General features: G+C 45.8%; 1 protein-coding gene across 2 annotated transcripts; it reads left to right on the top strand.

Annotated features, from left to right (window-relative positions):
- The first annotated feature begins 37,938 nt into the window (after positions 1 to 37,938).
- Positions 37,939 to 67,918, top strand: cdon (cell adhesion associated, oncogene regulated). 2 transcript variants are annotated; one of them, XM_068585937.1, is made up of 20 exons: positions 37,939 to 38,373; positions 50,757 to 50,895; positions 51,583 to 51,861; positions 52,347 to 52,493; positions 52,592 to 52,735; positions 52,835 to 53,125; positions 53,206 to 53,475; positions 56,840 to 57,114; positions 57,496 to 57,670; positions 59,018 to 59,134; positions 59,672 to 59,875; positions 60,679 to 60,860; positions 61,179 to 61,284; positions 63,224 to 63,346; positions 63,547 to 63,738; positions 64,290 to 64,591; positions 64,718 to 64,797; positions 65,697 to 65,959; positions 66,078 to 66,132; positions 67,245 to 67,327. In XM_068585937.1, exons 2-20 carry the CDS (start codon positions 50,823 to 50,825, stop codon positions 67,246 to 67,248), a joined length of 3,282 nt encoding a protein of 1,093 aa, XP_068442038.1. In that variant the 5' UTR covers positions 37,939 to 38,373; positions 50,757 to 50,822; the 3' UTR covers positions 67,249 to 67,327. The 2 variants fall into 2 exon arrangements, with proteins under 2 accessions (XP_068442038.1, XP_068442036.1); XM_068585935.1 differs by lacking the exon at positions 66,078 to 66,132 and having other exon boundaries at positions 67,245 to 67,918.
- The last annotated feature ends 4,171 nt before the right edge of the window (positions 67,919 to 72,089 follow it).

Raw genomic sequence — 72,089 nt, 5'->3', positions numbered from 1 at the left:
ATCATTTAAGTGGGTCTGAATGCTATGGCTTTGAATCACAAAGATGCTTAATATGATGCATAGAATTTAAATTTAAATTGGTAGTCCTATCATAAACCAGTACCTGCCCCACTCCCATCTCACCCCTTCACTCATATGCAGGCCCAGGCATCTGGGTTTTCTCCAGCATCATGTGCTGCGACCTGCAATGTATAACTCCAGCAATGCTCAGGGTGGGTTGCTGTAATCAGCCATCAGACATTAGTCTAATTCAGTCATTTACTTGACTTTACACATTCATCACTTTTAAATAATTCTCGGCACACAGATGATGAATTGGAGTGTTTGTCTCCCCCTCCCTCGACCCCTTTGCTGTAACAGCCCAGAAAACACAATTTGCTTGGGGAGCAAATGGACTCCAGCCCCTAACAGACTAATCACCAGCTCTGCAGCCATTAGTCAGTCAGTTCAGACACCCTGACACTACCTCCGGTACCCCGGACTCACCACACCATGCTCCCCAGCACACAGGCCCAGAGGTGGGTGTGCTGCTGGGAGGTTGGCTAAATGGAGTTGTGGTAAAGAACCAGGTCACTGGTCACCTTACGGCTATTACTGTAATTACAGTTGGCGTTGTTAATTGTTTTTCTTGTTGGGCCTAAGGAGGTGGAGGGGCTGGAGAAATGCAATTAGGTTGGCGGAAGGAGGCGGTGGGAGGTGAGGGAGTTTTGGGCGAGACGGAGAGGGATGAGTGAGTGGAGAAGCCAGAATGGGAGGAGGGAGCAGGCGATGGAGTGCTGGATTGAATTGTCAGTCCAGGTTATGATTAGGAGGCCTGGATGCGGCCATGTGAGAAATGAATTTCATGCCTGTTGGTTCTGTGATTTCTTCTGGAATGTATGGGTTTTACTGCAGAGAGAGAGAGAGAGAGAGAGGGAGAGAGGGAGAGAGGGAGAGAGGGAGAAGGAGAGGGAGAGGGAGGGAGGGAGAGAGAGAGAGAGAGAGCTCCTCAGACGGAGGACTTTGTGCTCTGTCGCAGAGATAAAAGGGATGAAAGGCTGAGTTCTGCTTTAGTATCCTCCTCAAATGTATTATTTTGGTTCCAAGTTAAACACATACATTAGAAGGTGTTATAAGGTTTACAAATGTAAAGGTTCTTCATTTGAATGTATGTAATCAGTTTAATATTTGATGTATTTTATTTCTTTATGCCCTTTGTTATTTCAAATATTTATTGGCTGTTATTGAAAAGCACTTTAAAGTGCATTATTATCATCATAATGTATGTAATCATCATTTCAAAATGTGATCAATTGTGTGCAACAATATTTCTTTGATTTTGCCGTCAAACACGTATTGTTGTAAAAGAAGTTGACTGATTGTGACCCCTCAGACGAAGCCGTTATATTTTCTTAGACGCACACAACGAACTCAACTAGTCATGAGACAATTAATCAGGAACTTAAGACAAATATTCCCTGGTGTTTTTGCAGGGATGCGTCAGTTTGGATTTAAGGGCTGAGTCTAAAGAAAAGGCGGGAAACATTATGTATCCCTCACTGTGGGAACAATAAAGCCCTATGTACACTTCTCTCCCCTTTGACTCCTCATATGAGCACATGTTTTTCATGAATGTTTGGAGTGTCAGCAAAATGTGACACAAGGAGGGAGCAGGGTGTCTGGGGAGGGTGTGGAGATGGGCTGCCAGGCGCTGTTTACTCTGGCCAGCTGCAGTTGTGGATACCAGCCGAAAGCCAATTGCCAACCTGCCATCTCACCGGCAGCTTGCTCCCCCACCCTGCTCACTCTCCTGGGCCAAAGTCAAGTCAAGTTGGACGTAGACTGCAGGATTACTTGGACGAGACGAGCAGCGAAGGCGCCGGCCAAGTGAACGCCTGGTCATGAGAACGCAAGCCTAAAGGTTTCGTATTCATCTGCCCAAGAAGTGAACAATTATTGTTATTATCAAAAGCAAAACACCAAAGACTATATGAATGAGGGATACAGTTTATGGTTCAGTGAAAGTAATTAAGACGGTTACAGTTATTCCAAATTACATGGGATTTCTCGTTATTGCACAGTGGTGTTGGAATAAATGATGCTTGTAATTATTTCTCCTGACCAGAGGAACCAGAGCGTAGAGGCTGGAATTAAGAGTGAAGGGTGAGAGCGCTTTGCTTGAACTTACTGACACGCCTCTGCCTTTTTTTCCCCCTGCAGCTTCAGTCCAGTGCACGAAAAAGAAAAAAAATCCAAAATAAACAACTGAGCCAGCAATACTGTCCAAAAACTGTCAACGTTCATTTAATACAATAAAACAATAGCAGAAAATAAAAAAGATCTATAAAGATCTGTTTGTCAGAGCAGCACTTACTAGCAGTATAAATGTCCAAGGGAGACATCGCAGCAATGAATTAAAACACATACACACAAGTTATGCTGGACGATTTTTCTTGCATCCCCAAATGTGATATTGTCTGGATACACATTATGCATTTGTGTGAAGATTTTCTCCAGGCACGGTTTACTCTCGCCACCCTTCTGCTGGTTACTCTTAGTCCAGTCAGCCAGAGGTGGCCAGAGTCTGAGCAGCGGGTTCCTGAGCAGTGAGGTAGTGCACATGCTGTCATAGGGTGTCACAATGAGACATAGTGTTGTGTCTGTCCATTGGGGACATCGCATCATGGAAAACCGAGCACAGAGCTCATGCCTGTGTGGAGCTGGACATTTTGTAAAGTTTTCGGCGGCCTTGACTGAAATGAGTCAACGTGCACCAGAAAGCGTTGGTCGTAGCCTTGGCCCTGTCTGCGCCAGTCTGTGTGTGTGTGTGTGTGTGTGTGTACATGTGTTCATTTGAGCATGGTGCTGTGCACAAGGTCCTGTTTGTAATTCTCCTGCTGGGTTTGTTAACGAAGGAGTCTAATTGAAATTTTTGGGTTGGTGCTGGGGTGTTCAGAAAGAGGGCGGGGCCTGTTTGAGCCCCCTGAAGAGAGGAGAGATGAAGAGGACAAACCGACTGGATTACCACTGTGCCTTTTTCTCTCTTTTGCTCCGTCGTCTCAAGGTAGAGGATTATTGTCCGTATGAGCAGGGAAGCTGGTCAGAGAGCATTTTATGAGTTCCGCTGGTTAAGATAAAGGGCAGGTCATGCATGGCTACACACATTCGGCTTTGAAAGCGAATGGGAAGGGGATAATCTAGTGTAGGTCAACTGCTGCTATTCAAACCACAATATCCATTACGTCCATCCATGAACCTGCATGTTTAGATTAGATTAGATTCAACTTTATTGTCATTTCACATGTACAAGTACAGAGCAACAAAATGGAGTTTAGCATCCAACCAGAAGTGCAATAGTACATAATAGTGCATGTGCAAAGTTATTCTCAAAGGAAAATCTCTGCTGGCTCAAAGAGTGCTAATGAATCGTACAAATATATATATTTTTTTATGACATGTAACTTGTAAAACACTTCTAAAGTCCACTGCAGATGAAAATGAACCTTACTTGGCGAGATCATTTGCTGAGCTGTTTACTGCCATGCTCTCTTTCCTGTTCAATTAACTGACTGAATAAAAAAAATGGATGTTGAGCCTCTGACATATGCAACAATGGGAAAGAGGGAGGGTGTGCAGCTTTTTTTTCACCAACAAAAGCAGTGAAACAGGGGGAGACGTGGAGTGAGGGTGAATACAGGTTCGCTGTCCCTCACACCACTTCCCACCCTCCCTCGTTCCCTCTCTCTCCGCTGGGCTATTGTCCACTGTCCTCGACCTTCCGGCTGGGACTGGAGTGGTTCCCGATGGCCGCAAACAGGATTAGGAGCACCCACGGCTCCGGCCATTCTCTCTGGATTTGGGAGTGTTACTGCAGCTTGGCTGGGCTATGGTACTTTAATTACCCCACCACCAGGGGGCCTCAGAGCGGCCCCGCGGGTAACAAATGGGGGACGGGGGAAAAGCTTCTGTCTTTACATGGGAATAATCCCTGAGCCCCTCTCATCAGGTCAAGTTGTACTAACCACTGACAACCAGTTTTAACCCTGACTGCTCGGCTTTAGTGCACACTGCACGTTAGAGTTAGAATTTAACTTTGTTAACTGCTTTAAAAAGCAAAAAAAATGATTGTCAGTAAAGTACATTTGTCACACAACTTCTCATTAAGCACTCCATAAACACATTGTTACAATAGAGTTTTGCTTCGGAGTGTGTAAGTCATCAATATTTTACACGGGCTGCAGACAAATACATGACAGTAAACCCGTAAAATTTGGGTTATAAGCCGACATTTTTCTCTTTTTTTTCCTTTACTTTGACCCATACGGTTTGTATATTGGTGCGGCTGATTTGTGGATTTTTCCGATTATAAAGTTAGCAGCAGTTGCAGTGACGTACAACATTCATGTAAAATATTGCCAAATCCCCTTCATGAGTGTAAAACCTCTCAGTCTCAGCAGCAGCAGCCAAACTCCCTGCTGTCCTCCCCAGCCTGCCATCCGATGGAAAACAGGTCTGCGCTACAGATCAGAGCTACAGGTCAGAGCTACAGGTCAATACTAGCTCGCGAGCTAGCAGTGTGAGCTAGTAGCGTGATCTAGCAGTGTGAGCTAGCAGCGTGTTCTAGCAGCGCGAGCTAGTAGTATGCCAAAGCACCACAAGCTAGCAGCGCGAGCTAGCTCCCCGATAACCACCAAAGACAGCGGGACCAGCCCCGCCTTAACGCCCGCCTCAGGCAGCGGGCCGCGGGCAGTAACAGCAGCAACATCAGCTTATAAACAGTCGCAGCCTGTTTATGATTAAAAATGACTTTTTCTTTCAATTTAGTAGATGTGACGTATAAAACGGTGCGCCTTCTCTAACCCACATTTGATGGTATTCTACGTTATAAATGTTTGCATGTTTGAGACGGGCCTGCCGGGGCTAGCAATTCAAGCACAATCAAATTAAGGATCACATATGGTATGTGTTTGTAAATAGCGTTATTGTACCTAGTTTACCATTATTTCTAAAAATGTAGCATCGTGAGCTGTCGAGGCCTGCTGGGACTGACTAAGATGCTAAATGCAAACATGCTTGTGATGGATCATTGTTCTCTGAGGATTTTTTACTTGATATGTGATATGTCACAAAGTGCTGTCCCATTTGTATGTACACCATTTGATGCCCTTCTGGCCTCTCATACTCAACCACTTACCAGGTGACGTCAGTGAAGTGCCTGAGGGTTCAAGGTTCAAGGCCTTGGGAGGGACACGGGGATTTGGATGCAGTCTCTCTATTGCTGTCATGTGTGTTGTTGCTGCAGCCTTGATGGAGTTTATACTCTTTACATGTCCACGTTGGCTCATTTGGAGTTATATTTTAAATTTTTTGGCTTAAAAACATCTTGTTTTATTTATCACCATCCTTTTTTTCTAATTGTTGGAGTTTTGTCTCTTTTCTGTTTAACCCATGTGATGCTACTCTGAGTAAGACAGTGTATATTTAATGATAATCAATTGTTGGGCCTGTCTGTTGTTTTGGACATCGGGGGTCTTGTTGCTGATTTTGTTGTGCATAATATGACATATAATGTATCTCATCTGCAGCCTAAAGATGCTCTTTAATCCAACAGTTTTACTTAATGTTACTTGAGTAAATTGTATTGAACGTACCAGTATTTCAGTCTATGTGTGTGTGTGTAACACTGTATCCCAGGCTGTTTGTTTGTCTGTTGTCTAGTGACAAGATCCTTGCTTAAAGCAAAGCTTAGGGCTCTCTCTTTGTTTGCTTACTTCTACATTAGGTTTATCTGACTGTGCCTGTATGACCAAACCTGACCTGCTGCACCTGCTAATGATTGACAGGCTTCATAAACAGAAAGAAGATTATTGTCTGCAGCCAACTATGATGTCACAATAGGAGCGCAGCTGTAACCATAATTGATTTTATGTACTCGTTGTGCATTGTCTTTTGTGATTACAAAGAGACTCTAGCTTTTTTACTGTTTAGAAGATGCCAAAGTGCAGGCTGATGAAAGCACATTTATGAACATGCTTTGTGTTTCATGGATGCAAAATACAGCTTAAGGTCAAGCTACAGTAGACTCAGAATGCCAACATCTGGACCTAACTTAATGTCACTGTTTGCTATGTGTGCGAGTGTATTTGTGATGGCAGATACAGTATGTGTTTGTGTGTGTGTCTGTGTGCTTGTAAGAGAGCTGGCTATGCAGAGAAGGAGGCAGAGCGTGGGCACAGACAAAGGTAGGCCTGTGCGCCCCTTCCACTGTCGACCTGTGGAAAATTCCCCGTCAGTGCTGTGCCAAGAGGCCTGGCCCTACGAGGCGGGACTCAGGAGGAATGTGAGAGGCAGACGTGACCAGGAGTGCCAGCATTTAACCGCAGCCAGCGAGGGCGGCGGAGGCATGTCCTGGAGGGGCGGTCAATTTCAATTCACAGATTTCTCTTTGTGATGAAAAAAGGTGTGATGTTTCCATCAGAGTCAATAAAAGCTATGTACAAATCGAAGGCATTACATTATTTTTTACTGACTCACCAACTGGAGTGCTAGCCAGCGTCATCACAAACATACTGCAACAGTACTTCTTTCAAATGTAGAATAAAACCCGTTAAAGCTGGATCATAGTTCAGTGCATCCAGGTGTGTTTCTGTTGGCTGTCAGTGGCCACATTTCACCAAATTAGATTCTGGGAAATGAAAAAAAATAAAATCAATCCTCTACTTTTTTTCACAACCCTCCAAATGATGTTTTGCTGAAGTCAATAGTGAATGTAAACGTGTTCATGTATGCATGCATTTATGTGAATCTGGGCAGTGGTTTGCTGTCATGTATGTGATGAAGATCTAGGTGCCTTGCTGGTTGTGCGCATGTGTCTAGTTGCGTGTTTGTCTTGCAGCAAGTATGCATGTCAGTGAAAGTCAGAAATTAAAGATTGTTTTGCATCTATCGGGAGTGGAATATGGTCTTGTATTTTGACTTCAGCGGCAGATGGAAATACTGTGTTGTTCCTTGTCCACTGTGGTACTTGTCTGGCTGTCCTGTTGCTTTTGGCAAACGCTTCTTCAAAAACTCATCTTTGTCCGCTTATCTAAAAACAAATCAAAATCTCCAATCTCGGGTCTCTTTCTTTTTGCACCGAAGAGTGGAAGAGAATTTTCGGGAGCTGTCCTCATGCCCAAGGTGTGAATCTGGACCAGGTGTCCCTTTCTACCCATCGGCCCTTTAGTGAGGCATGTCTGACCTACAGGAAGTTGCCAAAATATCACACCCCACCTGCACTGGGGGCCCGTATTTCCTCTCCCCTCCAAACCCACCATCCCTGATGGCTGCAAGATATGCTAGACTGCAAACTTCCAGCAACGGAACTGTTTAAATGTGCAACTTCACTAATGAGCATGAGTCATTGCCTGAACGGATATTAATAATGAATTATGAAGCATTATTATGGCAGTGAGGTGGCAGAGTGATTAAAGAGCATGTCTCTCAAGCAGAAAGCCCTGAATCCAATCGTGTTAGACAGCGAGATCCCTTGGGGTGCCATTGTGTAGCTGATTTGGTGCTTTAATGGGCTCGTAGTGGTGAGGTCAGCAACATGACGAGATTCTTCCTCCTTTAAAATATCACAAAATGTGTGTAGGTGTTACTCATATGTCCCTTTATGGTCTTTTCAGATGCATATCTCTCCCAGAGAATCATTTTGTGATCAGCTGCTGTTGCATTCATTGGAGTGTGAGGGGTGCAGAGAGGAAATTGTCCCGTCTGCCAAGCCTCTGTGAATCCTGTCAGAGGCTCCATTGGAGCTACCGCGTCTCCCTAAATCAGGCTCAGGGGCCGCCAGGACCCTTGCATCTGGTCCTGCTTAGGGCAGCCCCCAGCCTCTCCCGAATAACAAAACAATAATTTGCTTTTGCTCCAGTTTTCTACCACAGCGGAGCTGCGGAGAGGCGCTAAGACAAACTGCTGGGTGTGCTCCTCTGCCGTGCAACCAAAGCATGAAAACAGTCAGGGTTTGGAGAAAACACAAGCGCAAATATACATAAGTAAACACACATATGGACTCACATACACAACAGAGAGAGGGAGAAAAAGGTCAGCTTTGCTTTGCCCCCTCCCTAGAAGACATTCCTTGAGCACCTGCACTCACTTAATATTTTGGCAGGAGTGGAAAAAAAGCTCCTCTGCTCAGCGCCTGTCATGTTTGTTCACTGAAGGAAACAAGCTTGGTTTTAATTAGAGCCCAAGCCAAGAGCTGAGGTAATTGCCACTCTGTATGTCTTGCTTTCTTTTTCAAATGTATTTTCTCTCTTGTTGCCTCATGTACTTTAAAACACAGTCGAATGGAGCTTACAGCTTACAGGAAAAACTGTGTTTCTCTGAGTATGCGTACATTCTGGTCAGTGGTTGCATCCATGCTTTCAATTGAAAATACAGGACAGCAACCACTGAGGGCAGCCAGACCAGTATTGCCATTGGTAACACGGGAAATATGATGAGAAACATAATCAAAACTCACCTCTAACTCTTTGGCTGTTTTTGGCCCAGACCAGGGTTTTGTCCTCGAGGGGTCCAGTGGTTTCACAAGTAACCCCCCAAATCCTCCCGCCCCCTTCTTCACACCTGTAACCCAGCTGTGGGAGGAAAAATCCCTCCAAATTATTTTGATAAAACACCAACATCTGCTGCAGGAAGACACACCCTTTAATTACACACACACACACATGCAAACATACTCATTTACATATAGATGCTCAACTCTGTTTAGAGTTATCGGTGCACACGTGTTAACGTATATGTACTTACGGTGGCCAGGAAAGCTCAGCTTTGTGCTTCAGCCTTTCTGTATGTGCAGTGTATTTTGCTATGCTGCATACAGTATGCACTTCTTTCTCCGTATCTATTCACCTTATGTTTCTTATGCGTTCATGCCATGATAGAGGCATGTGCAACCAGTGGCTGTGCTGAGATTAAGAAACTGTGCTTGAGACAAGACGAGACTTTTGATTTGTCTGTCTGTCAATACAGGGAATCAGGGATGTATTTCCTCGACAAGGCCCTTAAATGTCTTGAGCACATGCCGGGCCTTTCGGAGGAGCTCTTATTTTGATTTGCACCAATAGGGGAAGGAATGGAGCCGACTCGGTCTCTCTTCATCTGAGCCCCTGTGGACCCGTCATGGCCGCGCTCCGGTCCAGAGATGAGACGCCACAGCACTGATTTACTATTCAGTGGTTATTCATCGCCTCTGGATAAAAAGACAATTGAATTATGTTGTTGGAACAGCCAAGGCAGGGCCAGAGCAGTTCAGGACGGACGATCTGCATGAACCGAGACATGAGAGAGAGCGAGAGAGAGAGAGAGAGAGAGATATGTCTGATCCCTCTGATTGCTCCAGGCAACTTCCTGTTTCTCCGATCTATTCTATGTGCCATTGAAAAAAAGAAATGGGAGTGCTGTTTGCAGTCAAGGCTGCTGATATTCGCAGAGATGTCCCGAAAGCTAAAGGTCAAAGGTGAGACCTGAGCTTCGAGAACACAACTGTGCTCAGGTGTGTGTTTCACGTCCAGAATGCAATGGAATAATACATTGTGTCAAACTAATTATTTATTGGTTCTTCTACTTCCTTTCTCTCAATGACGTCATGCTGTTCGTGTTGACCTGCTACCAGAGCAGAGTGACCCACATGTTCTGCCATTTTTTTTGCCACAAGAGACGCTCAATAGGAATCGCTCCCCGGGCTCTGTGGCCACCTTTTCAATGTTTCTTAATAAATTGCTTTTTAATCACTGCTGCAGAAATGTTTATGCCAGATGCACTGAGGTGTTGGCAGGACATCCGTTGATTTTGTAAGGACAGGGATGTTTTACCCATTTCCCATCACCCATGTGGACTCACTGATATTAAATTGAAAATGCACATTGAAATCCCCGGGACACACACAGATTGCAAAAATGTGAAAACATCAACAAATGGAAAAAACATTTAACAGCACACATCTCTGTATCCAGAAGTCGAGTCCGTTGGGTGGCCTTAGCTTAGGGGGTGGCCCACCGTGGCATGTTATGAGTGTTGATTGTAAACAGTGTGAGTATCAATTGTAACACCCCCTCCACATGTTCGCCAAGGGGAACACAGCTCCCTGTGCCCCTAACCTCCCAGGACACAGAAGGTGAGCTGGACACCGGCCCAGATAAATGTACCGCCCGTTCCAGCTGGGGTTGTGTCAGGATCTCCCGGCCGGCTCGGACAGGCCCGTCTTTGTCCAACAGGAGCTGCGTGTGGTTCAGTATCTTAAAAGAGTCATAATCACATTGGCGATGGGGGTGTTAACAGGCCCCCACAGCTGTCAGAAAGTGATGCACCCTGGGAATGCATGACGAAGGAACCGCTGGCCGTCGGCGTGCGGGTTGCAGTATGTCTTACGTCCGTACACATGCAGCATGCCTCTTTTCATCTCTGTGTAATATGGGTGGACGCCTCATTTCCTGTCCAAACACACCAACAGCTATGGCAGCACATCAACAGCTACATCTTGTAATGTGACTGTCTTATGAAAAGCATCTGTCGGGGATGTTGTGTCAAGGCATTCGGAGCGCTGCTGAGATATATCATAAACAAATGTCGACACACGGTAAACGACTGGATACAAAAATAAACATGAAAACATAAAACAATATAATTTCAGAACAAAAAAAACCCAAAACATCATCTGCTTTAAATCAAGCCGAGGACATTCTCTCTTCGCCGAAGAAACATTCGGAGGCCTTTTGATGCATGGAGAGTGACCCAAAAATAGCCTGGTGGTTAAGCAAGAGGATCTTTAGGGCATTGCAAGGTTCCCTCTGTTCATGACCCATACTCAAGTACCTCGTGTCCAGAGGCTGATTCATGAGCAGGGGTCAGTCCTTCAGAGTATATATCAGGTTCACACTTTGTTGCTTTTAGCAGCTGTTATTGCATTTAAGAGACTGAACTCCCCCTGCTGAATCACCGGCATGAGTGGAGGGAGGGGGGCGTTGCCCTAAGGAGCCAGCGTGCCGGCAGAACAGGATCCAGGAGCTTCACTACGTACCACAACCCGGCCCAGACGGGGGTTACGCTTTCTTCAAACCACGCCTACACCGAGCTGTCTCCAGGCTGGCAAGCGAGGCAGCGCAGGCTAGGTGGTCCGGCCCTGTTTACCCCTTCAGCCGTACGCACATGCTTGTTTAAACAAAGTGGGTGCCTTCACAAGTTTCCCCTCAGCCCGTGGACGTCATCAGGCAGGCGCGTGTTGATGTGGCCTTTCCCTGGAGGACCATCGACTGTGTCCTCCAGAGAGAGAGAGGGAGAGAGAGAGAGAGACAGAGAGAGAGAGTGAGAGAGAGAGAAAGAGAGCGAGAGAGATGTTGCAGCTGCAGGACTCAAACCACAGCACCCTTCATCTCCGGTTGTTTGACCAGATAACTGTGGGCCAAAGAGATGGTGGAACCGCATCAAAAGCTTGGCTCTGTGAAAGCCTTGATTAAAATGTGGTTCTTCAAGTCAAATCCTCCAGCCAACGATTCAACATTCTTCCACTCCACAGTACGGCTCGCTCTGTCTGTGATTACTGTAAACACAGCATCACCTGTTGCTTACAGGTGATCCTTGCTGAAACCATGCTTTGAAAGCGCATATCTTAAAACACATCTTATGGAAGGATGTCAAGTATGTTAATCGTAAGTTTTGGAAAGTTGTTAAATAGTTTAACAAACAAAAAGTAAAGTCTTTGATAGAATCACAATCATTGTATCAAAAACATACATGACTAACAGAAAAAAGTGAGAAAAAAAGAATGTTAAAGGGTTTGAAATTATTTTGAGCAACCTGATTTCCTAAAAGATCTCACTTTTAGCTCATTATTTAAATGTGAAACATCATCTGCAAATATTTCAGTTATAATTAATCTCTGGGTCATTGATGAGAGCAATGCTTGATCATCTAATAACCATAACAATGGTGTGAATTATTCAGCCTTTACATGTGCAACAAAACGTAACCTGTAGGCAAACAAAAACAAAGTAGAACACACACAAAGTTAAATTAAAAAAAGAAGAAACATGTTTCTTTGAAGGAGCTGGTATTTACTGTATCTCCAGACAAATGGTCCAATCATCAGAACATATGACCTGCACTTTATCTCTTGAAAACAGACCCTCGCTATCTAGTCATGAAGCCGTTTCACAGGAATTTTAACAGCAGAAAATCTCCTTCTGGCGCACACTGTCACTGATACCCGGCCATATCCATATCAGTCAAGAGCAGTTGACTGACTCATTAGTAGATGAAGGCCACTTGGCTGCCCGCTTTATCATTAATCAAAGCACTGTGTCCCTAATGGCGACCAATAGTGTGTAACAAGCAGGGCTATCTGGGGGCTTTGATCAAGCATCGGCCTGTTCTCTATCACTCGGTTGGCCCCCGGGGGCCTTGGGTGGCCTTATGTTGTCAGCCCAGTCCTGGAAAAGGTGAATATCTCAGATGTCCTCCCCTCCTCCATATCGTTCTTCTGGCCCCCCCCGGTTTCTCCCGCACATGAAAGCTTGAAGAGGGCACGCTGGTCTGATCCCAGCCGCTGACATGAATTTATGATCAATGGCCGGTGCCTCTGAAGGACCTTTTCCAACACTGCTCCTCTCGCCGGTCGCTCCTGATGGCAACCCCTCCACTCCTCCCCTTTCCTCTCACTCTAAAGTTTGGGCAACTCTAAATGTCAATGATGTTAGTTTAGCCATTGTACACGGCTGGCCGCATCTGAATGGGTGACTTGTCCCCAGGCCAGGCCCCTACAATGGCCTCCTTTCTCACTCTGACTTGTTCTCAGCATTTTCCCCCCTCCATAAAGAGAGGGCTCTCTCTCCCTCTGGCTCTCGTAGCTCTTTGGCTCTGCTGAGAATCCTGGAGCCGGAGTTAAACTGGAAGAGAGGGAGCATGAGATCAAGAGAGAAGGCCAGGGAGAGAGGGAGAGAGAGAGGGTGTGAAGGAGAGATGGAGGTTGGGAGGTCAGTGGGGAGGTGGACCGTGACAGAGAAGTAAGCGGGTTTATAACCAGAATTGTTACAGTGTGCTCTGCCAATAATTACCAGCATAGAGGAACGGCGGTAAATCTGGCTTTCACAGACTGGCTAAGCTTGTTAGTGTGCTTAATCGGACAGGGAAAGAGTGTGTTGTAGCGCTGATAGCTTTGGGGACTGAGGAAATGTGCACCCGCTTCCCTAATGAAGAGTGACGAGAGGTGATGGGGTGGGGAGGGGGAGGAAAAAGTCATACATGTATGGCGAATGTGCAGATCAGGATGGGTTGAAATTCCTCATCCGTGAGAAAGAGCACAACTCAGACTGCTTGTATCCACTGTCATAGAGCTGATGGGGGAGCATGAGTGTGAAGAAAGAAAAGAAAGTAGGGAAAAAGAAAGCCGGGAAGAAATTTGGAGCTTCAGGTTTTTTTTAGGTCCAAAAACTGAGTTGAGCTCAATTTCTTAAAATCTTTGAGGCAAAGTTCATATCAAGGTTTGAGTCAGTTGAAACAAGTTCAAGGCAGCAGTGTTGTCCAACCAAATGTCTGTCAACTGTTTCCTTTCAATGTTGTGTGAATATTGTGTGTGCCTGTGTGTGTTTCTCAGAATTTATACCAGGAACTCCAGTGGATTCTGTTATTTCCTTCCCATCGCTGTGCTTTTTCCTCTTGTCTCAGTTTATTTATGAAGCAGATTCATACATTTACAACCCCTGCGGATGTGTCTTCGCCTCAGTTTATGTTGCCCTGGAAAACATTTGGATGTATTGATGCACGTTTGCAAAAGCGCAGCCTTTTAAAATTCTCCTCGCACTGAACGAAGAGCCCGGCTTCAAACATATATTTTGTGATGCAAGTCTGACTCGCGGCCTCATCGCCGCTACTTTTCTCACTATCATTACGCCACTTAGAACAGATTTATTTTAGCTCATTAAATGGAAAACAATATGAATTTAACATTTTATTGAACAGCTGTTGGCTGGGTCTAGTCGGACACACACTAAAACACACACACAAACAACTCACCCCCACTTTTTTTCCGAACGAGATTTTTTATAGACCTGCAACATCTGGAGCCGGATCACATATTGTTGCTGACTTTCTTTGGAAGCAATGTGGTCATACTTTTGACTTTAATTAGAATTATCTTGTCATTTTTGAAGTTTTGAATCTTATTGTATGCTTTCTTACTCATTTTGTGCTTCATCATTCTCACAAAAAGGAAAGTTCTGTGATTTATTTTGCTCATACGCTGACAATCTGTTACAAGTGTGAGAGCAAAGTGTCACGCACACACTGGTATCTGTAGAGATTCAGATCCCAAACCCTATTTGTATTAAACGGTTGAACATAAAATTGAAGCCAAATCATTTCACAGGAACATTTCACAATATTTTTTTTAAATCGACTTGGAAGAATTGCACATTTTCAAACAATGGCCTACTTTCCGCTCTACTTTGTGTGCTGCCATCTATTGATGCCTCATTGAATTGCCTGGATCTTTGCAGTCAGGGAGTCAGGTACGTCCACATCTGGAAGACACATGCCTTCTGAGACAGATGTGTGATGGGTCAGGGGTCACTAGGGTGCTTTAATGCAGATTAAAGAAGAAAAGTGAAGAACAACAGAGGAGAACAAACCTCTGAAGTGGTTTCAAGGCTGGACAGCGCAGAGGGATACTCTGATCAGCATCACTCAGGTATACAAGTGATGACAGGCTGCTTGATTTCACAAAAAGACAGGAAAGAGGCTCCAGGAGCTGTGGAGAACCAAGACACACTCCTGTTGTACACATGTATGTGTGGTTACGTTTATGATATGGGGCCAAAATCGGACTCCCGTGCTTTAAATTCAGGCTTTATTGCAAAGTGATTTTCTGATGGCCCTGCTTTAAATGTAGACGTGTTAGGTGACGTGCTGCTTGTGTCGACTCTTTGTTCCCCCTGGTCCTCTGCTACTCGCTCTGCTCAAACATGTTCCTCTCTCCCTCCCCTAAATTCCCTTCTTTCAGAGGGAGGTCAGAGGCCAGGGACTGTGACCTCCCCTGGGGGTGAGTGAAGGACTCAGCCCTCCCTCTCTTCTTTGAGAAACGGGGCCATTCCTCCTCATCTCTTTATTTTGTATACACCTGAGTCCCTTATTCTCTCTCGGATCAACTGACAGAGTGCAGAAAGAGCTGCGCTATCCAGTTTCCAGCTCTATTTTGGATAGTTCAGACAGATCAATAAGGGCTCCACCGCCGGTTGTGTGGAGTCATTGTGCGTGCCAAAAAAGAGGGAAAAACAGAAACAATGGAAAGTTTACTGATCATGGAGTTGAACACAAGTTTACAAATCCAATGGACATAATGGCGCCTCTGTATAACTGAATTACGTCCATTTGTGTGATTACGCTTTCTGGAATATGTTTCTCGTTAGTAGTAATCTCTTCAAGTCTTCCACATCCTAAAGAGAGGTTTTACCGTCATTACCTGATTCAGGAAAGTTATCTCATATGAATTCAAGCCTCTAAAAGGAACAGACAGTGTATGATTGTCCTCTCGTAGGCACTCACACACTCATGTGTTTTGATGTGCACAACCTTCCCTTCCCGGCCTCAACACTGGCACCGTGTTGGCTGAGAGGATTTTCCTGGAGCCGCCCGGAGAAACGATTGGCATTACATGCCGCTGTCTCCTGCCCAATCGGTGCAAAGCAAAGAGACGCTGCCCTCAGCGTGTGCGTCTCAAACACGCTTAAACAACTCGCCCGCTCTCCACGCCTCATTCCACATCTTCACAAGCCGGACGAGCAAAGTGTTTTTCTGAAGCTTGTGTCTCCTCACTCTGCCACAAGTGATCCCTTTTTGCAATCTCTTGCTCTGAGATGTTTCTTATGTGTCTTTTACACACATATGCATTTCAAAATTGTAATATTATAAAAAGCGGTTTCAAGCCATTTCTTCTGAATTCATCTTGCCATTTATTTCGTTTGTCTTAAAGATCCGTATCATCTTTAAAGTCACTCGTGCTAATTCGTCATTTTTCTCCAATTCTCTGTTTTGTGATTGATGCCTCATCAGATCAATCAAACAGATCTAAAACTAAATCAAATATAGACAGATTATAGTACTGGAGCTGAAGATAAGCGTCCTTGAATTTATTATTTCAAAGAGCGGGGGATTTTGCCCTTGAGCTGGTGGCATTCCTTTGCTCCTCAAATGCAATTATCTTTTCCCATTTGTCTGTTTTTGTTTTCCCCGTCTTGCCTCTTGTACTCATTTCCTGTTTTGAGCCACGCCAGGCTCTTAGCCCCCCTCTTCCCATACGTATGGGAGCATATCTGTTATTTACAGCCCCCAGGGGCTACCTGTCATTCTCACCGCCCCATTGTGATTGCCATGGTGACACCCAAATTCCACGGAGCACAGGTCCCGACCCCCACCCGCTCCGCCATAAAGCGCTGACCCCTCACCTCCACACCTGGGGATGCAGGTCACAACACTTATTGCTGTTGATTAGAGGCTGGAGGAGACGGAGCAAAGCAGACACTGAGATCCAGAGAGAGATCTTGTTCGGTGTTGTATTGCGTCTTGACTACTTCATGTTTCTCTTCTTCATAATAGAAGTTTCATTACACGTAATAAGATAATTAGAATTCACGATTTTTCATGGATTTGTGAAAATGTCAAAACCCACTAACTACTACTAATCATTCATTTCATTTGTTGCCCTTTTAACCTTATAAAACACAGTTCGTCATGAGGTTAAAACATGACAGTGTGTGCAACTATTAAGATCATGTGACTGCAGCACTGAAACATGCAAGTACCACATCGGTTCATGTGTATCTTGCAACATTATATACACTTTAATAAATAGATCATCATCATTTTGGGAAATATTTGCGAGAGGAGCACGCAAAGACACAGTTAAATAGTACGGGTAAGTAATGATAGATAAACAATAGATAAAGCTGTGATGTCTTCTTCAACACGAGTCAGTTTAAATGAATGTGAGGGATCCGTTTCATCCCCGTGTGTGTGTGTGTGTGCCTCCGCCTCTGCGCGTGAACACTTCTCAAGCCGGTTATATCCTTTTTTTTTCTCGACCTGTGTGCGTGTGCATGAATAGGTGTGTGTCGCCGCTTCACCATCGTAGACCTGTTGCCAAGGACACAGAGGCAGCTTGAAAAAGAAAAGACATCAGAAGGCGATAAGAGGCCGCATGCTGTGAACTCATGACCTCCTGTGGGAGGCCAAGTTACAGAGTAACAGACTGACGCTGAGTTTAGTCTGTTAACAACATCACAAACTGTAAGGATATCATCTAATATCTTCCGTTTATCCCTGGAAAATCACACAGCATGGGTTTCATTTTCCTCTTCAGGTCTGACGAATGCTGCTGCTGTTACTAGAAATGATGATATGTCTGACTGTTAATACAGAAAAAAAGGCTTATTCGGTTAACAGGCGCCATGGAAGTCTGTTGTGTGAATGGAGAAGCGACGTGCACTCGTGCAACTGTTAACATTTAAACATGGCGAATTAACCTCGAAGCCCCTCCGGCTGCATTACTCCATAATTACATGGTTTCATGCTTTCCCTTTCTCATATTTAGCCATGTAATGGTTTACTCCTGCAAATATTTTGGTCCAGCTGGCGCTATAGTGTAACTGTAGAAGGGGAGCGCTGTTGTGCGGGGGTGCCCTCTTGTCTGCTCATGAATGGACTGTGAAATGCTCGAGAGAGAAACCCAGGCAGACATAATAAAGACATAGAGGGAACATATCCGGTACAGAGAGAGACACATGTCACATTTAGGAATTAAGTGGGGGTGGGGGATATTACACTCATTTTGGGGTGATGCCTTTGAAAGCAGCTCGCTATAAAACCCACGCTCTGATACGCTCACACACTGCGACGTTCAGTGCAATGCAAGTCTCTGATCAAATGATGTATTTCCTGTTTTTTTGTTTCCTTTCTCCAGTTCCCTATTGGCACTCGACACCTTTTGATACCTTGTGGTTTGTGTGCATGTTTGAAGAAGATGATAGTGATATCACAGTAACGGCAAGACAGGCACACCCCTGAAGGTACCATGTTTTCTGGTTGCATTGCATCCTGGGTTATTGTAGCATCTGTCGCTGGAAACAGTCGTCTATTTTAAGATACTGTACATTTCTCCCTTAGTAGTTAAATGTTACTGCAAAGCAGTCAGTCTTTCTTGTAAAAACAGGAACATTTAAAATCTCTTTGATTCTGGACAAAATACCTTTTTCTCTTTTTCTTGAAGGGCGAGACGCATTGTGACGCCACATTGTCTCTGTTTTTATAGTGATCTTTACTTAAGATAAGATAAGATAATCCTTTATTAGTCCCTCAGTGGGAAAATTACAGGATTACAGTAGCACAAGTAATAAGTAATAAGATAAAAGAAACAAGAAATATAAGTTCAGAATGAAGTCACTCTTCATTCTATGAGTATTAATAATGTGTAGCAGTACAAAAAGTCAATCATATTCTCTTAGAAATAGTCCCAAAGACAATTACTACAGAAGCTGAAAGAATACCACACAGATTTCCTCATTACCATAAACAGTAACCAAACTCTCTACTTGGAATTTAACAGTCTGTTAACCCATCTGTTGCGTTTATAAACTTTACAGTCCTGACCAGGAGCACTTCACAAGCGTGTTCCCTTCTGGAACAACTGGTCAGTCTTGTGGTCCAGATCTAATGGGGCAGACGTTATTGTTGGCCGGGAGACTCGCTCGCCTGTCTAACGCTTGGTGCCAAGACGCCAATCAGAATCCTCTGCTTTCCATCTGACTGCCATCCTGGCCGCTCCACGCCCGCCCGAGCGACGCCCACCTGTCTATCATCGTTTGTTTGCCTCGTCTTGCGAGCTGTCCGCCGTTGGGCCAAACCACACAACCATCTGCACTCTGCCTGGCTCACGTCCTCTGAGACGTGGATCATCAAAATGTTATTCCAGTGTAAACCTCAGCAGAACTACTGGTACCCCGGCGCTCTGGCACACTTCTGTATTGTCTCGGAGACGCGAGGAGGGAAAGTGTGAAGGAGACTACTGTAAGAGCCGTTCCCTCCCTGGGAGTCCTGGAGGTCAGAGGTCAGATTCATCTGTTGTAGAAACACGGAGAACATGTGGTCAGACAACACCACTCCTTCTATAGCAAATGGTCAAAACGTTCTTTACTGATGACTTCTGCTTAAATTGTTCTACTCATGGATGATGCTGTTATTTCTTATGCTTATTCCTATTTTTTTTTTTACCATATGTTAAATTGTTTTTTTTATTGCTTTTGCAATTTCTTTGTGGTTCTTCGAATGTCTGCTTTTAATCATAATGTAAGACATTTTTTCTCACTTTATTTAGCATTTGGTAACATTGATATTTTCTGTATGTTTTTTCCTGTACTAATCTTCTACAGTACTTTCCAAACTTGCATGTGTAGCCATACCATAGTATGCACATTTCTCCTTGGAGATTAATAAAGTACTTTTCATTCATTCATTCGAATGGTAATGCTTGTATACATACAGTATCTGCAGTACTATTTTTTTCCTCACACTCACGCCTTAGTTTGATGAGTCTTTGTGTCATCACTTCACTTTGTGACTTCACTTTACTGAATAACATCTGTACCCTTTTTAACCTAAAACCTCTCCATCAACCTCTTTTCACACACTCCATTTTTGCAGAGCTTGTGCTCTTCTCTCCTCTGTTGTCTTCCTTTGAAAACAGCTTTCAATTTCCTGGGTAGCGGTCTTCAAAGGGAGCGGGCGGGGGGCGAGAGGCTGAGTAGGATGCCAGAAGCACAGTGACAGCTGGGAGGCAGGAGACTCCGAGACGAGATCAGAGGGTTCGAGTTTCTGACCGCCACAGACACGCTGTCATCCTCTGAGCTCCTGCCCCTGCTGCTTTTGCACACACACACACACACACACACACACACACGCACACACGCACACACGCACAAAGCTAAAGACAAACAAAACTACGTATACATAAACAGTTGTACACACACAAACTGAAAACACTGAAAACATGCAATTAATCGTTCACAAATGAAAAGCTTCCACAAAGCAAACTTCACCGCAAAGTTTCCCAGAAGCACCTGCCATGACTCGCAGCAGAGGTCTTCTGGGGCTGCAGAGCTTTTATTCCCAGGTGATGATGTAAGTGTTGAGGGAAGAGCGAAAATGATCTTATTCAATTTACATAATGTGTTGACTTTGGAACTGATACCTTTCTGCTGGAAGGAACGCCGGGCCTTTTTATTGGCAGCTCCTCTCGCGCGACACATTTGAGTGATTAATGCACTCCAACTGACTTAAAACATCTGCCCTACTTTCTCGTCTGACTGTCTTTTGGCGCTGCAGTTGGTTTGTCCATTTGATATGGGTTTCCACATGGCGGTTTGGTTGGCCTTCAAAGCCAGGCCAGGTAACGGCACTTTGGCTTCTGTGATTCTGCCACAAGCGCAGAACTTTGAAGAGCTTTTGAAGATGCTGGCGCCACATGACAACAGTATCTCTTGACTGTGTGATCATACCTTTCTAGTGGCCTGGAGAGCTCACTGTAAAGGGAACACAAATTACATCCTGAAGGTATTGTTCTCACTCCAAACTCAAACACAGGCGGTTGGTCAGTGCCATATAGGACACATTCAGGGGCTGTACGCAGCAGGCTTTCAGCAAACTCCAATGTAAACTCCCCCTGCTGCATAAGTAGACGGTAAGACCATGTGATGTAGTATAAAGTGCGTGAGAGTATGCTAAAGGCGGGCGGGCGAGAGGGGTGGTGGATGGGGGAAACAAACACTTTCATTCAGGAGACTCGCGTTAGTGTCCTGCACCAAACTAAAAGTGGACTTTCAGTTGTGTGATTCATTATTCATCATGAGTTTTTAGTCGCGCACTAGTGACGTGAGTTGCTTGTGAATCAGGTCAAAGCTCTTTTCCAAAACCTAACTAAGCTAGTGCGATAGTCTCCCATGCCAAACAGCTTGGACCAAGGTTCCAGTTCTGAGTGAGAAAAGTGTAAATTAAAGTGATGCCAGGCTGTTCGGTTGCTGCCTGACTTGTGGCCTGGCAACTCCGGGAGTGAAGTGACAACAGCAAACCACAAAGCTTCCGTTTGCACACGAGCAGGGGCGGACATAAACAAAAGCACTGTTTGGAAAGGCTCAGCGACGCTTCCCGAAGTCTCACCTCAAAAAACAGAGTGTTGACTGCTCTCGTATTCCCAGTGCATCTCGCACTCCCAAGGAAAAATATGCAGGAGTGGCGAAGGAAAGCCTGAGATTGAATATGAAAGAGAGAGTGGAAGAAAATGAGACAGTAGGGACTCCAGCGAGAGAGGGACGTGGGTGGGGGTGAGAGAGGGAGAGGGGAGTGAGGGAGAAAGAGAAGGGGGAATGGTCTTTGTTAATCCCTCCACATCTGGCTTCTATTAGGATGTGGGGGCCGCTAAAATAATGTTTTTCACCCTACAAGCCTTTCTGTGCTATAAATTACCCACCAGCCACTGTGCCTTCCTGACTGAAACTCTTTCAGTGAGTCAGTTTTCGTTTCTCAGGCAGTCAACGGGACTCCACCCCCTCCTCTTGTCTGCGCTGCTTTCCCGATTTTGAAACTCCCTCTCAGCGCCCGCGTAGTAAAATAATGCCTCTCTTCCTGTCAACCTTCCACACTTCCTGTCTGTCACTTTGCCGATCTCACTACATTTGGATTTATTCCCCTGCATCCCGTTGAGTTGGTGCATTGTGGTTCGTACATGGGAGAAGCAACAGAGTAGGGCTGTGTTTGCAACGGATGTTACTTCGATGTCAAGAATCGCAGCTCTTTGCCGTTACAATGTTAATCAAAACAGTGTTGATGAGGATTACCCCGTCTATAACAAATGTTACTTTGATAGACTTTAACATCAACCTAAAGATGCAAACTGATGCTGGACGATTGGAGAAAAACATATTTTTTTCAGCTAACACGGTGTTGGGAACACTATGTAAGTAATGCCTTGAAGTTCACTGATGATGTCACGCAGTGTGCTGGTGAATCAAATGCTCATAACCTTGTAGCTCGTACTGTGTAGTGCTGAAGTGCTGGGACATAGGAGCATGCGATTCCTGCCATGGTACCTTCTCCTAGTTGTAAAACTCTGCCTCAAAGCAGAATTAACTGCTGCGGGGTCTTGCCATGTGACAAGCCTTCAAGCTGGACTCCTAAAGGCCAGATCAGTGGCCCCCTTCGGTCTCTCAGCAGTGAGACAGTCAGCCAGGTCGGATCTGTCGGAGGTTCATCACCAGGGGTTAAACAGAGTTCAATGTGCAGAGGTGCATAAAAGTAATGGGCTTGCATGTATGGAGCTGGAGACATGAGGTCTGATGGCCGCTGAGATGGCAGGGGCCTCGTGGAGGAGGAGGGAGGGAAGCTGGTGGAAGGGGTGAAGGGCGGCAGGTCAGTGCCTCTTCACCAGTAACACCAATTAGATAAATGAGAGCTGACAGCCTAGAGGATGAAAGGGAGAGGATTGACTAATGCTTAAATTCAAGTGGTAACGATGAACTGGCCGAACTTGATTTTATAGCTATTAGGCACCTGTTTTAGGAGGGCAGCTGGTCCCGCCAGGAGGCCGAGGCTTCCCCAGGTGATCCCCGATACCCGGGGCACATCTGCTCTGAAACCAGAGCCACAGGACAGCCTGATCACTTGAGAAATGCTTGTTAAGATCACACAAAGTGTAAAAAGTTAATGAGAAAACCTGCACACTATTTACATACGATGATTTGATCAGAAGACCTGCATCAAGCAAGACTCAGACTTACCTACCAACCCGATGAAGTGTGGAAGACTCATGGGCTCTGCTTAGTTTACAGAGATCAGACAGAGATAAGACCAGAAAAAGCTCTCAGCCCTTCCATTTGTAACACGAGAGAGCAACAATCATCACCTTACCCTCCAAAAGTGGCACTTCACAGGTACTCTGTGGGCATCACCGAGAGAAAAGCTCTGTGATATTCAGGAGGAGAGAAATGGTGGTATTGTATATCTATTGAGCATGATTTATGGGCGATAATGTGGCAGCGTTTGGCAGAGTCAACTCAACTTCTGATCCTTTGAAGTCCTCCTGAGAAACAACAGGATCATATGAGCCTGGAGAGGCAAATGCACGGACGTATTTCAGCACGGCGTAATCCTAGATGGTCGCGGCCTATCATCGGGATGGAGTGGATATCATCGATGTGCAAGTATCCATTCTGTCAACGGGCCCTTTGCCACATACTTCATTGTGTTCCCTGTGTCTTCTGTCTGTCCCTCCATTGCTCCGTCTCATAATTACCTTCTGCAAAACCCAATCCTTTCTTTGCCTTTCTGCCAACTCCTCAGATGTTCAGAGAGAGCCATGTCATCAGCACACTGAGATGGGCTGGCAGAGGATTGACTCTCCAGATCGTAACGAGTTTGTCTTGTTCAGTCCGACAATCTGTGTTCCTCCAAAACAACTCTTCGTTTCAAAGACTTTGATGTGTTATGCATTAGTTACATTTCTCTGTTCTGATTATATCACATTGGAAAACGGCTGTTGCTATGTCTATCTGCTTGCACGACGCCTGTGTATCCTCAGGCTGTCAGAGTTTATCTCAGCTTAGACCGGGAATGTCTAGATAAGAGATGAGTAACGAGATAGACAGTTTGAGCGCTGAGGTTGCAGATGAGAGCCATCTCACCGGGCGAAGCCCTGGAATTCCACGATGGTAATACCCCAATTCGACCTCAGCAAAGAAAGGACACAAACAACCTTTCAAACAGCAAAGTAGATGTATGTCAACCAAGCTCAGGATATTAAAATCCTCGTCATTTTTCTGTCATGATCCATGGGATTATTTGTATGGACGAGGGGTCTGTATGGGGGTATGAAGGGAGGCTATCCTTCCACGCAGGGGTCTAAAATATCAAAGCCAGAAGGTTGTGGGGAGGATGGAGAGGGTGGATACAGCGGGAGGGTTTGGGGGTGGTGGGGGTTGGCTTTTGTTGCAACCCCTTCCACCAGGATTCCCTGAAAAGATCACTGCGCTGGCCGATTCGTCGCGGCTCTGAGCTCTTCCCTCTGATTGGTTATGGCCGGCGAGCAGATGTTGGAGCTGCAGCAGGGGGTTCGGATGATTCCAGCGCCCCGCTCTCACACCGCGGGACGGTCTCACAGCACCAGCAGCTCTCACACACAACCTGCTGAACCAGGGCCCCACCGGCTCACAACACACACCACACTCGCTTGGGTGACTCTCAAAGACAGATGCACACTTATAGCACTGTTCACTTCTGCTTCTGTTCACTACTTCTGTTTGCTTCCAGAGGGTATTATGGGTGCTCACTGACCATGTATGAATCCACTTCAAGGTGCTATTGACAAACTAAACATTTTGTCATGGGGTCACATCTTTACACCTCCTTGACAATAGATTACAAAATGCACATGGAGCTACTGCTATATTTACCTTTGCATGTGTATCATTGTCATATTAAGAATACAGTCAGCCATTACAATTTTTTATCAAGCTTCTTTAAGCTGCTACTCACAGTTAGTTGAACAAAAGAAATAACAGCTAATGCTGCGAGTTTCATTACATTTCAAAAATGAAACAAGCGTTCACAACCAAAGAGAAGGTTTTCCTCCACAGGGCGCTTGTTGTTTGCAAGTAACTGTTGAATAAGTCAAGTCTATGTCATCCAAAGAATAGAGATGATGCACGTTGTTCAATTTAATCTCATGCAAAGTATAAAAAATAACGTTTTGAACATTTTCTTTCCAAAAGTATGTTGAGAGGTTTTTTCAGTCTTGTTACGGTTCTGCTTGCTCTTTTTCCTCTAACAGAGCAAACTGCCCGAGATAAAAGGAGAAAAAAGATGCCCCAAGGCTTATATTCAAACCTAACCTCCCTTTGAGTGAACTAATTAGTGTGATTATTGTCGGGATTACTTGATTGTGTGTCATGTGAGCGATCCTGTTTCCCGTCGCGGTAGCTCTGTAGCTCTTTAGCTCTATCTTCTGCTTCTCGGCAACAGCAGATAAGAGTACGTCGTCGTTTGGTGCAGTCAAACCCACTGAAGCCTCAACTTGGAGAAGCAATGTGTTCTGCAATTTGGGCAGGAATTGTAATTGCTCTGCTTCGCATCAACAGACTGATGCTTGCTGAAGGTTCTGGGTCCCACACAAGCCCCTTCTGGCAGAGTTAAGATGCAGATATGCAATCTGGAAAGATCTGCAGGATCTGGAGCTGAAAGCAGTTCCCATACTGTCCATCCTCTGGTTGGCTGAAACTGCAGAGTAAATGGCCATTTGGACCATAACCTGGTTTTCCGTTTGTTTTCCTGACATGTGTTTTTATATGCAAACTGAAATGGATCAAAATAAAGACAAAACTTTTCAGTTTGTGAGCTGGAACGAGTCTATCACAAACTTTAGTCATGGATAGGTTAAATCAGCCAATGTTTAACATATCTCCACAAGACACTTCATCTCGAAGTGCTAATTTCTAATAAAAGAATAAACTGATTTTGTTTCTGGTTTCATCTGGCAGGGGGTCAAAAGTAAAAAGTGCATGTGAATGTGCACACAAATAAAAACATTTGGAAATCCAACAAGGACTGTTTAAATTACCATCCAACGAGATTTATGGGTCAATTTACTGCATTGTATTTTCTTATGCAGAAGCGAAACAGATGTAAGGCGTATATGATGGCAAAGTTTTTATTTTCAATAAGTCCCTGCAAGCTGAAAACATTTCAGCCTGAGCCTGGACAACTGCCACTGGTGTGTTCATCAGAACCATACAGCAACGTCCCCGAGGCCCTCGGTGCCGGGGCCAAGGTTGATTTTACATTATACCATTTGTCTGCATGGCATATTTGCTTTTCCACTGACTTAGATTAAAATGTTTTTGTTTTTTCTACATTGTATTGCACGTTCTTGATTTGCTTGCCGTTTCTAACCCATGCAGAGGCAAGCAGCTAATGCCGAGTGATCTAAAGCAGGAGGCGCACACAGGAAGGAATTTCTGATTGATTGAAATAATGAACAGTTCAGTTTGTCAACGTTGAAGCCAAAGGGTCAAAGGGCAATTCTGCTTTAAGAACAGACAGGAGTTGTCTTATCCGCTAAAAATCTGCCTGCTGTGGCTCTGTTGCATGTGCGAGTCTGCTTTCTTTGAAGCTCGGCGCTCCCGTAGGTATAGCATGGCGTGACTCGAGCCGAACAGGGCGAGGAGACCAATGAGGGGAGATGTTCTGGTTGTGGTTATCGGTGCGCTATATGCCGGCATCCAGGCAGCACAGCATGCTGAAGAGATAACAGGCCTTCAGGAGGTAGAGCGGGGAAAAGAGAGTAAGACCATCCACCTTTTAAGGCAACGTGACCGGGCCTCCGCCCAGGTCGCGGACAATTGAAGTCTGAGCCAGTAATGCACATCTGGGCCTTATTTTATTGCTGTTCAATTTTGCGTCGGTATGCGCAGAGGGCAACAAACAAAGCACAGTTCCACCTTGTTCCCATATCCCTGACTGAAAACTCCCTGCCTCCTCCCCTCTGCCTTCCTCTCTCCCCCCGTGGGGAGACCCATTTGGACACACATAGACATGCATTACAGAGAATGCAAAGGTACAGATCTTATATTGAAGTAGCATTCCAGCGTAGCCCCCACGGGGTAGATGACAGGGTTTTACTTAAAAGAAAAAAGGCAGGCAGGGGGAGACTTCAAGTCTGAAGAGGATATTAGAAAAATACATTGGAGAAAGTCCCCTCTGGCCATTCTTTTTCACTTTCAGGAACAATCTTGTACCCTTCTTTCAAATGGAAAAGTGTACTTAGTTGAGAAGGGGTGGGAGGAAGGGGAGGGAAGCTGTTTTGCTGGGTAGTTCTGAAGCGCAAAGGATGTAATGAAAACCAACTGGCAGGCCGTCACTATCTATCCATCGTGATGCAGGAGTGGATTGACACAGAGAGGAAAAACAGGCCTTCTCTTAATCCAGTCAGGCCTGCACTTCTCTTTTTCCTTGCCCCTTTTTCCTCCCCTCTCGCTCCTTGCGTTTAATTTTCTAGATAGAAAACAGTTCACAAAAACATTTCTGAGGTTATAGTACATTTCTTTGTCAGACTAGACTCTCAACACCATCAATCAAATGTCACTTGTTTTCCCGCAGACATTAAAAGCCAGGATTAAATTGTGCAGCTCGGAGATGACGGCGCTAACAGCGCAGACAGTGCAAACTGTGGCTGAAGTGGATACTAGGTACTACGCTTCTGCAATGAAGTTGGTTGGAGAAGTGTCATAAGCTGTAAGGCTAGCCAGTGTGGCTTACATTCACTAACATGTGTGCTAAAAGCACGTGTTGCACCCTTGAAACGAACTGTCTACAAGCACGTCCTTCTTCAGTTTTGCAACTTCTATTTAACAAATCCCAGTTTAAAAACAAGCTTTTTTTTTCTTCAGCCTGTATACTGTACTTCACTTCTGTTTTAAAGAGACAGCGCTCTTTTTTAAGAGCACTAGACCTGTGCTGCTTTGCAAGATAAAATCTTGCTTATCTAAAGCACATCAAATTCAAGAACATCAAATGAACCAAGAGATATTCGTCGTCCTGAATCTCTTTGTCCATGTGAATGTGATCCAGGACCAGACAGACTGCTCAGGTTTGCTGCGTCCCACCTGGCTGCACGGGGAAAGCAGTCGCTGGGTGGATCCAGGAGGTTTTCCTGCAGGGGCAGAGTTCAGTTTGCGGGGCGATAACATTCTGAAGAGAGCTCTTTCACACCCACGCTGCTTCCTATGCCACACCGCGTCACCTAAACCACCAAGCCCAATATTATCTTTCCTGCAGCTGGTGAGTGCAGGTAATGAATATGTGCATGTTTGTTTGATTGTGTGTGTCGTGTTTCTGCACCTTCAAAGGCATGTGGCTCTGTCTGTTGACATTTTCACTCTCGTGCAGATTTCATATAATAAAAGACCATGAGGAAAATTTGCTGTTTTCTTTTCTCCTGTTTTCCAAAGATGTACTGTCTCTTGGATCAGGGCACCAATTAATACTTATTGTTTAGTATTTATTGATTATTTGTTTGATAAATAGAATCAAAACCCAAATATAGTAAATTTACAAAAAGACAGAAAAATGCAGAACAAGCAAATGTTTGTCATTTTGCTTAAAAAAACAAACTTAAATGGAATCTAAAAACAATATTGCTGATTTCTCTCAATCACTGTATCAGTTAATCAACTAATCATTTCAGGACTTTTGTTCCAAAGAGAAGAAAAACAAGTGAATTGCATTAGCAGAGCCATTGTAGCCTATGACCTCAGTTTTCATTGACGCTATAACACACACCGCATAGAGATTGTACAGCAAACACCTTCTATGGTATGAATATGGAAGATTATTTGTCTTGTCCATTAGCAAACGTCTATCAAAGTCTACCAAACTAAGCCAAAATCCTATTTAAACAACTGAGCTGCTGTGGTTCACTGTGACATTTAAACACTTGACACACTCAAATGAATCCGACACGATGATGCAATCTCAAAGGGAATTCTGAATATGAATACATAACACACCGTATTGTTTTTTGCAGTCAAAGGAAGCACTGTGGAGCATTTTGTCGCTGCGAACCATTTATGACTGCTGCTCTGCAGTTAAACGTTTGTTAACACTCCATACCCTTTTCCTAATCATCCATCATTAGTAAAGTACAACAGGCTCCTCTCATTAACCAGCCCAGGCTGACAGGTAGAGAGAGCCTTTCATTCTCTCCACATTTATTATTGCCTACTTTAATGAGCACTTAAGACCATCACCTCCAGTCTGTGATTTATAGCATTTTCAGCCGAGATCAGAGACCAGGGCCCGCGTCGTGCCTGTGAAGCCGGCAGCCCTTCCTGACACCCCAGGCCGGCCTGGGCACTGGGGAGACACAGCTGGGCCCAACATGGCAAGAGGTGTGAACTCCCTGGGCTTAATGAGCTGATGGGAGAGGCGGATTACACAGGGGGTCAGAGGTGATGTGACCGGGGCCGCAGTGGCTGGTCTTAATATCCCTGAGCCAGATTAAAACAGAAGAGATTAACTCGATCAATGTGCAGTCGCAGAGAATTCCTGCAAACCAAAATGCTCGTTCTGGGGCAAGTTGACAGGTAACCTCTGTGTGCCCACGTCTACAGCGCCGGTGTGTATAACACTCTGAGAGATGTGGCAAGATGAACAAGGATAATGTCCTGTGCAGGGCGCTGAAGCATATCAGATGGGATTGTGGTTGTTGGGACTGTTAATGGATTTCTTCATCACAAAATGGGTTTAATTTTGTGGTGATAATTGTACTAATCATCATTATTCTCTCACTTTCATGTCCAAAAGTAAAATCCTTCCTCTGAATGCAGCATAATCAATGTCTGCAGCCGATAGACTAGTATTTATCTTATGATCACAAACAGACCATTCAGTAGCAAGCAAGTCTTTCATTAGAGTAAATATATGTGTGCATGCAAGGCCTAATGTGTGTGTGTGAAGTTGCCTGAAGTTAGTGCAGTTGTGTGACCAGTATATATTTGTATTATGCAGCACAAGCTGTTTGGACAAATTGTATACACAAGTTTTTTAAACGCTAAATAGAAAATCTATTGTCTCTAAACGTTGTAAAGAGGGCAGAGTTGGACTAATGCGAGATTTGGGGAATGAGCCACAGTGTGGTTTTTAACAAACACAGGCTGAGAAAATGAATTACTGTTGTGAGGATTTTTTTATTTGCTGGGCAAACTGTTCTTCATATTTTCTTTATTTTACCACTTAAGCACCAAGAAATCTTCATAAGAAATAAACCAACACAAAATGTATAATGCTGAAATATTTTGATGAAAAGATAATATCCAAATCATTAAACATTTATATTCATAACATTTTTGATGAAATTTTAAAGAAATCGTTGCCTTGAGATGGAGGAGCAGGAGGCATGTGATCAGCCCACGGACGTCCCATGAAGCTTGTTTTGACAGTCACGATGGGGGATGTCTGGCTCGTGTTAGCCATGCGGCCTTGACCCTGTGAAGAGAATCCCCCATGAGCACCCGAGGGGCGATCAGTCATTATTAAAGCATTAAAACTGGTATGTACAGTACCTATATCAGCCCCCATACACACCTGACCTCAACCAGTCCAGTATCACAGAGACCAGATCTGCCTGAATGGTCCATGTTGTGCCAATCGATCCGCCCTGAGAGCCAGAGTTCACTCTCTTTCCACCAATTTGTCCCGGCTGCTCAGGTTCCCTTCATCGCTCGCAGTAAAAACAAAACAAAAACATATCCACTTCTTTCTCTCTGTCTTCTTTTCATGGGCTCTGATTCACACCACTCACTTTATTATTGTTTGCCACCCATACGTTCACACCCTGCTTACTTTCAATGTGTAAGACTGAAAGACTTGATCTGCATTAGTTTGACTATACTAACATAAGAATTTAATATTTATAGACTAAAAATGAACTAAGTGCTACTATAGAACACTATGATAAATATGAATGATCCTTACAAACCTATAACAGCTTCAGAACGGAGAATAACTTAGTCACTGAATTTAAAAGACTTGTCAGTAAATGTAGAGACAGCAGGCTCCACAGCTGCAGTTTCAATATTGTGGTGCAAAATCCTTTGTTTGTATTTGAAACACAATCATTGTTGAACATTGGCAAAAAAGACTTTTGGAAAGAAAAAATCTAACCTGGTGACTTGATAGTCTGACGCAGTAAAAATAGGTCAGGCTATAGACCTGCAATTTTTCATGTGCTGACACAATACGTTTGATGAATCCATTTCACTGCACTCCATTTCATTTTGAGTATAAATCACCGCAGTGACCTCAGTCCGTCAGGGCACAGAGGCACAACGAGGGAGGAAGTCCAGTGAACTCATGCTGGGCTTGGACATTAACTGTGGGAGCACACAAGCCATCAAACATGCCTCTTCAGAGAGAGCTTTTTGTTCACCTTTAACAGGGCTGTAAACTGCCTTTCTGTGGCCCGATCAGGAGACCACAGGCACAGTGACACCCGCTTCGTCGGTGCTATCACACTGGCTCTGGCCTTCCAGTGTCCGTCGAGGAAATGGGATACAGGAAGTAGATATGAATTCCGGTGTCGAGGTGACTTTTGTCCAGCGAGCCTGATTTGAAACAGGAGCCTTTTCAGACAGCTCTATCTGGCTCCCACTTGCACTGTCTTTCCAGCTGTCCCCATGGGAGCTACGATTTATGGAGCAGAAAGGAGAGCGCGGCCTGCGGGATGGAGCAGATTGTTCACGGATCTAGCTTGTCTCTCTGGCATGAGGGAGAGAAAAAAGAGGATGCCGACAGAGCTGGGTGAGATAGCATGAGCTGCTGGTTGAGGAAAAAAAAAACAACTTTATGAAGACATCAGTGTCTCCACTTTACATCTGCTTGAGATTTCCCTACAGTCTACTCGGGGGAGGAAGACCCTCCTCTGAGGTTTGACCAAACCCAACAAATGTCTAATAAGATAGTGGTGATTGTAGTCTTTGCGGTCGGAGAGACAAAGCACACATCAATACATTCAGATTTAAAATCAAACGCTCAGACATTGGAAAACATAAATAGACATGTCCCGTATATCGACGCGCAGGGAGCCTTTGTTTACTCTTGCTCCATTTTCCTGCGGCTCCACAGTGACTATCTGGTGATATTCTGCAGCGATAGTGTGCTGGGCCCCTGCTGGGGGCTGCGACTGAGGCTCCACATCTGAAAGAGCGGAAGAGCGATAGATGGTATCTTCCTGCATGGTGTGATTGACCCGTGGGACACACAAACAAAAGTGATACTTGTCCCATGATATGGGCCCTGTCTGTGTCGGGAGAGACAGCCAAAAAAAAAAAAAGATGAGGGCCCTGCATGCTCTATCTATCACACCCTGACATCCTTACCTTGGCCTCCATTCTCCAATTCATGCATCATCAAGTCCTTGAAAACAAAAAAGCGTGATGAGAAAAGCCTCCAGCCTCCCATGATACCAAAGCAAACTGTTTGTGGATCATTTTAACCGCTGTGGGGATGCCAACATCTTCCAATGGTCAAAATGAGATAAGTTTAAACATCCAGACATTTTGGGCATGCGCTCCTCTAGAGGTTGACAAATGTGCTCTGCAAAAGCTGCGGTCAGGAATGCATGCCGACAGCTTCATGGCCTTGTCTAAAACAGAGCCGACATGATGGATGTTGTCCTTCTTGACAATGCCAGCTGGTAGAGGTGTGTATATTTGTGTATTTATAAATATTTGTTTATATATGTGTGTGTGTGTGTGTGTGTGTATGGCTGACTAAATAAATGGTTTAACATATTTTTTCTCCTTTCTTTAGAGAAGTTTTCTATTTTTTTTGTATTCTCGAGAGCACATTCACATTTTTTCCAATTGTATCTAAACATAATATTTACATGTTAATTCAGAAAGGACTTTGACTATACCTGTCAACTAAATGCACTTCAGCTTCAGCAGTTACACAAATCAAGAGGTTATTGAAGTCCTTTGATGGAATATCTTCTTTATGGCTCAAGGGACGGTGTTTGCTGGCTGACAGGGACAGTAACACTCAACAGTAACGCTCGACAAATACTGACAATTTGCAAGACTGGATCCGTCTTATTGCTGAGGCCCCTTCTTTGTTTGTCAAAATCCATTTACACAGAATGAGGTTTGCTATTCGTCCACTCACAGTGAAAGTGCTTTAAGAGGAGGTCTCTGAGAAACCATTGCATTGAACAAAAACTCTTTCAATGTACATCAGCAATCAGTATATTGTTTTAAGAGAGCCTGAAAAACGTCAGAGTGTATCTTTAAATGTTCTAAAGATGTTTAAGTGGATCCAAAGTAGTTGTAAATATCTGAAATATAAAAACCAAAAGTCAACCATTTAACATAATATTATTTGTATTATTTCAAATCAAATCCTTTGGGGTACAAAACATAAAAAAAACCTGAACCCTGTCAATGTCCAAATGCTTCATTTCCTGGTGTCCACTTTTATATTTCTCTGACTGTAACACTGACTGAAGTCCCGCTCAGCTAATCATGGTGCCCTGAATCCTTGGTCTGCGATGCCAAGAAGAGGCGCTCCACATGCACAGCTTGCTTAACAAAACAATGAAGAGAGCTCATTGAAAAGTCAGTAGAGAAGTTACTTAGCAGGGGAAAAAAAACACAAAAAAAACATGCAGAATGTGGAATTGAGGCTGTGTGTGTGGAGGTTATATGACCAGACGGAGTGCGAGTGAAAGAGAGTGTGGTGACCTGTAACAGCTCCATGACTCCAGTCTGGGGCTTTAAAATCCACCCACCGGGATCCTGGATTGAACCCACAGCAGAGCTCACTTCAGTACAGACAAGGCCAGCCCCAATGGGAAACTGATTGTTTATTTAACTACTGTTTTATGGAATACCGAGTGACAGGAAGTCCTTAAAACAGCAGCAGTTACTATTTATATAGTCCCTTTTCGGAGTAAACACACACACGCTGGCCCCTCCTCCCTCCACGCAGACACCCTGCCGTTGAGGAATGCGCCCATTCACAAGCTGGTGGCCATCTTGGAAGCTTGCCTCTTACTTCCTGTTTCCATGGCTACACTCCAGTGCTACGGGAGATGATAAGCGCGAGCAGTCTCAGGTCCTAATCCGCTTCATCTGGCTCGTTTTCTACATCACTTCATGCCATTCAGAAGGAGCTGCAAAAGCCAGTTAGCTGCAACAAGCGTCACATTATCACGCACATAATCCCTGGATCCACAGACAACAAAATAAACACAAGAGAAAAGAAATGCAGATAACTTTGTTTTATGTTTCTCAGTCCAACAGCCAGGGTGCATTCATTCCAATAGCAGCGATTTGAATGTGGACCAAGACGACCAGTTATGCTGGAGTCCGGTATGCACATGTTTGTGTGCAGCTATGGGGCAGCTGTATTCTGATCTGCTCCTCTGACGCCGCACCATAAATCACAAGGTCGTCATGAGCCCGTGGGACCAGAGGAAACATCAGTGTTTAATAGGAATGATATTTCACTTCGGCCTCTTCCTGCTCCACTGCTCCCCAGATACCCACTACAACCAGCTCCTGAATGCTATATCATGACAGCCTCACGTCAGTGCTGATTTGGTTGTCCGGGATGAGACCGGAACAACATGTCAGGATGATTTGGGAGTCTGTTATAAATCTGAACTTTGTGAATGTGATATAGTGCAGAGAACCACAGGGTGGGACCCTTTTCCTCTGTTCACCCCGTGCACTTTAAAACCCTTCTTAGTGTACGCATACTTATCACAATATCGTCCATCGTGCTCGGTAACAGGAGACGCTCACCATGTGTCAAACAAACATGAACTGGAACTTAATAAATCCTGTAAATGAACCCAATCCCTCAAAATAAATCTGTTCTAAGCACACTATCCCCAGATTCAAACATATGTTTCATGTTCTCACAATAGAGGCTAAGTTATTATGCTATAATGTGAAATATTTACGTTATAACAAGATAAATAGCATATTGTTATAACAAGAAAGGTTTTGTATTACAATGACATGAAAAACATCTTTATAGCATGATATTCAAAGTACCTCTGTGGATTGAACAATCCTAGGACCATCCTATCAGAGCTACATTTTATTCATTTATTAAATATAACAAGATAATCTAAAGGTATAGAGATTATGATTTTGGGTAACTGCAAAAACATTGTGTTAATCTCAAGTTTGTCCGTCTCGCACTACTGGAGGGGATGGCCAGATGATGTACAGGGTCAATGCAGTGTCAGGAGGGACGCTCAGGATTGTTCTACATGTAAAGCCCACAGAGACGTGTGAATAAGTGAGATGTTACAGACTGATGAAATTCCCAGAGAGACAAAGTTAATGTGATCCCACCACAGTGATGCAGAAACCAGATGGAGAAACGTGCCCTCGCATTTCTCTTCTTTTTACACATCCGTGAACACTCACACAACCACAGGCCAGACACACAGAAAGGCACAACCTACACACCGATACTCACTGTACACACCTGTCGAGGTCATGAGATATACTGCCCTCCAAGGGGGGATCCATTTAGTCTACGTTGTTAAGTATTGTGATCTTTCTCACTCTCGTATATACATTTCTTTGCTCCCACGCAGTTGTCCTTGTCTTATAAAAACGTATAAAAAGTTGCAAATAAATGTCCTTGTCTTAGAAAAAAACACAACATGTCATAGTAGCTGTCATGCCGAAGCATTCTCAAAGAATAAAGGCAACGTTCGCTTGTTCATGGCATGTTACCCTCTAAATTTTACCCACCACATCATCTGCATTTCAGTAATCCACATTACAATACATAAAAGTGTGGCGTCACATCTGACAATTACAGCAAACATAAATTAAGTTTGGTATTTTGTCCTGCTGACGAAAACACAAATCCCAACACACAGAGGGATGGGACATGTTATCTAAAAGTGCCTTTTAATAGCACTGGAAGTCAGGCCTCCCTCAGGCCCCTGCTGACTGAGTCAACACAACCCAGTGCTGCGTTGCAGGTCATAAACACTCTGTTGACAGTGGTCGGAGGCTTATCATCCTCAGAGCAAAGGACAGCAAGCTGGCGGTACCAACACCAAACAAGAGACAGACAGGAGGCCTGCTCCTTGTTAGCAGTCTCCTGCCTCCTCCCCTTCGTTAGATCGAAATCAGGACGTTGCATGAGGAAAGTCAGTATTTTAATGTATAAAATGTAAACTGCTGTTGCTTTCCAGCCTCGGCATTATAATCAAGTCCTCTTCTAATGGCTAAATCGTCTATTACTATTTGATCAGGGCTGGTGTGACTCAGAAAATAATCTTCATATCAGTTAAATGTGGGCCAAAGGTCACGGCCGCTTTGTGTGCTCAGTGTTTCGGCTGCTTCTGCTCTGAGTGAGCGGCTGGCTGAAGCTGGCACCTCCACCAGTGAGCACGGACCCCAGGGGGCCAGAGACAGCCGAACCCCCAGTGGATGAGAAGTGTCTCTGCTGTCAGCTTTGGTTCCCAGCGTGGCCTCTCCTCCTCGGTCGCCCCTCCCGCCCCACCGAGCCCCTCCCTGGCCCTTTGTGTGTGGACCCCTGCTCCCTGTGGACTCGCCGCTCTCTGGCCTTTCACATGCAACTGTGTCCAATCACCCCGCTCACCCCCCTCTGAACCCAGAGCCTCCGTCTCCAACCAGCTCCTGACCCAGAGAGAGAGAGAGAGAGAGAGAGAGAGAGAGAGAGAGAGAGAGAGAGAAATGGAGAGGGAGACAATTTTGCCATCACTGGGTTGAAGAAAATTAATCACTTGTTTCAAGACGATGATGGAAAAAGTGGTCTGTACTGTCTACTGAGACATGAAAGGGTTTTCCAACTACAATAATCCATCAAGTGTGCGGTTTAATACTTTCTGTTCGAACAAGAAATGTAATTAAACACGAATGCCGAAGCTTAGAAAGTGGTGAGGATAAGAAAAAACACTTGACAATGACATTACATTGGCAAAAAAGACAGCAGGTCTGCTCAACTGTGAAAACTGAGTTGAAGCATCCGTCCTTCATCAGTCCCGTCTCCACCACCTCCTCCATCTTGTTTCCTCTCTCCTCTTGTGGCAGAGGTTTGCTGGTTTGTTGGCTTTGGCCCTGACAGCCTGAACGCTCGCCTTGGGTCGGCCCGGCCTCTGGAGGATTGGATCACACCTTCCATTAGGAGTCAGCTGTCAGACGGCGAGCTGCACCTGCTGTCTGAGGCAGGGTGGGCCCGCCGCCGCCCGCACAGCCAACGTACGGCCAACGTACGGAGCACATAATTACTGCCTCAAAGATGATTATGCTGTTTACTCGTGCCCACATGCACAACAGATGACTGTTTCACACTTGTCCTCTCCCCCGCCTCTCCGTTGAGGCGTTTCACCATAGCAATGAGGAAATAGCTGCAGCCAACCAACATTTAGCCCATCCAACCAACAGGTCTGATGCCAGAAATGACTTGTAGCTATTAGCTCTTTAAACATCCCCCTCCCACATAAGTTTAATTTATTTCAATGGGCCCAGTGAGAGCTAGTGTTATCTACATTACAAGACACCGTGTATTCCACTGGAAAAAAAAAAGAGAACAGCCTTTATGACTTTGAGGCTGGTTGTGCATTAGAATAAACTATTGTCCTGGACAGAGATGTGTATTTTCCCAAAGTGAATGCAGCCTAAAGTACAGACAATATAAACGTGTGTGGACACTTCTCTCACATTCATGCAGTCGTTATAGTCAAGCTTGGGCGGGTTTTCTTATGATGAGCACCTTGCCTGCATGAGATAACAGTTTATTGTGGATTACAATTAACACCTTGTTATGTTGTCCCATCCACAAACTACAGTAGAAGTGATTCAGGACTGTTCAGATGAATGGAGATTCTTAGAACCAAGTCACCAAAATGACGCACAAGTTATTTGTGTTTTAAAGATGAAACAATCTGTAATTTTGTATATTGTTTTGTCTGTTTAGCAGGTCAATCAATAATACAAAATTATAACTAATCTATATAAAATATTGAGAGGAATTGACACGTCTCTATATCTTCAAGTGGAAACAGAGGGAAGGTGCGTTCAGGGGATTGACCTTTTCGTGATAAAGTCACTCAGGTACAGGCGCGCTGAGGAGGAAAGCGGAAGGTTCTTCTTTTTCTTCTTTTTCTCGTTAGATTGTAAAACTTGTTAATGCACAGTGGATACGGGTCACACCCCCTCCCCTCCTGCCTCCCTCCCCTCTCCAGGAGCCGTATTGAGCTGTGGGGCTGGGACATTCCTGGTTTGACGACCAGCTCCGCCGCTGCCGTGATTTGCTGAGCAACTCGACACTGGCTTCAAAGATGCGTGTGTGGAGGAGGCAGCGCTAGAGAAGCGGAGACGAGAAGTTACAATAACGGGTCGAGACACAGAGAGAGAGAGAGAGAGACAGAGAGAGAGAGAGAGTTTACCAAGCCGGGACGTAACATTGTATCCAGCACGCGGACTCACAACTTCCCACGAGAGCAGTCTCCACCACCTCCTATCGAGCGGAGAGCAGCGGGAGTTGTCGCACCTTGGCCCCGGAATCCCGAGCAGCTCCGCGGGTCTGAAAACTCTCCTTTTCCCCTTTCCGTCAACCTCCGGCTGTTTTCATGTTCCTCCCGTCGTCTTGCACTTTGAGCCCGTGTCTAATGGAGGGCCCCGTACGGATTTGCCTCCAGAAGAATGTGTCCTGCTGCTGATTCGCCCGACGGCTCGCAGCTTTTGCCCTCCTGCAAGAGAGGTAAGGACGGGCGAAGCTGGGGAGGCGGACCGGGGAGAGACCCGGGCCCGGCGGGCTGGGAGCGGGTTGCAGGGGGGGAGAGAGGCTCCGTTTTTCTCGCCAGGCCAGCTGTGTTTCTCCGGTCACCACTAAAGGAAAAGTGACGTTCAAAGCAGCGGACGGCTCTACTTTTGTCAGCTTTCCTAAACATGTCCGAGTTTCCTTAACTTTGTGTTGTTGGTGGAAGTGGAGCCCAGCGAGCCAGAGTGGCTCCGTCTGGACGGGGTGGAGGGTGTCCAAATATGAATATTATGTTCATGAATGCACTGTCTACATTATGGACTATATCTACAGTTACTTGAACACAACATAGGCCTACGCTGCCTACCAATACTCACTATGACACGTTACGTTTGCTCAATGACATCCTATTGATTCTTGAAAAAAAAAAAGATTTTGAAGTGTTAGAATATGCGTTTATATTTTACTATCCTATAATTTAGATTGTATTGACTTCAGGCCACATCTTTGTGGAATTATTATTGTCTGGAGACAGAAAAGGAAGAAGAAGAAAAAACAAATGACTGAGCAGCATTTATTGTGTAAAACACTGCTTTGTAATTTGTTCGATTCCACTCAAAAACATTCAGATGATCAATATTATCCAGCACTGAGCTGTGATCTTTGTGAATCCTGACACTGCTCAGTGCACCATGTTGTCTCTGAGCTGAGTGAAATGCAAGAACGGCCATAAATATTTGTTTGGTACACAGCTCTGGAAAGGCAGGGACACTTCACTGAACATCCCAGTGGAAAACAGATGGCCTGCTGCTGCATTTCTGCTTTTATAGATGAAAGAACATTTTTAGAAATGGCAAATACGTCCAACCTTTGACACGTGGGTGTCACGGTCATAAACGGTGGAAATGGACGGTAGATATGAGAAGCACTCCTTTGTTCTAAAGTTATACTTTGGTTATGGATTGCTTCAGGAGCCACCTTTCTACCACCATGCAGAAACTTAGTGGCTTACACTAAGAGTGTAGTTGTCTCCCCCCTCCTTCCTCTTGCAGAGAGGCTTTATGGTTCTACACGAATACCCTGAGGATGTCATAAAGGTTGGTTTTGTAAATTCATGTTGTTGCTGTTATAATTTTGGCCAGTAATCCAGTTATTGTGCACAGCCTACAAAAGCCACTCTTCCTGCATGACGGTGTGCTTGTTTACCGGTTGGGCAAAGGATTTTTTATTTGGGATTAGTTTAGTTCCACAATGGATAAAAACACGGGAGGGAAAGGGGAATCTTTTAAACCACTCCAAAGATGCAGATGTGTGAACGTCGTCGTGATCATCAAACAGCTTTTGCTTTGTTCTTATTGGCCACATTTCACACGTTTCCTCAGCGTCTCGATCTGCTTTGAATGTGGGAAATTAATTTTGTTTTCTTAAAGAAACACATTTGATGTGTCCAAAAATGCACTCGCGACCAGCTCAAGACTGAATGTGCAAGTGTGTGTTTGCACATGAGCTTATTCGACTCAAGTCTTGCTGTGTTGTGATCTGCACCGCTGCACCGCAGGAACTCTGAGGATGGCAACTCCAACCTTTTATAGTTTTTGAATTGAGTTAAAAAAAAAGTCACATTTTATCACATTTTACGATCAAAAATGTCATTTTCTTTAAATATCAATGGGGTAAAGTTTGTATTTTTTGTTTTGTGAAGTACATCAAACACTATATATGCAGATAAATGAAGCCATAAAGGTTGAGGATTGTCAACATATACAGTAATAACTAAGATGAGGCTTTCGAGGCACAAATAGAAAGGAGTGGACGTGATGGCAACGTCGTGGCTGCAGAGACCAGCTCCTCTTCACTTCTTTCCCTCCAGTAATTTCTTCTGTCAGCCGCTCACCCCTACCATCAGAGCTTCACAGGGACTTTTGTTACATAGGGGTGACTCTTAGAAAACTGAACACTTAAAAGTTATCGAGAACAAAGTCTTGTATCCCTCTCTAACGCATGACATCCAGTCAGTGGGACGCACATGGCTGCCCTCAGATAAAACATGTTTCAAGTTCAAACAGTTGCTCGTGCATTGTTGCGTCGGTGGGGGACAAGAAGACACTTCCGATGCCTTTCAAATCCTTTCAGTGCTCCCCAATATTGGGTGAGCTTTTTGACAGGGGCAGCGAGGGGTTTGGCCTTTTGTGCTGACGGCGTTCACTTTCGCGGAGAAATCCCCCCTCACGTTTTGAGATTGAGTTTTGATTCAGAGACTGCTCCACGACTTTTTCTAGTAACTGTGATTTAATTGTTTTTTTCCCCTATTGGCTGCCTTCCTTCAACTTGCCTCATTCTAACTTAATTCACTCAATGATTTCCCACTTTTCCTTGAATACCTTTCACTCACGCTGGAACTACTGCTGCGAGGGCCGCATTGCATTCTGGTCTGTGGAGAAATTCAGTCGTTTTCTTGTTGCTTTAAATATTTCAACGTGGCATCGTGTTGTTGGTCAGTTTCTGTATAGAAAGCGCATCAAAATAAACCCAATAAATCCAAGCTGCAGCACCAATAACTTTTCAGTCACTTGGTATTGCGTGGGATTTTATCCACAGTGACTACGTTTTGTGATTTTAAATCAGACAATGACAGAGACTCAGAGTCATGTTTTTATTTTTTATGTGACTCATAGGGAAATTAATAAACCATTAGTGGTCCGGTTCTTATCAGACAGACCTGAACAAAGCGCAACTATGCCATTAAGCCAGCTCGAATAATGTTTGAGCCATTAGGGTGCTCGCTAATGATAAACACATGTTGCTGGAGGAGAACTATGTTAAGTGGGCAATTTGAACGTAAGCAGCATGTGTGTTGATGCCAGCCGCTGCTCTCATAATGGCTCTTTTGATTGTCTGATGCAGTATTATAATCACACAACTGCATATGCTCCAGCAGTGACAAATTATTGTTGGAGAGTAGCAGTGGAGGTAACGCTTATGTTTCCATAGTAATGATCAGGTATTTATTAAAGGTAAGTGCAGGAATTGATGTTTCATGAGTCAAAATCTTTTAGTTTGAAAAAATGTATATATTAATACAATTAGTTCATCAGTCAATTGACAATTTACCCACAATACTTTTGAGGATTTTTTTGTAATTTTCAGAGTTTATGGACTGAATACAAAATGATAACCCAAAGAAATAGTTGACAGATGAAATAATTGTTGAAGAATTGCAGTGTCGGTGAAGTGGATGGGAGAGGGTGTGTCCTAATGGGTGGCTAAAGTATAATTTGGGCCTCTCCCACATTCTCCTGTTAACCAGCTCGTACATATTCGAGGCCAGGCAGCGAACCTCAGCCCTGGCCCTGAAGAGAATTTAAGTGAATTAAAAACCTAAATCACAAAGTGGTTTTAGTTGTGTATTTGGCTTCACGTGGCGATCTGTCATTTTATTGCGCCAATGGATCAACCGTTGGCTGTGGAATATGTTCTGAGAGTCATAAAACAGGAGAAAAATCCAAACTTTGAGCAGCCGCCGCATGTTTCATCATCATCATCACAATATTTTGACAGCTGTAATTAGGTCTTACTCATTTTCCAAAACACCAATGGCTAATCCATCTCAGCTTCTTAGTATAGTATAATAGAGTAGAATTTGGTGGATTGCTGTATGGTTAACGTTTGACCCGCCGAACGGCTATTTCCAAACTCAAACCAGGTCTGAACTCTTGATACACAGCCCAACTTTTACTCTCATTGTGTCATACTGGAGTCTCCCCCCCCCATTTTCTAATGCTGGCCTTTACTCTGCAAGCTTTGGCTCCCATTTGTCAAGGACAGAGCTCCGATGGACAGAGGGAAAGGTTTGGGCAGCATGCCAAAGAGCCCCCATGTTCAAGGAGCCAGGCGCTGCTGATTGACAACACCCAGCAGCCATGAGCAGGGTGTCGATGGGAAAGATGGGCAGGTCAGAGAAAGCGTTTGAGTTGTCGCGACAGCTGGGTCGGTGAGTGCACCCTGCAGCTGCAGCGCGAACAAAAAAAACAACCTTTTCTTTCCACCCTCCCTAAATTTATTCGAGGGACAAGCTGTGAGTGGAATTGGATAAATTGAAGCTGTGTTGAAGAGGCTGTGAAGGCAAACGCAGTAGCCGAAGGTGTCACCCTTGTTTATGTAAAGCTGTCATGAACAGTACTTCTTATCTGCTCCGAGCTCACGTTGTCATTATTTTCACTCCACAACGCATACGTCTCTCAGTGGGACCCCCGCCCCGTTTCTTCCAGGTCCCCCTATTCAGACAGATGATCCAAACAGCCCAGCGTTGACTCGCTTTACTATGCAAGCATGTTACTCCAGCAGGTTACAGATAGGCTGCAAGCTTCCTCTGGTACAACTCCTCCCAAATGTCAAAGGTGAGCTGACTGTAGCCCCGACGTGTACGCCGGCTTTCAACAGATGGTCGTATTGAGTTTCTAAAAATCCAGTCCTCGAAGGACCTGAAACTGGATAATGACTTTTTGTGAGATTTGAGAAATGAAATGAGAAACATCGGGGTGTAATTGTTATAACAAACAAACAGTTTTTTTGAGCAGCAGAAACAGATGTTCCAGCCAGCCACCGAAATGCAGCCGGACGAAGCCGTACGGGCCGGAGATAGGCGGCGCGAGGAGGCCTGCTTCTTCTCTGAAGATGGTTTGTTTTCTGATAATGTAGTGGAAATACAGGCCTCAACTCACTATATAAATATATATATTTGTAATGCATATATGTATACACATGTCTGTATTTGCAGCATGATAAAGGATCCTAAACACAGAGGAAAAAAAACACTGTCCAGGCAGAAAAATAGCTCATCAGATGGGCAGGAGCAGTTTGAGTGACCCATAAAGATGCACTTCCAGAGAGACCATGATTTTTATTTTATTTTATTTTTTACTGCTGGTAGACTTGATAAAAGCAAAAGATACCGACAGACTGTGAAATACTTTGTTGGTCCCGCGCCGTTTGAAGGCCAGCGCGAGTCCTTTTTAAGTTTACTTTCCTTAGATGCCTTTTTATTTATTTTTTGCATGTGCTCACAGACATTTGAGGGAGTGCTTTTTTGGCTTGCGTCGCGATAAGAAACATGACTTTAACATAATGCAGAACACCACGCGTTGGAGAGAGAACAAACCCTTCCCCCCATGAAAGTTTTCGACGTGGCATTTTTTTCACAATACTCTCCTCTCACCAAAAACAACACATTTTCTCATAATTGTCAGATGAGACCCATTGTTCCGCCACTTGTCTCGCGCAGCGTTCTCATTGATTCTTCAGGCCTCGGGAAGATTTCAGGGAGTGAACTTCTGAACCGGACCCTTGCTGACAGCTCTCGCTGCAAACTATTTCAGAACATACATTGGGATTTTCTTTTTTTTTTCCTTCTTTCGTATCATCGCCGTCTTCCTGTTTGCAAGATTCATTATTTTTTTTCCCTTCCTGAACCCTACTCCACTAAATATGGCTGACGCCTCAGCACTGGGCCCCCGCGAGTTAAGTCTTTTCTTCTTGAAACTGTAAGCAACCACAGCTTTCTATTTCAAATGCTGAACCAATAAGTCACATCTGACATGGGTTTTCTGCGAACCAGAATGTGTGTGCTGCTGAAAAGCCAGCGCGGGGATCAGCAAGACTATATTAAGGCAAAAGTAGTGGCTGGCACTCCCCTCCGGGGCTGACAAACAGGCTACTTGTTTGAAGGGCTGTTTTTCTCCCAGATCAGAGTGTGAGCAGTGTGGGTTCTGCTGCCGCCTGCCTCTGGCCCTGTGGTTGTGGGTGCCATTTTGGGCCTTCCCTGCTCCTGGATGTGGCCCCTTAGGGAGCAATGGAAGCCCTTATTCATAAAAGATATCCAACAGATGGTTGGCCCAGCCTTCTGCATTGTTCTAGGCCGATACTGCGGGATGTATTTGTGCCTTGTGACCAATGAAAACACCTTGGCTTTCATCGTTAAATAAATCACTGTCATCTCTTTGTGGTGCTCCTTAACAGTAGCAAACACACACACACACACACACTTGCACAGAGAATGCACCGAGTTAGCATACGCCATGGTTTCTGTATCCTTGCTGTTGTCATGAGGTCGTGTTTCTCTTGGCGCCATCAAAGCCCTGCGTCATCTGCCAAAAGCCCTTCTCACCTCCAAACCCTGCAGCAGCGAGCAGCCTGGACCCTAAATATGTTGCAAAGGTTTTTACGATTTGACCGAGAGCCAGAAGTGGAAAGTGTGTGTGTTTTTGTGTGTGTGTGTGTCACCGCCGAGTTTGTTTTGTGATCACTCGATTGCCGCACAACAAGCGCAGAGTGTTACAAGGAGAGACAGATAAACATTTAGACAAACCAAATAAAGCATTCACACGTTCTGTTTGGGACTGCATATTTATCTTCGGGACCTCCAACCTGTTCATACAAGGCAGCTGGTTTGTTTGTTTGGGTTTTTGCAAGAGATTTGTGGAGTCGGTGAAGAAGACTAATTATATTTTAACCTTTTTACACGTGTTTGTTTTTGTACCAGCGGCTGGCTGTGGAGTTCAGGCAGTGCTCTCCGTCCTATAAATCCTCCCCCCTGTGAATATAGAGCCGTCGCTGCGTTACATTTTTCTGAGAAATGAAAATACTCTGTGTGTGCTTTCTTTCTCACGCCTCTCAAGTGACAAACAAAGGCGAGGCAGACGCCCTGAAAGCAGCTTTAGTCCGGGTTTGTTTTTTAATACTGACTCTGCAAAAGTTCTTGTTAGTATCTATTTGGACACTCTTGTCATTTTGTTTTTGTAGCACATGTTTGAAATTACGTTATTTAATACATGTTTTAGTTTGAAAGTACTTTTGGGCCACGGCCAGGGACCCATCAGGAGGAGACTGAGCAGAAACTGTTGTCTGCGTCTTCGCCGCTTGTTGCCGGAGAGACTCGGGCAGTGATGGAATCCAGGAGGGATGGGGAGGGACGCGAGGCTTAGGGGGCAGCTGGACCAGATCACTGGATGCCTCCAGTTCACAGCCCACACAACAGCCTTTAAAAACACAGTTAGTGTCTTGACTCTCCCAGCGAAGGTGGACATTTTCGAGGCTTTTGGCACATTCCCCCCAACACTCCCCTCTCTCCCCTGCATTAACATGTTTTCCCATCATCTCTCTAATCAAGGCTGATATTGAGGAATGTGAATCTGTGGCCTCCTCTGCTTCGGTGCCACGGCTGCACAATCCCCGCTCCCCTCTCTCTTCTTGCCTGGCGTGATGAATCAGACTCTTGGCACATGTTGGAGATCAGTGTTATTACACACCCTGCGGGCGAGACGGCCTTCTTGTGCATTCCTCCCTTCCATCAGAATTACCTTTTTCGTCTGAAGCAGACGTTCCCCTGTGGGCTGAAAGGCCTGTGAAATCAGCCGGAAGGGCCCAGAGAGCTGCGACAATGGGGAAGGGTTGTTAGTTACATGCGCTTTGCAAAAGGTCTCGAGGTGGCCTTGTATGGTGGCGATACCCGGGGATCTGTTTCCAGTGTCCGAGGCCGCTATTGAGTTTCGCCCCTGTGGATAATCCCGCTGTTCAGGACCTTGGGAAACAACCGTACCTCCCCACCTTCCTGTCCCTCCCCCCCCTCACCGATTCCCAGGAAAAACAAGGCAACGCAGAACAATCTCCAATTAAGATGGGTCTTACATACTGTACCATTCAGTCCCCACTCTCTCTCTCCCCTCTGTCTCAGTCTTTCGAGCTCCCTCCCTTTCTCTCCCCTCTCAGCACTCTGTGTCCTCGGCCAACAAGCCTCGGGGCAGAATTAGCGCTGTCTCCCAGGTCCCAGCCCTGGCACTTCGGGAGGGTCGGGCCTTGGTGAACGGAGATGTTGGGGAGGGTGGGGGGGGGGGGGGGGTAAGGTGGAAGGGAGGGGTGACTGTGTGTCCTTGGTAAACAGGGCATTGTGGGATGTGACTGTCTGATCCCCGGGGGCCTCTCCTTTCATTCCTCCTCTCTTCTGATCCCACACCACGGCCGTGTTGTCAGGGCTGTGGCGTCTCCGGGTTCTGGGACCCGCTTGGCCCCGCTGTTACCCTGCACCTCCCGGACCGCTGCTGTGCTCCGCCCCCCCCCCCCTGCAGACGCACACCCAGCGAGACAGCCGTGTCTCAAAAGCACACCGTCCTTGAAGATGTATCTCATTTGTCTTCTGCAGTCGCACTCAGTCGAGATGATTTATTACGACTATCTGTTGGATGTCACGATCAGACAATGGCAGTCTAAACCCTTCAAAAGTCATTTTCTCCTTCTAAAACACAACAGACCCTCTTTTCATCCCTCCTAATTCCCTTAATAGATTCCAAATCATGTCTCTCTTTCTCTCCTTTCCTTTAGCTCTCCTTCTCTTAGTTCGTCCTACTTTTAATAACGTCTCAGTCTTGTATCAGACAGAGTTAGGCCATACCAGAGGCTCAGTGTTTCCACTCATTAGTTTCCTATGCGGCCCCGGGCTGCCTCAGTGGGCTCACCGAGACCAACAGAAGGAGCCCATAATGGTCCCCTAGAGTCTCTTCTCTCGGGAGACTCTTTCGGGGTTTTTGGGCCGAGCTGAATGTAGTAAGGCTGTATCATCAATCAGTTTTGGCAGACGTGGATGCGAGCTCAGCCATTATCTCTACGTCTATCTCTGAGCCAAAGAAAGAGGGAGGAGAAATGAGTCGGGGCTTAGCAACTTTTCACCCCTCCGAGAATGTTTCACCTCTTTTTACCCTCGTCTCCTTTTACCCTTCTCCCGGAAAGCTGTTCTTTCTTTTTTCTCTCGTATGCTCCCTCCCTATTGCCTCTCATCTTCTTGTTTTGAATTGATCTCCCTTCTGTGTGTGTGTGTGTGTGTGTGTGTGTGAGAGAGAGAGTTTGTGCGTGTGTGTCTTTCTCTGTCTCTTTCTGTGTGTCCGTCTCCCTCTGTCTCTCTCTGTGGAGTTGAGGAATGCGTGTGCGGCAGATCTTCTGTCCGTGAGATGTGGGGCGAGTGCAGACAGGTTTGGGGTATACAGCATGTGAATCAGCTTCAGCGCTCAGGTCAGATTAGACCATCATACCGGAAAAGACTCACTCTGTCTCAGACACCCCACTTGCCCCCATCACCCTGAACGTCTTCATGTCCAACTCTGGGCTTCATTCAGTTGTTGCACCTTTTTGATTTGATACACAAAGGCATATAGGATCAGCCAGGATTGCCCGCTGTTATCCAACCAGCGTCGGAGCTGCTTCCTGATGTGTGCTGTTGACTTTTATTCAGCTGTGCAGTCATGTGAAGCGGAGAGGCCAGGCCCCTACCTCAGCCAGCAGCACCAGTTGTGACCTGTTCTTCCCTCCAGGTCTTTGATGCTCCGCCGCGTTGCTTTTGTCCCTGTTTACCCAATACGACAGGGATATGGGCTTGCCCCATATGCGGGCAGATGGGTCTTTAAGTAGTTCCTGCAGAGAGGGGGCCAAAAAGAAGTGCAGGTGCTCACTCTCCCCCCCCCCCCCCCCCACCTCCCTCCTCAAACGCCCACAACTCAAACCCCTTTCCCTTCCCTGAGGGCAGCCTGTCGGTATGTTTATTTTCTCCAGTGTCATCACCAGGGATCCGTCTTGTCCTACCAGAGGATATACGGTGTCTGAGTTCTGTATTGCTTAGATCTAGCCTCTCTCAACAGTACGCATCTACTATGGGTTTATGAAGGAGGGTGCATGAAGGCTAAACTACAAAAAAAAGTGAGATTCCAATGACTAAACGCTGCGGAAGAGACTCCTGCTGTTTTCCCTTGCTTTCACACACTTAAGCCAGGTGTCAGTCAAACATGTCCCAGACAGACATGGATCAACCCCCACACCTCCAAAAAATAGGAACTTTTACACTTGAACCCACTGACACTAAGCTCAATTATTTTCATAAGCTGTCCCTGTGTCTGTGTATCAGCTTTTGACAGAGCAGAGTCTGTTTTGCGTGCTGGACGTCTCTTCAATTCGTAGCTTTCAATCCCGCCTTGAGAAGGGCCATGCATCTACAACATAAGTGCAAAAACAGGAGGGTAAGAAAAGATCAGATTTAGGATAGGAGGAGGAAATCTGGCGTGCACACACATCATTTTTTCTTCTTCTTCCTTTAAGGAGTGTAGTCTGCAGTTTAGAGAAGGCCAGCAGTGCAGTGAGGGAGTGGGCTGGCCGCAGATCAACACAGGACCAGAGGAGACGGCTCTCAGGCCCATCACACTTTCTTTGACAGAGACTTCTCTTCTGCTCCAGCTTTTCTCCAGGGCGTCTGCTCAGGAAGAAGCGAGACATGCCCTCCCATGCGTAAGGTGCTGCCAGCATTGGATGGACTCTATGATGAGGGACACAAGATATCCTCGCGGTGTCTGTCTCCACTGAGGCGGCCTGATGAGGGCGGATGTCGGGGGGAAGCCAAGCCGATAAGAAGCAGGAATGATGCCCTTGTGTTTCCTCGTTGAGCCAGATAGGCGGGCCAGATAGGCAGCTGTATGTGTGTTTACACAAGGGCACCCAGTTGGGACTGTAGTGCCTGACTGCTACACCAAGTAACTGGTCCCAGTAAGAAGAGATATAAAGGTAGAGGGAGGGAGCGTCGGCTTCGGTTTCTCCTCGTACCTCGTGCCAAGGTGCCTGCGCTTGGCTGTGCATTTCATATAGCGCCGTTGTTGTTATTGTAATTATATATCATTATTCCGGCAGAGGGGGGAAGATAGTTTCCACGGATGACATGGGGGCAGTGTGTAGGGCCTGTTGCAACTCGTGGGGTGGAGAAACGCTAGCCTGCCAGATGTGGGTTTGATCTGCTCGAATGAGCGTGCACATATCAAACTGGAGCCTGAAACGCTGAGCGTGCGGCGCACAATGTATTGTTTTCAATCCTAAACTCAAAATGACATATTGTTCATTGTTCAGTCAGAAGCCAGCGGAAATTATTGAGATGGCCTGATGGTTTTGCCCGTTTTTTATTGTTTCTTTTCAAAACGGTTTCTTCTACTTGTTTTGTTCTGGCTGTTTGGTAATGTGTGTAAAAACAGGGAAATGTGTGCGAGTGAAACAGAAAGAGCTGGAAGTGACCTCTGGGGGCTGGTCCAGGGCCACCAGACACCCGCTGGTCCACCCTCTCTCTTTGCTCCCTACCCTTTGACCTCGGGGTGAGATGGGGGCGTGAGCCAGGAGCTGGAAGAGTTTATTATTTCCTGCCTCTTCTCTCCTCGTCCTCCTCCTCAGAGAGGGAGAGCATAGAAGAATAATTATTCCATAGAAAATGAATCGCCAATATTTATGATGGTTGATTAAGTGTTCACGCCGTTTAACAAGCAGAACCGTTGCTTGCTCTAGATTGTCAACTATAAAGATTTGTTGCAAATGAAAGAGGCCACCTTCAAATCTAAAAAAAATTGTGATGGACAGATTTTCCCATTCTTTTGCAGAAAATGAATCAAGCGATTTTAACAGATTAATGGAGACTAAAAGTGATCGTTTAATGCAGCTCTACTCAAACCTGTCTGCTACAGGTGTTTCCTCGCCTTGACAGAAAGCTAAACAAATGAACCTGCTGATGAAACAATGTTTACGTTGCAGAATGAAGGTTAGAAACCTGTTCAGCTTCACCAATCCCACCCAGACATCGTCCTTTTAGTTTGACCCACCCCTTCAGCCCAGGTCGGCTCTTCCGCTAGCGTCTGCAAGCCACCGAAGCGCCAGTGTGAATATCACAGCTGGACAGCCATTGTTCCTCCGGCCTCAGGCTCAAACCCTGGTAACCAACCAGGAACCTGGGATCAAAGCTCGCACGGATTACTCTTAGAAAAAGGAGGAGGAGGTGCCGCAGTTGGAGGGGGTCGGGTTGAAAAGGATAGAGGAATGCTCCTAATTACGTGCCCTCCAGTTTGTCTGGGCCTGCACTTCAGGCTACAGTGAACCTATGAGGAAGCAACACGGTGTGACAAGAGAGTGATATTAAGAGTGAGGCGACAGTCTCTCCACGGCCACTCCATTAGCGGGAGATGTCAGCGGCCCGGTGGGAGAGAGAGGCAGGGGGGCAGAGAGACTGGACATTGTGTCCTCCGTGGAGACACTGATGTGGGTGAGAACAAGGGTCAGAGGAGAGGGTGGGAGGTGGAGATCAAGGGGTGTGTAAAGAGGATGTGTCGTGAAGATTAGAAGGATTGTCGTACAGGATACCCCCCCTCACCCCCCCACCCCGAACTCCCCTTGCCCTCCCTGCACAGATCCACCTCCCAAATCCTCCTCCAGCTTATGTTGTTTGTTTCTGTGTCACCTCTTCTTTTGTTCATGCAGATGCTGTCACGTTTCCATGCAGAGCTCCGGTCTGATGTTTTCCTTCTCTGTCCCGTGTGTTGCAGGTTTGCTGACCAGACGAGGCCGTGCGTGTTGGGCAACACGGCTGCTGGTAGGGGTCAAAGTGCACCATGGATAGTGGCCTCAGGGTCCTCATGTCCACTGTGCTGTGTCTCAGCCAGTCCCTGCTTATCGGCTGCTCCTGTAAGTGGTTGTCCTACTTTCAGCTTCATGTGGATGGAAGTGATGTGATCCCTTTTTATTAAAACGTTATTTTTGGCTCAAACTGTTATGTTTATAATAACAATGGAGCAAATAATTAAATAGAACATATAAATAATTATGTAATGTGAGTGGTCCGTCACAGTGATGACAGCACAATGATCACCAGCTCTGCATCTCTCAACTGATGCTTGTTTTCATCAGTTTGTGGCAGCAACAAAGCAGAAAGGAGGGTAAATATTGGACTTGCGTTCCTCAGGTGGTCATAAATGTGACTCTGTCTGCTGGATGTGTTATGGCTGTGTTTTTAAAGCTGGATATGGAGTTTCCTGCTTCCATGTGGCCAACAATAAAACTATTGCAGCTTTAGAGTGGTCATTTTGATCCTCTTTTTGTTTCAAAACATATCGGGCTACATGCATGAACTCTGTGTGGAGTCAGACAAAGAAAGAAATATGCATACGCTTTCTTTTTGCCAGATCTATGAAGCCACGTTGCACCCGATTCCCCTTTTTAACAAGCCTTGCTGAGTGATAGAGCCAACATCTTCTCTCACAATATGTCATTTTATATCTCAATCCCAATTTCAAATACATCTGCATATGTTAATTCAGGGTAACCAAGCACGTGTGACAACATGACTGATTGAAAGTTCTGTCTCCTCTCCAGCTCAATATCCCTCTTTCCTCTCCGAGCCCGACTCCTTGGTTCAGAGTCGAGGCTCCGTTGCTCGCCTGCTCTGCTCGGTGAGTCCTCCATCAGCGGCGGTTTCCTGGCGCTTCAGAGGCCATCCCCTGGACCGGGACACCCTGCCTGGCGTGGAGATCCACGAGGGCTCCCTCACCATCCCCTCCCTTGAGCCCAGCCACGTGGGCGTCTATCAGTGTGTGGCACGCTTCGACCATGGGTCGGCGATCGCCAGTCGCCACGCGCGCGTGGCCATAGCAGGTACGGATGCAGAGAATTACCCTTTTGTGCATACTTCTACTCACTTCAAAGCGGAGGGGAACAGAGAGGAAGTTGCCTTGAGAAAAAGAAAGGCCAGTTCGTAAGTGTTGAACACTTCGAAAGAATGCCTGTCCTCGGCTGCCTGCTGCTGAGTAGCGGAGGGGAAGGAAGCTGTAGGAGTTTTTACTCGGGCACCCTTCCAAATGCCTTTTGACCGGTATCCTTAATGAGCCTTGGGCTTTCCTGTGTGGTGTGTTATGTTCTTGCTGTTGGAAACGACACTGAGGGGTCGACCCTGATCTGGAACGGTATCAGACATGAATAGAATCGCTCACTGCAACAATAAACAAACCAAGTGATCCAACACAAACCGCCGGGCTCAAGTAGCGCTGTTGGCCTTCGTTCTGGACTGATGGCAAACGTCCACTGTTCTGCAGAGAAAGTGAGTTCAACTGAAGGCGCCCTCTTCTTCTCTGTCACTGCAGAGATATCAGAGTATGAAGATGGCCGACGGCGGTCGTTGTCAGTGCAGGAAGGCAGCTCTGTTCTTATCGAGTGTCCTCTGCCGCACAGCGTCCCTCCAGCTCTTCCTCGGCTGAGAGTGCGAGGGGAGCGGATCGAAGTGTCGACAGGTGTGTCTCTTTCTTTTACGAAGTCATTTCTTGCTGTATTAGAAATGTTGAAAATCAAAAAGCAGGATTATTCGTAATCTATGTCCTTTTCCTTTCAGATGACTACTTGGTGCTTCCGTCAGGAAACCTCCAGATCGTCTCCGTCTCGGCGCAGCACCATGGCATGTATAAGTGCGGCGCATTCAACCCTGTGACCGGGGAAACCGTCACGCAGTCTCATGGCACCAAGCTGTCGGTGAAACGTGAGGCTGACGACATTTCATTTACCATTCAGACTTTCTCCAATCTCCGCCGCGCGTTATCTAATCGGCTGCGGACGCTTTTCTTTTGCGTGTTTTTAGATTCAGACTCCTCCCCCTCAGTGAGGGTCGTGTACCCCACCGCCCCGATCAGCATTTCGGTGCAGCAGTCACATCCGCTGACGTTGGAGTGCATCATGTCTGGAAGCCCCGCGCCGACGGCCAAATGGTTTAAGGACGGTCAGGAGCTCACACCGGGGCCTTCTCGCCAGAGACGGCACAACAACCTGGCCTTTGTCGCAGTGACGAGGGCCGAGGAGGGGAGCTACGCCTGCGCTGCCGAGTCCAAGCAGGGGACGGTGACCAGCGCCAACTACACTGTGAATGTTCTCGGTAAGACATGCAGAAGAAATGGTGTAGGGGTTGCAGTGCCGCCGACCCCACGCCGATGTTAATCGACCTCTCCTCCGCAGAGCCTATGTCTATCACGGAGGGCCTGACCGACCAGCTCGTCCCTCGCGGCTCCTCCGCCCGTTTTACCTGCGTAGCGACAGGAAACCCGTCCCCGAACGTCACCTGGCTGTTCAACGCCAACCCCATCACCCCATCGCACCGCTTCCAGATCTCTGGATCCTCACTCGTTGTTACGGACGTGACGCCGCAGGACGAGGGCTTGTTTCAGTGCCTGCTGGACAACGGGATCGGCTCGGCACAGTCGTGTGCAGTCCTTACGACACAATCAGGTGTGTTTCGTCATCTTAAACGAACTAATCTGTCACTTGCCTTTAATTTGGAGGGATCTCAACTCTGCTTTGTTGGTGGTAAATACATATTTTACCAGCTGAATGCTTCAAACAGGCAACAAATAACAGGTCAGTTTTTAAAGGCTGACGAGTTATTTTCACTGTTGATTAATCCATGAAAATTGTTTTATTTTTGTGAAACAATGAATCAGTTAATTTATAAAAAGCCCCAAAATATGGCAAAGCAAAGAGGATGTCTTCTAATTTGCTGTTTAATCTAACAGATACCTCAAAAGTGATTTAAAGCACAGAAAATCCAAAGAAAACCTCCCATTTAATTTGCAGGAACCAGATAATCTTTGGCTTTTGTTAGTAAATTAGTTTTCACCATGAGCAAAACAAAGTCATTCAACCATGCCGTTCCCAAAGTCACCCTAAACTGGATCCAGTTCCTCATTGCGACCGTAAAGTGAGACTGACCCGACAACGTGAGTTTGTACGCTGACACTGGAGGCCTCGCACAGCTCAGAGAGTTCACAGATGCCAAAGGGAGCCTTTTAAGAATCGCCCCTTAGTTGCAAAATTGTTTTTAAAAAACGGTTTGGAAATGGTTAAGGCGTCACACCAGGCGGGATCTCTGTGTGCCTGCAAATACAGTATCAGCAGGGAGTCCTCGCTCTGTGTGTGTGGGGGTGTGTGTGTGTGTGTGTGTGTGTGTTTCGGCGGGCTGGTAGGAGAGGCTTAGCCAAGGCCGCCCTCCTCCTGAGCCTTGAACTGAGCTTGAGAGTGAGCTTTGTGCACGCCGTCGGGGATAAGCCCCCGGACACTGGAATGTAAGGAGTAGCCGTGGAGGGTTATGACGAGGACCAGACCACCCAGCTGTCAACATCATACACAACTGCCTTTTATTTATTAACACATCACTCCTCCCCCCCAAGCCTCCCCTCTTCTCCCTACCCGGCCGCTCGCTCTACGCCAGGGCCCCATTCTGGATCAGTGCGCGTTGACTTTGATACCACGAGGCTCCCCATGTACGGACCAGAGGAAGAAGAATGAGATGTCATATCTTTTGCTGCAGATATATACAAATAATGAAACTGATAAGATGAGGCGTAGCTCCTCTGAGGTCAGTTTGGGTTCTGTTGCTTTTTAGGTACCAGGCACCGGTGCTTATCTAATGCCCTTTGCATTCAAAGTAAACACTCTCGTTGACATGAGTAGTGTGGTATTATTAGTATCTCAGCACAGAGAGCAGTCCGAAATATTTCTGTTTGGTGGCGTTGTTTCCGTGACCATGACGACTCTCCGCTTTTTATCCGTTAAGTGGGATGCACCCCAGGGGGAGATGTGGCGTCCTTGTTCTTTCACCCGATTGGCTGTTTCCTCGCTGCTCCCACATGTCGAAGCCAGCAGCCCATCTCCAGGCACAAAAAGGGCTGAGAGGACCCGCAAATCACTTGATTGGGAGAAAATATATCAAGCACAGTTCTGATAAACCACTAATATCTTTTAAATTGAGATATTGCCTTTCTGTCTGTCTCTGTTTTACACTGCTGGCCGGGCAAATTAGGCAATTTGAAGGCTGAAGTTCTGCAATTTTCTAAATCAAATGATTAACCATAAAATGTCAATGAAAATAAGCATTAGCTGCATCCCGAGTCACACCTCCCACCTTCTCACCACATCAGGACCGAGCTATTCTGAGGTCCAGCCAGTCAGTTAGAAAAAAAAGTACATTCACTCGTCCTCCATCCAGCCGAGCTCTGTCCAAACCGAGGCTTTCGTCTCTGCTGACGATCAGGTGTTCATCTCCAATGGACCGACCTTTTTTTTTTTTCCGGGAAGGACCTGGCAGCGTATCTCTGTCCAGGTGCAGCAGCACTCACTCAAGATATCGCACGCCTCCATGAGGACTGGTGAGGACGCCGTGGCCTTAATCGCCCGGCCCTGTATCAGTGTTTTGGAGGAGGAGCCCCGGCTGTGGCTAAACCCGGAGTCAGAGCTGTGGTGAGGTTCAGACTGAGGGGATCGAGCAGGAGAGTGCGTCGGACTGGCTGTGGTGCCGGGGTCTGATTCTCTCCGGTATTTTAATGGTTGGCGTGTGGAATGTGTGGCAGCTGGCCGCAGTCCCAGGATCAGGTCTACTGTTACCAGCTCCGGGCCCGTTTGTCTTACAAAGAGAACCGTCAGAGCCCAAAACTAGACTCTGCGACGTGCCCTCGTGGCGAGCCTCGCTGTTTTCGCCTCCCTTTCTCACTCAGGCTTTATTATTCAATCATGGTGCTGTTTGACCTCAGCGGTGTGGCTCAAGCGCGGAGCGGCCCCCGTTCTCGTTGGCTGTGGTCGACGTCCTCCAAATGTCTGTGAAAAATTCCACCCGGTCTCTGCCAAACCGGTGTCAGGCGTAATAAAGCTCCCAGCTTGCATGATTCGTCCAGGTGGACCGCTCTGGCTCTGGTGAGGATTTAATGAAAAAAACAAACAAAGCGTGATTATGTAGTGCTGCAGCGACTCCAGGTTTTTCGTGTTATTTTATGTAGATTAAAGGGCTTGTTCCAAACGCAAAACTTTCCAGCACTGGTTGACCTCTGTGGACATGCAGGGCCACCTGCACGAGTCACTGACTGAGTCACTTTGTTGCCATTGCTTCAGCTTTCATTACATGCTGCTTCTCCAGTGAAAGCAAATATGATGAGGCACAATATATTGCATTATAGCGCTGAAAAATGGATAAGAAATAGAAAATTCTTGCTGCATAACAATAAGTCTAGTGACAGAAAATAAAATGTACAAGCAAGTCCTGCGCACAGTCAAGAAACATGAATAAAAAGTGGCAATACTAAAATAACATCAAACATGTGTACTAAAAATAAAACCAAAGAGCTGCACTGTTGCGTGTGCAGGAATGTGCAAATGTTGCCAGTATAATTTATATAAAAGAAGTGCAATTGTACACAGATGTGCGTTTATGTAACGTATTAAGACAGATGTTTAGATTCAACACATTTTTGTGTGCATAATCTTAGAAATTGAACAGCTTTCCAAACGTGTCAGCTGCTGCTTCAGAATGTTGGTTTTACTTCAAATATGCTCTTGTCTTCTTTTAGAAATGTAAAATCTGTTTTTGTGAAGGTGTGGCAGTAACGTTCCCCAAATCTGAACAAGGTTCACACTTTTCCTCTCAACAGTGAGATATTTTTATACTTTTTTTATATATATATATATATATATATAGTTTCCATTCAAGGAGGAATAAACAAGGAATTGTGTCACATCCCGTTTTTATTCCAGCTTTAAAAAAACATGCTATTCACTCTGCCGACTCATTTTTATTTTAATAATCCTTGGTTTCACTCCCTGACAGATCCACAGCTGGGCTCCACTGCTGGCGTGCTGCTGGAGGCCTCGCCGTCGCTCCACCCCATGCAGAGCGACGAAGGCCACGAGCGCTTCCTCACCGAAGACGAGGGCGGCGCCATCGGTCTGCCGACCGACAAAAGTAACGGCCGCCCGACCCCGGAGGCGCCGATTATCATCAGCCCGCCTCAGACTCACAAGCCCGACATCTACGACCTGGAGTGGAGGGCGGGGCGCGATGGAGGGAGTCTAATCAACGCCTACTTTGTCAAATACCGCAAGGTGAGCGGGAAAATACACAATGCCATGTTTCACTTCTTTCTTGCTGTTTTTACCTTTACCAACTGAGAGTGAGCAAATGTAATGAGTTTATTAAATAAAGAGGACAGGTCACGGACCTCAACTGCCGGAAAGGTTGGATATTTCCTGTTTGAAAACCCTGTGTTCGCTTCAGTGAAAAGCTCACTCTTGACTATAAAACTGCAGCGATACCAGTTAAGTCATCGTTGGCTGCAGGACTCCGTTCTGCTGGAGTAGGAAATTGCACCTGAAGCCGTTCCCTGATCGTTATTTAGGCTCGGAAAGAGACTGTGGAGGGTCGCAAACCTACAGAGAATTTAGTTTTCTCTGTGATTTTTTTACTTATGCGTGTGTGTGTGTCAGGTCGATGAAATGGGAGCAGTGGTGGGGAGCTGGCAGACGGTCCGGGTCCCTGGCAGTGAGAAGACCCTGCGGCTGTCGGAGCTAGAGGCCTCCAGTCTCTACGAGGTGCTGATGGTCGCTCGGAGTTCAGCAGGCGAGGGCCAGCCGGCCATGCTCACCTTCCGCACCGGCAAGGGTCAGTCCAACCACGGGGCTCTCAACAAAATAATGAAACACTCAAACACAGTTTAAAAGAACCGGTAATAGCAATGTGACTTCTACGTCGGCGTGTGTTAGGCTGTTAAGTGTTTCTTGTGGTTTTCTCGGGAATAGTTGACCACTGGTAGGACCCCACTTCACCACTTTCTCACCGCTAGAACTAGAAAGAGGAACATTTTCAGCTGTCTAAAACATCGACAGTGAGCGTCAGGTTTTGGTGTCGTCTCTTCTGAGTTAAAGAGCATCTGGATGTGTCTGACCTCCAGATTTTGCAGAGATATCAAACAGACGTTCAGGATGAATTTTAATGGAGGCGAAGCAGAAACGTGCATCTCATTCTTGAGCGATAGCGGCCTCATCAGAATCAAAAACAATATGCAGAGCACATCGTCTGTTCGGGGTGTACGAGAATATAATGTAGCTTTTGGGGAGATATTTGTGTGTCTACCTTCAGAGAAAAACCAATGTAATGTCGGAAGAGGAAGTACAATAAAGTATTTTCAACAAAGCTATCTTTTGGCTCAAGCACCTGGCAAAATGAAGATGGTTTATGGTTTCTGTGGACTGAGGATGTTAATAACTGAAGTAGAACTAGACGAGACAGGTTACATACACCAAAACATAAAAATGCTGACACTTTGTGACTAAATGACTGCTGGATGATTCAAAATGTATATTTTACAACTATATACTGTATCCCAGAGTTAATTATTCCTCTAAACGACTACTTCTACTACTTTGTTCCCTCGTAATCCTCAGTTCCATCAGATCATAATGAATGACTTCAAGAAAGTTTGTTGTGTTTTTGAGACAAATAGAAACAAGAGAAACCGCAAATGTTCCAAAAGCTAACAATAATGCTATACCACAGCAGGGTTGACAAAATGTCCCCTGGTCAGAAATATGTAAACTACTTCCAGAAACCACAGATATGATTTCATCCCAAGGGTGGTTCCTTTACAAAATCTTCTTGGACCAAAAAACTACCAGCCAGTCCAAAACCCGACTCGTGTGTCCAGATCCAGAACAGCGTCACCTCCCGAAGAAACATCAGAGTTATCCTCAATAAAGTCAATTATTTTGGTCTAAATTGGCATTTATTAAATTAACTGTATTTTCTTTATAATGCATGTTTTTGCCGACGGAAAAAAAAGTAAATTAAATAAAATCTGCCTTTTTTAAAAGCCACCAAATGCATGAAAATAGAAACCTCAAAGATGCATGTGTAAAAATAAAAAACCTCCATGTGCTTTTGCTGGAAGCCATCGCCCCGAAGTCTTGTGAGGCCTTTTTCTCTTACCCGCTTTTCTTCCTCCTCTCTCAGAAAAGAGCATCACCGTCAACAAGAATCCGTACAAGCCTCCCGTCATCTCGATGCCCCCCAAGGCCCCAGAGGACAAAACCACCAACACACACTTTGGCGTCGTCATCCACGACAGAGGTAGGTCTGCTGCTGCGCTGTCATCGCTGTGATCGCGGGACGTTTAGCTGACTGTGGGGTTCATGACCGGCCCGTGTTGAATAGATCTCAGAGTTGGATGTTTGGATGTGGTCTGCTTTGTTTCTTGGTACAAACAGTGACACGGTAGTTGACACCCTGTAATGACTCTCTGGATAAAAGATGCTGTGAGCAGAAAGCTGTGAGATTGCGTGCGGCTTTCTGGTCAGATCTGTGTGTGCATGTTTACAGGCATTGCACGCAAACTTAGCTGAAACTCACATTGGTCTTTTCACTAACCCTTTCCCTCTTTCTCTCTCTCTTTCTCTCTCTCTTACTCTTTCCTGCCCTCTCTAACTTTGTGGTTAAGAGCCCAGGCAGTAAGTACACATTCCTCCACGTCATGCCGTCTTTTTTTTCTTTCTGTGTGAACTTGATCCATCCTCACATGAGTCGGGATGCAGTCGTGACGCTTTGAATTGGATTTGCAAAAGGTTTGCGCGACTCAACGGGTATATTCCATGTTTGTTTCTCTTCCAGTACCCGAGGCCCCTGACCGCCCCACCATCTCAATGGCGACGGAAAGTTCGGTGTATGTCACCTGGGTCCCGAGAGCCAATGGCGGGTCTCCAATCACGGCCTTCCGCGTGGAGTACAGACGCGGCCGCAGTGCAGAGTGGGTTGTTGCTGCGGATAACATCTCACCTCTCAAGCTGTCGGTGGAAGTCCGCAATCTGGAGCCTGGTGAGCGTTCACGTGGTTCCACAGGTTCCTCTGCAGCATGAGGTGGTTCCTCTGCAGCATGAGGTGGTTCCTCTGCAGCATGAGGTGGTTCCTCTGCAGCATGAGGTGGTTCCTCTGCAGCATGAGGTGGTTCCTCTGCAGCATGAGGTGGTTCCTCTGCAGAATGAGGTGGTTCCTCTGCAGCATGCGGTGGTTCCTCTGCAGCATGAAGTGGTTCCTCTGCAGCATGAAGTGGTTCCTCTGCAGCATGAGGTGGTTCCTCTGCAGCATGAAGTGGTTCCTCTGCAGCATGAGGAGGTTCCTCTGCAGCATGAGGAGGTTCCTCTGCAGCATGAGGTGGTTCCTCTGCAGCATGAAATGGTTCTTCTGCAGCATGAAGTGGTTCCTTTGCAGCAATCATCACGTGACGCTACATGCAAGGCTCAACAACAACTTTGAAAGTTTACTTGTCTCGTGACTCGGCAGCTGATGTTTGACAGTTTTAGTTTATTTATTAGTGACAGTCAACTATTAAGCATGCAATCCTTATTTTTGACACAACAATAATATTGTTCTTGTAGCCTGGTTATCACTGTATCACAACATCTGTTAAAAATTGAAGAATGTATAATATAAAGCTATAATGTAATGCAATTGACTTGCTTAATATGTTTGTAAAAAGGCATTTAAAACATTCTACCATGAGCAAAAGATTAAAACGTAAGGGATAAGACTAAAATGAATCAACGAGGACAACATCAGGTATCATCAGGATGAAACGTCACCACTCGGCACTGCTGTGACATTGTTTATTTCTCTCTCAGGTTCCTCCTACAAGTTCCGCGTGGTAGCCATGAACATGTACGGCGAGAGTCCTCACAGCATCCCCTCCAAGCTGTACCAGGTGCCGCACGCCAGCCAGCGCATCGCAGACCGCCCTGTGGTCGGACCGCACATCTCAGCCACAGAACCCATCAGCGACACACAGATCATGCTGCGCTGGACTGTGAGTGAATGACAACATCCTCCTCACGGCAACAACAACAAAAAAAGAGCTCTGTGAACAGAGATTAAGAGGCCCAGTTTGTCTACATTTGGATTCCACTTTCTAATGGAGAGTTCCCCACATGTACTTAACCTCAGACGGTCTCATTATTTCCTGAACTTTTATACAGAAAGCGCAATCACAATCTTTGCTTGCAGTCCTGCACGTCTGCTGATAACAAGCCCTGCCATTAGTTGCCGGAAAACGTCCTCTCTTTGAATAATAATTGCTCACCAGATTGCTGTAGTCTAACATAATCTTTTTTTTCCCCCCATCCAGTATAGCCCCTCGAGTAACAACAACACACCAATCCAAGGCTTCTACATCTACTACCGGCCCACGGACAGCGACAATGACAGCGACTACAAAAGAGATATGGTCGAAGGTGAGTGGAAACACACATTTTTATGTTTGCGGCCCTGTGTTTCGACGGCAGTGTGGGCTGCTTGTCGACAGCCCCGGCCCGTCTCGGATGTTGAGCTCACCCTCTGCAGACAAACTGGAAGTTGGGAGTGTAATGGATACGCACTGTCAAGACCGGGTATAGTAGAGAGGGACATTTCTGCTGTTTGATTTGTCGAGAGTGCCGTCCACGGGGCAGCAGGGCTTTCTGAAATCTGTTTTTAATAAATGGTTGCCAGAGCTGAAATATGAGCCCGAGCCGAGGAGAGGGGCTCAGGTTGCTGTGTGGAATGCTAACAGTGGAGCCTGGTACAGGAAAGGAAGGAGGGACATCCTTCTACTCCGACCCACTCTGCTCTCATGTGTACCGAAAGTCCAGTTGTCCACAACGCGTGTGGAGCAAGGTCAAAATATGTTTAGAAATGGTCTAAATCTGAAAATGTGGATGCAGTCTTGGTCACTTGTTACTTCATAAAGCTCACAGTTGGGATGATTTCACACATTAGAGTCACGGATCTGATCTAAACTGATCATTAATGATCCATAATGGTAGATACACAGTACAGTAGCGGGCCTACATGGCTCCAGCCTTCCCAACAATGATTTCAACCGCTCTAAAGCGTAAACCATCAAGAATTCTCAATGTTATCCTTTTGCTTTGCTATCGTCATCTGGTTTTGGCTTCATATAAACTGAATGTTGTAACACTGTACTTCACGCTGGAATGGTCGACGCTAAACTGTGTAAATAATCAGCGGTCCACGTGCGTGCCGAAGCGCAAAGGGATATCCGTACGGATCAACAGTGGCCCGTTACACCACTACTGTTTACCACAGGAATTCAGTGTATGCTTCCACATTATATCCAATTATTTAGAGCTGCACATCTAATGCCACCTACTAACTGTTCTACCAGCCAGTGTCAAAGCCACTTTGTACAATTATATTTTAGATTATGGACTCTATTGTGGGTAAACTAACAGTATTTACAGCACACAATGACACACCACTCTCAGGTTTAGCATCAGGCTAACACAGTTCTCAGTTGGATACCATACTTTGAGGAATAAAAACACATTCATCCCAGTAACTTTGCCTCAACAAGACGCGACTAATGATCGGACACACCGCTCAATGACAACCTTCATCCGGACCGCACCCAGCTGTTTAATTCTCAGTCCTGAGGACACATTTAGCTCGGCCCTCAAAAGGTGCGGCGGTTCAGTACTGCGCTTTGCATGCCTGCTGTACTCACTCTCCACTCACATAATATTTGTGTGTCCTCTTTGGAAATGAATATTTTAAATGTGTGACTGCGCACAAACTGGTGTATATTTGTGTTACTAAATGTCTCTATTGAGTCAGATTTTACAGCACAGAGTGGATTTATCTTCAGCAGCCGCTTACTTCTTTTATTGTTCCCACTCACGACAGTTAAAATGTACCTCGGGGCGGACGAAGCCGACATGCGGTGATTTATTAGAATTCATGTTAAACCAAACGCAGCCACAACAGCACTGTCTTTCTGCCTCGTTTGTTTGAAACGTAGAATTTACATGTTGGAGATTAGCGTCTCATCTGTAAGTCCAAAGCACGTAGTGGTGTGTGTGTGTGTGTGTGTGTGGAGTGGGATTATTGGAGGCTCGCCAGGACAAACATGACGCCGCCATATATGGAGCTCATCTAGAGTAAAGCAACTGTCTGGGCCCTGGTGGGACGGACGGGGCCTGAAGCGAAGAGGGGGGAGGATGACGAGCATGAAAGAACATGACCTGAGGTGTGAGACATAAAGAGACGGAAGAGAGGAAGGGGGAATACTCATTGTGAATTTATATAGGATTTGGAGCAATGCGAGTCACCGCCGGCTCGTAGCGGAAGTGATTTCTCACCTTTGTCCCCCTCCCTCTCTTCTGCCTTTCTCAGGTGTAAAACACTGGCACCTGATCGGACACCTCCAGCCAGAGACCTCCTACGATATCAAGATGCAGTGCTTTAATGATGGGGGAGAGAGCGATTACAGCAACGTCATGATCTGTGAGACCAAAGGTAAGAAGACACAAGCTGTCCTCCACGAGAAAAGACTTGTGCGTCAACCGAACTTCCACTGAATCAGAAGTCCAGGCATGTTCCTGCCATCGGCTGTAACTATAATGATGGGCACGATTACACAACATGAATGCACTGACTTTCACGAGCGCAACAACAAAAGCTGTTCCTCATGCCGCCTCGCTCCCTCTCCGCTGCAGCGCGTCAGTCCCCGGGGTCGCCCAGCCAGCACCCCGTCACCCCACCTTACCCTCACCCGCGGGAGCCTCCCAGCCCACCTGGAGGACTGCTGTACCTGATTGTGGGCTGCGTTTTGGCAGTGATGGTGCTCATCCTGCTGGCTTTCATTGCCATGTGTCTGTGGAGGAATCGTCAGCAGAACAACATGCACAGTGAGTGTACAGAAACCGCGTGCAGAGAAGAAGCATAGTTCCTGCTTACAGTGTGAGATTTAGGAAAATGGCTTCCAAAACCACTGTATCGTGTGTGTTTTGTTCCCTCCAAGTGTCTTATATTTAAATAAAAGCTTGCCCCAAGACGATGTGTGCAGCAATGTGGGATCCATGTGTATATATATATATATATATATATATATATATATATATATATATATATATATATATATATATATATATATATATATATATATTGTTCGATGGACTCACAGACTGCTTGCGTCTGTAAATAGTTTCTAGCTTATAGATTTTGTGGAAAAGCCGATATTGAATCAGACGTGCTCACTTTCTGTGTGAGAATGCATCATAGTTCATCATAATGATGCATCCACACTGATACCTTTTTATTTTAAAACTGAATTTTGAAACCTTGCCGAGCAACAATTGCTGATTTATTATATACTTATAATTATCTTGCAGCCTCTATTCTAGCTGTTCTGCCTCTTAATCACCTTCTCTGTCCTCCCCTCCTCCTCCCTCTTCTGTAGAGTATGACCCTCCCGGGTACCTGTACCAGCCAGCAGAGATGAACGGCCATGTCCTCGAGTACACCACTCTGCCCGGCTCCAGCCGCATCAATGGGGGCGTCCACGGTGGCTACGGGCACAGCGGCCCCATGTTACCCCAGGGGTGCCACCACCTCCACCACAAGCTCCCCAACGGCTTGGCGTTGCTCAACGGCTCCGGCAGCCTGTTCTCAGCCGGCCACCCACACGGCCACGACGGCACCCTGAGCCGCAGCACCCGCGACTGCGAGCACTCGCACTCGCACCCCCACCCCCACCATAATGTGAGCTCTGCACCACAAAGCACTCCAAACCCAGAGACTGGACGCCTCATTCATACCCATGATGTTCACGTTTTCAATGGCAGCAGCTGTACATACTGAATGTGGTGTTTTGTGCTCTCTTGTCAGGGTGGAGGCATGTACACAGCTCTTCCCCAAACGGAGTCGTCTGATTGTATGAGCTGTCAGAACCTCTGCAACAACAATAGGTACCATAACTTAAGCGTTTAGTTTAGTTTAGCATCGTGTGATATGTTTTGCTCTGTGTGGATATCTGGGACGATTTAGTTCTGGCTTCCATTCTTTCCAGAAATCTGAGAATTTATTGGTGTTTATATTCAGAAAAAAATCAATAATACGACAATCTGGAATGATATGTGTGGAAAATTTGCAAGACACCCAAAAGAGACTCCGTAGTTAAATGATTTATCCTTTTTTTTTACTTACTTGAAGGGTGCATAATGCGCAACTTTCTGAAGTGTGTTACACGAGCACCTCGGAAAGTATTTAAAGGATGAGTCTTATTGCAAGGATGTGCACAACACTCATATTTAATAAAATGCCGCTGAGTAAAAGAACAAACACACACACACACATTTACACACACACATTTCTCCTCCTGCTAGTCCTGTTTATGTACTTAAGGGTCCCCACCATCACAGTTTACCCTGTGTGCACCCAGCCAGCAGACCTAATGAGCCCTGTGTTTATTTACCTCCGGCTGCTGGGAAAAGAGGGTGTGTGGTCACAATCCAATCATGTGCCGATAGGGGGAAGCTGAGTTCAGTGAAACACGGTGAAGCTGGCTGCGTGCAGCTCTCTGGGTTTCTCCTAGTTATTCAGAGGCAGTGTTACCCGACCTTTAATCTCCAGCCGGACTGTTGAAAAGACTTCTTTTTTTTTTGCAGCTGAGCGACATTGCTCTCGTTGTATTAAGAGCTGTCATCGTTTTGTACAGATATCTGCAGAGAGGAATACGCAGAGCGCTGAGTGTGTGAAGCAAAACAAAGCTGAGGGTTGTCAGTGGGTGAGCACTCAGCAATGCACTGGCACCTTTTTATAAACACACGTCCCACTTTTCTTTCCATCTCTCTCTGTCTCTGGGCAGATGTTACAACAAGACCAACAGCACTTTCTCCAGCGGCACTCTGCCCGTAATGCATCGCGTGGCGCCGTGCCAGCAGGACGGCCTGGAGATGGTGCCTCTGGGCCAGGTTCTGTCGCAGTGCCACGGCCCCGACGGCCACATGTACTCTGGTGACCAGGGAGCAGACGCGGGGTGCCAGCCAGACGAGCACAGGGAGTCCTCGCCCTCACAGCATTCCTGCTGTCTGGTCGGGAACAATGAAAACTGTCCAGCAGACAATACTGGTGAGACGCATTTTCATATCAAATGGCCACATCTTTCCACGTATTTTGTCTTTTTTCCTTCTTCAACGCTTTTGTCTTTTTCTTCCTCTTCTCTCCTTCTGGTGTTTTCTCACTACAGATACAGACTCAGAGAACTGCAACTTCTCACTTCCTGTTTATTTCTATAATTTCAGGTACTTTTTGGATAATTTTTGAAATCTTTTGAAAACACCAATTCCTTTCATCGCGAGGCTATATACTATAACATACACCAGCTTCAAGCAGAAATATTGTCAGCGGGGATGCTTTCTAGTAAAATAAAGGAACAAGACCAGAGAAGAAAAAGGTTGTAGAAGTACTTCAATCGTGTTTTTTAATGTTTTTTTCATTTAAATACATTTTTATTGCAAGAACACCTTTTTTAGTGTTTGGATGGTTGTATATCTCTTAATTGTGGCCTCTGGCTAGTGGAGTATTTTATGATAAACATAGCCCAAAACAATGATTAGGATCAGATTGACTAATGGCTTTTACAGTAACCTGTAGGAATTTACTACTCATCAAACCCATATCTTATTGTAACGTCGAGCTGAGACAGTTAATGGACTAATCTGACATCTCCAGTACGTTCATTTGGTGTCTTGCAGAGTCAGATGAGAAGATTGAAACCATTCTCATGTCATTCCAGTAAATCTAATGCTACAGCTTCCTTATCTTAGCGACTGGAAAGGTCCCTTGTCTTGTCTGCTGACTCCTGGAAGTCCCTTATCCTGGCCATGAACATGTCTAGCTTAGACCAATATGTACGGAAAAGAACATGTTCGTTTGTGATATGAAAAGGCTTGATTCTTTGCTAGCTGTTTCCCCTACATACAGTCTCTGTGCTAAACTAAACTAATCTGCTCCAGGCTGTAGCTCAACCCACCGTACCGATGCATTGAGCCTCATGTGGGTGCTCAGTGTCTCGAGGTGCTCTCTCGCAGCCCACTGCACCTAAACGCTTGTGACGGGTTTAAATGCGGGAGACAAAGGTCACGTATGAGGATTTTAATAAAGTTACTCTTTGTTGTTGTTTAGTTGATGCTACAGCTAAAAAAAACTTCAGTGGAAAAGTTTTTTTCTGAAAGTTGTTGTTGTTCTTCATGCTCTTTTTGTGTGTCATTACCAATCCTCGAGTTGTATGCAGACAAACTATGCAGCATCGCCACAAATTACACTGTGGCTCTCTCCAGAATCTGTTCTTGTCTTTTTTAATATGAAGTATAAACCAAAGACTCTTCCCCGCTCTCTCTCTCTCTGTGTGCAGCTGAGGAGGAGCTGGAGTGCATGGACATGGAGGGGCCTGTGGTGAGCTGGGAGAGTCTTGGCCTGCCAGACTTGGACTGTGACGAAAAGCCCGGGTGGATCTCCAGCAGCAGCCTGGCAGGCGAGCTGATCCAGCCCGGCCCGCAGGAGGTCTGAACACCGCCCGCTACACAAACACTCTCCTGCAGCGCGGAGGGCTCCGAGAAACCGCGGAGAGAAGACTGTACGAGAGCGCCGGTGGTGGAAAGAGCGCCAGCGATGGGCGAGTCAGAGACACTGTGTTGTACGGTGACACGGACACTAAATGTTCCCCGGACCGAGCTGAGAGGAACGCGGTGTGAAAGGAGAGTGACTACAAGAGGCTGAGAGCGAGGCCGGATGGAGGGACGCGTGAAGAGCACAGGAAAAGTTGCTCAATGACAGAAACGATGTCCCACTGGAGGGAAGACTCTCGCAAAAGATCACAAACTCTTCAGACGACTTATTTATTTTTTGTAGTAGTGAAATATTATTTCATATGAATGTATCTGTTTTAAAGTAAAAGAAGTTTGTCTTTTATATTATTTATGCCTTTTGGATGAGAAATACTTTTGGTTGATGTTGTTTTGTCCTTCTGTGTTCCACTCCAGCGTGGAGATTAGCAATTGTCCGTGTAAAGTTTTGTAATAATATAAAGAGAAGATATGGAAGAGTAAACCAGCAACTGTTTTCAATGTCTTTCCCTCGCCTCCTTCATGTGCGGCGACCATTGAATGATTGCCAGAGTGAAATTCCCAACCTCGGTCCAAACCATCGATATTTCTGTCAGGCCTTTGATGTGGCTCTCGATGGGCTGTTCCACTGCACTGACCCCTGAACGGGGTGAACACTCCCTTCACTGTTCAGATTAAGGGCTGCTGCTCTTTGCTCCAGTGAATACTTGATAGCTCATCACTTAACGCAAAATGCGCTGTTGCTTCGAGAGCACTGTTGACCTGCTGGCCCCAATCTGTTGGAGAAGTGGTGGAAGTTGCATCAAATCCGAATTGCTCAGTGTGAGCAACCCTCTCACACAGAACTTGGTGTGTTAAAAGTCCTCTGCTGCCAGCAACTTAATACTTTCACATCCTTTTTATATTTTGTGGTGACGGGTTGAAGTTTACCTGACCGGTTGAAACTCTAGTATCGGGTCCAAATCTCCAGCCAGAAGAAGAACAAATGATCCAAACACAAACTGACAAAGATGGCAGCGAACGCTCTATCCAGATAAAACTTTTCTCATTCATGTGGCATTTCCCTGACAAAGCCGATTGTGTCCTTTTCATCGTATCAACAAAGCAGTTGTCCTCAATTAGTGAACATTGCAATCTGCTGATTATTAAAAGTAAATAGCGAAGAGCAGTAATCAAGGGAACTCGTTAAAAAAAGACAACGGGGCTTCATGGATTTTTGTTTGAGCAATGTGAGCAAACAAATCAAAGACCATCTGCAGGGTGTAAGGGACAACATGCACTGTGACTTGGGTGTCCTGGCCCTTTAAGTAATCTCAAATCGGGACGCTTGGCCATCTGTCCCAGTTTAATGACGTTACATTCCATGATTTCTGGGAACTCAAGGTTGCATTGCCAGTTGGAGCTGCTGAAATGCAAAGTTGGCCAAAAAAACAAAATGGGCAGTGATGTATTCGGAACAGACGGAGGATGAGTTGAGTAATTCTGTCTTCAGAAAGTAGTCGTGCCGTGTGATGCTCCTGATGTGTGAAACTACAGCAGATAACTCATTCATGAAACAAGTTGTAATATATTCATCTCATGTTTCAGCCTGCCTTCGCCAAATCCATTTTTTTTTTTTTCTAAGGCTTAAAACCCTCCATTGGTTTTAGAATAATCTCCATGATATGCTGGCTGATTGGAGTTGATAGGCTTGCAGATGTCGGGTCTGGCCACGCTTCACTGAGGATGACTGCGGTGCAGGCGTTGCATGCCTGGTGCCTGTCTGCCTGTGTTGGAGCCAGCGTTGGCTGCCAGGCCTCAGGCTCTGGCTCGTCTGGCATCTCTCCTTCCCCTCATGGTACACGGGATATTCCTGGCACCCAGATTTACTCGCCTGCTGCTGAGGCGTGGCATCGCCTCTTCCGGCTGTTATTTTTAGCCTCGATGGAGGCCGGCGGCATTTATTCCCTTGACTTAAACTTAGTTCTTTCCCAGGGGTTTCTCAGCCTTAAATCTAATTTGATTTTGTTTTTGAGGCGTGGATCCAAAAAGTAAAAGTGACTCAGGACCCAGAGTGATGGGAAGAAGCGGCCATTCTCCGCAACCAGCCTCTTTAAGGTCCCATTCTTCTTTTATTCAACTTCCACGCAGCAGTTCAATCGGGAGTCCATTCTGATTCTCTCGCTGCCATTAAGGAGCAGAAAAAAAAGGAACAATACAATGGGAAGGAAATGAAGCTGGAAAGGAAGAAGAAATGGTCCGGGGAGGGACAAGGGGATGCTGACAGATGCAGGCTGGGCTGATGAAGAGAAGATAAGGGCAGGGTTGTCTCTAAATGAGCTGCTCCTCCATCTCCCACGTCTATCAGTCGGCACTCTGCCCCGGCCCTTCCCTGCACCCTCTACCCACGCAGCTACAACCCTTCATTAAGGAGCCCATGGGAACAAGAAAGCTCATTGTCCGCCCTGGAATTTTCTGCCCCTTGCTGCAGAGCCGACCTGTTAACGCCAGTCCCTCTCCCCTCCGCCCACCATTCTTCCTCTCTCTCCCCTCTCCAGCGCGCCCTGAATGAATGCAATTCCTATGAATCGGGCAGTGTGTTGTTAAGTTGCTTTATTCAGCCCCCGGGGGGGGGGGGGGGGGGTTTCATCCTCGAGATGTCACAAACCTCAAGTCAAGCATGTTGTGGTTGGATGAACTCCCAACGACATTCCAGCGGATCTCTGCAAGTGATGAGCTCATTACGCAGCATAAGACTAATGATCTGTACGTCAGCGATATATCCGCTATTTAGTCGTTGTCGGGCTCAAGATGCATTCAGATGTGTAGACTGCACCTGTTGGGAATAACCAGAGAAACACTGTCTCATCTTTATACCGCCTGCTTCCATTCAGCTGACCCCGTGTCCTCCCTGCCAACAGACTTCTCAACGCGTGATCATCCTGTTTTGGATCAATAATGAGCCCCTCGCTGACGAGCAGGTTTGTACTTGCTGACCTGAGCCAACTTTCAAAAATCAAACTCAGGTTATTTGTGTGCTAGGAGAGATTCAGACAAACCCGCTCGCTGAGAAACAAATCAGCCGTGTAGCAATTTGTATTCACCAAGCACTCGAGAATGTCTGAGTAATGATGTTTGTTTTATACGGATGAATTATTTAAGAGGACATATGTTTAATGTCTAAGGATTTCTCTCAAGTTTTCAAACGGTTCAAAGGAGCTTAAAATGTCCCGTGGAAGTTATTTAGGGATGACAGTTTGCAGCCTCGAGCAGTGTGCTTTAAAATGTTGAGATGTGTCGGTCTGTCATCACACAGTCGTGAAATAACGAGCACAGTTTGATGCACTTAAAAAGAAAAGCAACACAGGGAATTAGAATAAAGCAGAAACTGTAATAATCAATGTATTTCAAGAAAAGCAAACGTAAAATAGTCTTGTCTAATGAACCTGCTGTCCATATGGTTTTAATAAGGAGCACAATACAGGACTGGTTCGGCATTTGAAATGGAAACCGCAACCTCAGATCTACATGGTGTCACGCTTTGTAAGTTTATACGGCTACCAAGACTGCAGGAGACGACAGCTTCCATTGATCAAAGTGATTCAGTGCTAAACGGTCTGTTCGTCCAAATCATGAAAAAAGACAACAACACATTTTCTCACTTAAGTCTTGTGGTATTTAGGCAGGTAGTTATGGGTTTATTTGCCCAGGTTTTGAGTTTCGCAGATTTCTGCCTCAATCCTAACACGATGACTTGTGATGCTGACATAAAAATGCACAACAAAGCGTCACACAACGTTGGTCCGGATAATCGACGGAACACAATGTGATTGTTTTTCTCAAGACACACTGAGGCCGTTCTATTAAGTATTTTGCGTTGGACTCTCAATACAATTTTCTGAAAGCACATGAAACGGACTCCTCTTGGTGCAAAAGCATTTTGATTGTTATATTCCTATTTTTGTTCGCCAATCGCCAGAGATCAACGTATCTGCAGAGATGCCAGCCGGAGCTTAACGTTAGGGGTTGAAATGAGGAAGGCTCGAGCAGAGGGACCATGACACGCCAACAAAGACACCATTAAAAAAGAAGCTGTGCCAGAGTCTCAAGCCGGCATCGCGTAGACAGCAGCATATAATGAATGTTTCCAGACATCAACGCAGAGTGTTGTTCGGTACTGTTAATCAATCTAAAACCGCCTCAATAGCAGCGTCAATGTCGCCTGTAGGGGTCTCTATTGTTATTCGGGCGTCAGTCCGCCGATTGGTTAAGAGTTTCTCCCTCAGCTGCACTTATTTTCAGTTACTTTTTAACTGCAAGAACTTCCCATGGGGAGAAAACACATTTTGAAATTGAATTCACATCCACTGAACTGTGACCAGGGGTCAGACGGATATCTTAAATCCTGGGTAAATAAGGCCACGGCAGCGCGATTAAATGCCACTAGAGATAAGTTTGAGAATGCGGGGACTTTGGATGACTTAAAGCGGAGGATTTTGAAGTGGCCGTGAAGTTTAAAAGTAGACATTTTTGCAGCACACTTCAAAAAGGATGCGACCGACGTGAACCGAGAGTTATAATCAGTCGTCCTCCAGACGCAGCCGGGTGAAATAGAACGTTATCTTGGCTCCGTTGTCCGTGTCGTACAACGCCTG

This window comes from Clinocottus analis, unplaced genomic scaffold, assembly GCF_023055335.1.
Source record: "Clinocottus analis isolate CAN_PGR_092001 unplaced genomic scaffold, fCliAna1.0.p SCAF_2, whole genome shotgun sequence".
NCBI classification, from domain to species: Eukaryota; Metazoa; Chordata; class Actinopteri; order Perciformes; family Cottidae; genus Clinocottus; species Clinocottus analis.
Note: the sequence above shows the minus strand (reverse complement) of the source record. Positions and strands in the feature narration are given on the sequence as shown.

Coding starts and splice junctions, on each gene's coding strand:
- cdon (XM_068585935.1), top strand. CDS start 50,823: ATGGATAGTGGCCTCAGGGTCCTCATGTCCACTGTGCTGTGTCTCAGC. Junction 51,862..52,346: donor CGCGCGCGTGGCCATAGCAG/GTACGGATGCAG, acceptor CTGTCACTGCAG/AGATATCAGAGTATGAAGAT. Junction 52,494..52,591: donor GCGGATCGAAGTGTCGACAG/GTGTGTCTCTTT, acceptor TTTTCCTTTCAG/ATGACTACTTGGTGCTTCCG.